At 36.9% G+C, this 72,089-nt stretch overlaps 1 protein-coding gene across 1 annotated transcript; it reads right to left on the bottom strand.

Moving 5' to 3' along the window:
* Window positions 1-47,313: 47,313 nt before the first annotated feature.
* On the bottom strand, window positions 47,314-49,699 carry LOC120632850. The gene has a single exon (XM_039902888.1). It carries the CDS (start codon window positions 49,689-49,691, stop codon window positions 47,409-47,411), a length of 2,283 nt encoding a protein of 760 aa, XP_039758822.1. The 5' UTR covers window positions 49,692-49,699; the 3' UTR covers window positions 47,314-47,408.
* Between the last annotated feature and the right edge of the window lie 22,390 nt (window positions 49,700-72,089).

The following is a 72,089-nucleotide window of genomic DNA, read 5'->3' as shown; positions in this document are numbered from 1 at the left end:
TATGACGACGAAAAGTGATAGTACTGTTACGGGTTTCATGACGAAAATCTTAAATGAATTGTTAATAATAAACATAGTCTTGATGCGTTGTGAAAAAAACGTATAATCCCGACTAATATTATAAATGTCAATGTAAGTTTGTTTGTTACGCTTTCACGGAAAAACTACGAAACCGATCCTCATGAAACTTTGTACACATATTCTTGGAAGTGTTAGAAGTAATATAGGATACTTTTTATCCCGACATTGAGCTCCGTTTCTTTGGGAGAGGGGATGAGTGTTTGACGATTTTACACCATAACTCCGACAAATTTTAACCGATTTTAATAATTATTTTTGTACTATAGAGGTTATATGTGTTTAATTTTGCCCAAACTGTGGTTGGAGATAGAGGACAAAACTCCACAGCGGACAGCAGCAAACCCTTTATTTAAGGTTTAGCGATACTACATACTTTAAATTGTTTTAGATCTACAACTAAATTTAATGCCACATTAAAAACAAAATCAAACGCAAACGAAGTCGGTAGAATCTGCTTTCCGAACCGGTGGTGGAGTCACTACAAACATACATACTTGACGTTTCAAAAGTGCTTATTAAGTAGGCCTACTTGAAATAAATGAATTTGAATTTGAATTTAAAGTCCCGTGGCTCAGTAGGGGCAACATAAAGATTTCTAATTTCCGAATGTCCTCTCTGGTCTGGCGAGAGGCTACATCTGTGGTTAGTTATAATAATAAATAAATAAATATACTTCGAAAATACACACATCGCCATCTAGCCCCAAAGTAAGCGTAGCTTGTGTTGTGGGTACTAAGATAGCTGATAAATATTTTTTTATGAATATAATACACATAAATGCTTATAATATACAGATAACATTCAAGCTCATCACACTAACATTTTCCACTTGTGCCCCACCACCCACAACTCACGACCTTGAACTCAGGAAGCAGGGTCGCTTCCAACTGTGCCACTCGGCCGTCGTTAGTTACTAACCTGATGACAAAGATGTGCCGCCAAGCGATTTAGCGTTTCTATACGATGCGAGAAAACCAATGAGCTACGACTCGCGCGCTTAACATGGTCGCCGATCAGAACGACCTTTTCACTTGTTCTTTGAGCGAGTTCACGAAGGCCACTATGAACTATGAAATATGGTAGTATAGAATAGGGAATTAAGCATGTCTGTGGCATAAGGGTAACCTGTAAGATAGATTTAAGATCTTAATAAATAAATATCGAGCGGTGCGGCCCAGTCAGTAACCCCTTCTCATTGTGGGAGGAGTCCCGTGTCCTGTTGTGGGCCGGTAATGGGTTGATATTATGATGATGATAGCCCAGTAGCTAGGACTTCGACTTCACTTTGAACGGGTCGAGTTCGAATCCCGGCACGCACCTCTAACTTTTCTAAGTTATGTGCGTTTTTAGCAATTAAAATATCACTTGCTTCAACGGTGAAGGAAAATACCATTCGGAAACCTGCATCCCTGAGAGTTCTCCATAATGTTCTCAAAGGTGTTTTAGTTCCACCAACCCGCACTGGGCCAGCGTGGTGGACTACGGCCTTAACCCCTTCTCATTGTGGGAGGAGACCCGTGCTCTGTAGTGGGCAGTGAGTTATATGACGATGATGGATGAATAAATAAATAAATGACCATGCCACTAGTTAACGAGTTAGACCACTACCATCTTAGACTGCCTCAAAACTTACTGCCAGGTGAGATTGACATCAAGGGATTGACATCATGTAGTGTAATAAAAAAAAACTATTTCCCTTTCTTATTCTCTGTTTTTTTAGGATATAGAATAATAAAAATTTAAGTTAAGTTAGTTAAGTCTATTATTTTTTATATTTATTATTATTAGTATTTTATGTGTGTAATCTTGGTATTAGTGTGTAGTTGTTCGTAAGTATGCATAATAATAATACACCCCACCAATCGGTTTCCCTTGGTTTTCCTAATCGTAAGGTTGCCTGGGAGAGATCGCTACTAAGCGATAAGGCCGCCCTTTGTATCCTACTTTTTAGTTTATTTTTTTTCCTATTCGTGGTGTACAAATAAAGTGTATAAAGAAATAAATAAATAGTAGAGTGACCACCAGATTACCTTCGTAAGGAGAAATGCTCAGTCGGTGCGACCTAAATACCCGTCCCGTAGTCCCGCCTCGGGGATGTCTCACTCCGCTGTCGGATTACCCCGGAGTGGGACAACCCTGCGGATCCCGGCAAAAATATTCAAATATTCCGTAAGTACCTTCCGCGCAACGTCGCGTCACATCCGGTTATGTGCTCTTGTTCTTATGCCAAATCATATTTTTTTCTGCTTAATTTTTATCTGAGTTCGACAAACAACGTGTTTTGGGAAAGGGTTTCACAAAAAGGGAGTTTGTATTTTGTATAAATGTCCATGATTTTGTTTTGTTACGGCATCGTACCGGAACTCTAAATTGCTTGGCGTAAGCATAAAGCGTTTTAACCATGACGTTTAATCTGAAATCTGACAGCTGAATGGTACAGTGGAAAATGTTTGTGAACATGAATTTTTTTCAGTGTCTGAGAGTTTATCTGTATATATCTATAAGTATTTATGTTTATTTTATTTATAAAAATATTTATCAGCTATCTTAGTTGGTACTTACACTTTCGACGGGGTGAGTTTGAATCACGCACCTCCAACTTTTTTAAGTTATGTGCATGTCTTCTAGGCAAGCGCGCCCCACCTTAGGCTGTATCATCGCTTACCATCAGGTGTGATTGCAGTCAAGCGCTCGTCTCTAAACATAAAAAAAAAACAAAAAACAATGTGCACATTTCGAAATTAAAATATTACTTGCTTCAACGGTGAAGGAAAACACCGCGAGGAAACCTGAGAGTTCTCCACAATGTTCACAAAGGTGTGTTAGGTCCACTGGGCTAGCGTGGTGGACTACTGTCTTAACCCCTTCTCATGGTGAGAGAAGACCCGTGGTGAGCTGGCTATGGGTTGATATGATGATCTTAGTACCCATATCACAAGATATGCTTACTTTGGGGCTAAAAGGCAATGTTTATATTGTCGTCCTATATTTATTATTTTTATCTATTAAATAGGTTCAAACTCACCTTTTTAGTATATAAAATATTTATAATAACCTATCTTTATTTTAAATTCAATTTTTTGTTATTTTATCAATCTGTTATAATAGCTTAACCCATATTTACATTATTATTTTTAATAGTTTTTGTTAAATACTTATTTTGGTTTTTTTTTTATAATGTGACCGGAGATAACAACGATAATGCTGTATACACCTGTAATTGATTATTGTAATGGCACAAGACAGAACTGGTAATTCTAAGACATAATTTTTTTTTTTATTAAAGTAGTTACAATAAATAAATAAATAAGATAAAGTAGCATATAAAATACATACTCGTAGATAAAATATTATCCTGTATTATACAGTTATACTATCTGTATCTATATCTAAGATCCAATGTAATAGCTTTGAAGAGTAATATGGCCTTTCCAATTGGCATAAATATACTAACAACGTTCCTTGGCTTCACTCCAAACTACTTATTTTGTGCCACTTTAGCTTTTGACACGGGATTTGATACTAAAAGTTGGGAAATAAAGATGATGAGGTTGCAATGAAGTCGAAGATGCTGCACTAAAGCACACTAAAGATCACTAAAGCGCACTAAAGTGTGCAATCGGTACGGGTAGTTGGAAACGGTTCAAGTTTTCTTTTGACGATGAAATTTGAATTCGAAAGCCGCACAGAGTAGAAGAATTGAATTTGTGCCATGAATTACTTACTCGTATATTTGCTTTGCATTTTTATTTTTAAACTAGTGAGTGGGTGACTGGTTGGGCTAATCAATACCGTAAAGTTGATTGAGATGGTTAAGCAGTGATGTTAGATATCAATGAATTTTCTTTTTTTTTTCTTTATAGTGACCCAGCTGATGGTCAGCGGAAAACCATAGCCTATAAACTTAACTTAACTTCACAGTGCATGCAAGGAGCACGTCCGTTAACATGCCGCCCTGTGTCCATCCGGGCGGCCTTCCGGCAACCACGCCCTTCTTCCCTTCAGGAATGGCATCAGTGCTTACTTAGCGGCAGAATTCCTCCCCGGAAGAGCTCTGCCACAAAAAGCTCCACTACTACTAGTTCATAGTGGGCCAGCTTGAATTATAATTCTCAGGCAACTTAAAAATATTGTTACTTTCTTAGACCAAATCTCTTTCTTCATTATAAAAATTGAGCTTCATTTGCTATACTCCCTGAAAAGCAAGAGAATCTGTATGGTGTAATTTATAATTTCTTCGGTCCTTAGACCCTGCTTTCTGAGCCCAAGGCCGTGGGTTCGATTCCCACTACTGGAAAATGTTTGTGTGATGAGCATGAATGTTTTTTTAGTGTCTGGGTGTTTATATGTATACTCTAAGTATTTATGTATATCTATATATATAAAAGAGAAAGTGTGAGGGTATGTTTCGTATAGGCTCCGAAACGGCTGGACCGATTTCAATGAAACTTTCAGGGAATCTCCGGATTGACCTGGCGAGTAATCCTGTAAAGTTTGGTGACGATCGGAGCACCCCTATTTTTGAACTGTCAAACTGTCAAATACAGCTTTCATTAAAAATTTAATGATGTAAGTTTATTGTTTAAATAAAATAAAGCAAGATCTAGCCCGGCGAAGCAGGCTGGGTACGATAGTTATTCATAGAATATTCATCAGATATCTAAGTACCCATAACACAAGCTACGCTTACTTTGGGGCTAGATGGCGATGTGTGTATTGTCGGAGTATATTTATTATTATTATTTTATTATACTATTGTTAATTAGTTTTAACAATTATTCATGTCCTCTTGAGGGTGCTCCGGTTTCGGAGCGAAGCGTGCGTAGAGGGTATATTCCCGAAGATCTCTTTGGTGTGGAGTATACGGAATGAAGAAATTATAAATAACACCATTCGATTCTCTTTCTTTTCGCGGAGTATAGCAAATTAAGCTTAATTTTCATAATATATCATGGAATTCAGCAAAGTAAGGCCTGCTTCTAGCCAGCATCTCTTTCTCTACCAACTCTCTAAGATAAACGGCCCGAACTTAGCAGTGGAAACATAAAAAGGTTGATAAATTAGTGATATCTGCATATAATCTGCGTGAGGTGCAGAAGTTCTTCGTGGGTGTGAGTAGTTGTACTCTTTAATAACATAACTCTGAAGGTAATTCTGGACAGACCATATCATCATATTAGCCGATTACCGGCCCACTAAAGGGCACGAAAAGAGAAGGGTTTTGGCCGTAGCCCACCACGCGCAGTGCGGATTTTAGACTCCACACGCCTTTGAGAACATTATGGAGAACCCTCAGGCATGCAGGATTCCTCACGATGTTTTCCTTCACCGTTGAAGCAAGTGAATGAATGAATGAATACACTTTTATTGTAAACCAAAGAAAAAAAGTAGTTACAGAGATATAAACACATATCAAGAGAGTACAATTTGGTGGCCTTATCGCTACATAGCGATTTCTTCCAGGCAACCAGTGGCGTAGTAGGAAAAAGCATAGAAGAGAGGTAGGTGGTGCAATAAATAATAATAATAATAATATAGATATTTATATATATATATATATATAAATATATTACAAATAAATACAAATAAAATAAATAACATAAATACATAATAATATAAATAGATAACAAATAACATCCTCAATTTATATGAAATACATAAATTAAATCAAATTGACACTTAAAATTTTATTTATTTATTTATTTATATATTTGTATCAAAACAAGGTTTACTGTGGGTCATCCACAAATATTTGAATATATTTAGGTAAAAGTCATAATTTGGCCCTGGTGTGGGTGAGTATCTGACTCCTAACTAGTTATAACTGTATTTAGGATAAATACAGTTATAACTGATCATATCGATCGATAAATGATCCGCTTCAGCGATGTTCGGCTGATAGAGACAAATAATGATCTTTCACTAGTTTCTTGAAGGTCCCAATCGATTGTGCCTCACGGATATCTAACGGCAGGGCGTTCCATATTTTAATAGCCTGAACCGTAAATGATCCTTTGAAGAAGGAGGATTTAAATTGCTTAAATTGCACATAACTTAGAAAAGGTCTTATAGGCTTTCACCGCTTCATTTAAAGAATGTGTTAAAACACATTAATAACAGCGAGGTCACAATACAAGTGATGAATTTCTTAATGATAATGTAGCTTGGCAGAAGGCAGCTCCGCTTTCATCTCCCGCAAGATAGAAAAATAAATGTTTGCGTTTGATGTTGGAAAAGAGCAAATTATGAGTTCTTTTCCGGCTTCTTCTCGGTAGAGAGTCCCTACAAACGAACCGATGGTAGAGTAACAACAAAATCATTTGACGTTTAAAATTGGTTATTAAGTAGGCTTACTGCCTACTTGACATAAATGAATTTTGGATTAAACTAAATCGATCCAAGTCGATGTATAAACTGCTAAGGTACAAGTGATAAAACTACGAAAAGAATTATAAATAAGTAAATAATAAATAAAATAAATATACTACCAAAATACACACATCGCCATCTAGCCCCAAAGTAAGCGAAGCTTGTATTATGGGTACTAAGATAGCTGATTAATATTTTTATGAATATAATACACATAAATACTTATAATATACAGAAAAACACCCAGACAATGAAAAACATTCATGTTCATCACACAAGCATTTACCAGTTGTGAGAATCGAACCCACGGCCTTGGACTTTGCCCACAACGACAGACGGCCGGCAATTACCCGAGGCTTTAATGCAACTAAATAAATCAGAACAAAGCATCGTAGGGAATTGATGTACATTTTATGAAAAAGGTTAAAACATGCGTATGAATTGCACAGACGCACACACCCTCACATATGACTAGTACTTGTCCAAAGTTTCCGTTCCGCCGTTTTTTTTAAAACTACTCTAAAATAACACTAAAACTAACTTATCATGTCCAGCAATTAACGTTGAAGATCATTAACCTGAAGTTATAACTAATTGCTGATAACTTCGCGTAAGCCACTCGCGGGTCAAAGCGTTCCGACTTCACTCCTTAACGACCACGGCTCGTTACAGCGAGAGGTTTCGGCTATTCTTGAAAATTAACAGTTTAACCAATCCCCACGAACACTCTAACAAGACCTTCCACCCCTCTCTGATTCTAGAAAATTCGGAAGAAATTCAGGGGTTGCGCTGTTTGCGGGAATCTCAAGTGAAGCTGGCCGGAGGTTTGGCGATGGCGCATAAACTTTTATGCGTTTGGAACAGCCCGAAAATTGCTCATTTGGCGTTTTCGAAGCGAGGAACAGAAGTTCGTTTGTATCCTGAACTAGAGATCTTGATTAGCGTTGACGCAGTGTTATGATGATCATTCGGTTAATGGCTTATGGTGATGTGAGAGTGGATTTTGTGATTTCCATACTGTAATGATCGTATAAGATTATTTAATGGTCCATTCATATTAAAACTTGTACTGATATACGTGTATGTTACGGACGAAATTCGAGGGATGAATCCGTTTTATATAACTAGTTCAAGTTATACTTCTTTTCGCGCGTTAAAAAAAAATTATGAGGGTAATTTCTTACGATGCGCGTGCACACCGTCACGAAAAACCGACGCCCTGAAGTTAGCTATAGTCAACATTTTAGTTTTTCAAAAAAAATGTTTACATTTTACCTACACTTTCAATTGTCAAAGTCTGCGGGCTCATTCCAAAATCTCAAATTTGAATGTGAATTAAACTTGGTTGTACGATCATGAGATAACTAGATAATGCGTTATAATAAAACTTTCAATGTATTAAATACTAAATCGATTAGACGGCCGATTGGCGCAGTGGGCAGCGACCCTGCTCTCTGAGCCAAAGCCGTGGGTTCGATTCCCACAACTGGACAATGTTTGTGTGATGAACATGAATGTTTTTCAGTGTCTGGGTGTTTATCTATGTACTATAAGTATTTATGTATATTATTCATATAATTATTCATCATCTTGTAGTTACTCTAAAGAAGTATAACTTTTAACGCGTGTACATAAGTACACACACGTTTTTTTATTGTGTCTTATGTTTGACTTTCATTATATTCGCCTTTATTCTTATGTTTGGTGCAATTTTTATCGATGGTAGCTTAACTACCATCGAAAAAATTGCACCAAACATAACACGCGTTAAAAGTTATACTTCTCTAGCACATTTGAAGCAGGGTTGTACACAAAACTCGGCGCAGTAAAAACAGCGTGATACAGGACATGTCCCTGCGGGCCCCGAGACAATATGCCAGCCAGTGACCTGGAAACCAGGGGGTGGTAAACTGAACTGACGTACGCTCTACAATTTTTGCGATGAAAATATTTGCTGCAGATGTTGGGATAAGGTTATTATTTTGACGACCTCCCTGGCGCAACGGTGTGCGCCGTGAATTTAAGTAGGAGGGCCCAGGTTCGATTCCCGGCAAGGACAATTTAGGGATTAATCTTTTATTATCTACCGGCAAAGAGGTGCTAAGCGATTTAGCGTTCTGGTGCGATGTCCTGTAGAAACCGATTATGGGTATAACTACCATACTTCCCAACAGGTTAGCCCGCTATCATCTTAGACCGCATCACTTACCTACACCAGGTGAGATAGCATTCAAGGGCTAACTTGTAGTGGAATAAAAGAAAGAAATCATCTTCAGTATCTTCAGTCTGATTCGAAGCTGATAAGCAATACAAATTCATGCTAATCGGTTGTCATTTTGAGAAAATTACTGCAAAAGTTTTCTGATAAACATAAAATGAAAACTTTAACATGATATTGGAATATGAATTATCAACTTGCACGTTGGTTCTCATCCTATACTAGAGATCACATGGTTCTGGATTCTAGTCAGGTTAGGTTTAGTTTAGGTAGATTAGGTATCTGTTCACCAAAACTGGGCCAGCTTGGTGGAATACAGTCTTCACCCCTTCTCATTGAGGGAGGAGACCCGACCCTGTAGTGGGCCGGTAGTGGGTTGATATGATGATGAGGTATCTGTCAGGGTGGGGTAGGGTTTTCTGTCAACAGGTTCTCAGTACCTACCAGCAAGGAATTAGGAAATTGGTGCGGTCTACCCTTGGTGCTGACATATCGTTGTTTACATGTGATAATAATCGTTAAAGCTAGGGTTGCCAGACGGTCGGGAATTGGCGGGATTCTCCCGAATTTTTGTATGTCCTCCCAAATCTCGACAAAGCAAATAATCTCCCGAAAAACAAGTTCGATAATTTTAAGTTCACATTTTCGTCAAACGAAACTTGCAAACAACACACAAAATAAAATTACAAATACTTATCGCAAGAATAAAAACAATAAACATGCTCATTCGGTTCTTATCTTATGTGTCACAAATACCTACTATGTTTTTTTTTCTTATATCTACAGTGCTATGCAAAAATATGTTTGTTTACTTAATATATTATGTATAATTAATATTATTAACTTTTTTTTTTATTTCTCCCGACCAAAGTCCTAAAATCCCGAAAAATCGGTTATTGATCCTGATAACAGGGAGAATTGATCTGGCAGCCCTAGTTAAAGCCCGCCAACACACATTTGAAGAGCAGCGTGGTGGCTATGCTCTACGCTCTAAAACCCATTCCTCAATGAGAGAGGCCTGATCGCAGCTGTGGGATATTGACCATTTTGTTTGTTGAACGAGCTAATATTAGGAACTATAAATCAAATTAATTTTTTTTTTTTTTTACATTTGCCCTTCGATTAAAGATTATTTATATACATCAAGCTGTTGCCCGCGACTTCGTCTGCGTTAGTTTTTGTTTATTGGACATTAAATTGAGGTGTAGTTGTACTGAAAATTTTAAGTTGAGTATTCTTTTATAAAAAAAAAATCTATTCGCGTAAACAATATCTGAATAGAACTGTCTGACCAGTCTCAGCCCCTCCTATCACGTACAAAAAATAGTAATCGTTATAGGACGAATCCAAGTCGCATCGTTAGTTGATTTATATGCTAAAGGTTAACGAAGAACGTTTCTATAATTTTTTATATAGTCCTTGTGAAAATCGTTAAAACTTTTTCATCAACTCTCCCAAAGCAATGAAACTGAGCATAATTTCGGAATAGAGTATACTTTTTTTTTTTTTTTACGACAATACACACATCGCCATCTAGCCCCAAAGTAAGCGTAGCTTGTGTTATGGGTACTAAGATAGCTGATGAATAATACACATAAATACTTATAATATACAGATAAACACCCAGACACTGAAAAACATTCATGTTCATCACACAAACCTTTTCCAGTTGTGGGAATCGAACCCACGACCTTGGACTCAGAAAGCAGGGTCGCTGCCCACTGCGCCACTCGGCCGTCATATTACTTCTATTACCCCCAAGAATATGTTTCCAAAGTTTCATGATGATCGGTTCAGTAGTTTTTGCGTGAAAGCGTAACAAACAAACTTACATTTACATTTATAATATTAGTAGGGATCGGGATTTAAGAGCAAGCCATATGCCCGTTTATACTAAAACCTAGGCATTGTCTTAATCGAATGCCTAATAATTTAGCTGATGTCTATAGAAAAGAAACGTTTCACCAACTCTTAGTCGATAACTATTAGTGGAAGGTTGATGTATGCCTGGTTGATGTATTCTTACATTAGACGTTACTTATTTAGACATTGCCGAGGTGGTCGTTAGTGAAAACTTGTAATGGACTCTTAGGAGTTGGGCAACAGGAGTGATATGCGACGCGGTGGGTCGCGTTATAGAGTTTTGAAAGTCACAAATTAAATCAAAAATTAATTAATATCAAGTAGGCCTAACAGAAGAGTTTGTTATTAATTTGGTAGGAGCTTGACTTCACTTTCTGAGGGCCAAGTTCGAATCCCAGCACGCACTTGTAACTTTTCTAAGCTATGTGCGTTTTAAGTAATTAAAATATCACTTGCTTCAACGGTGAAGGATAAGATCGTGAGGTAATGTGCATGCCTGAGAGTTGTACATATTGTTCTCAAAAGGTGGAGTTCACCAATTCGCACTACTTTGTGGACTACGGTCTTAACCGGTCTTACAGTCGAACGGTCTTAACGGTCTTATTGTGGGAGGAGACCCGAGCTCTGTAGTGGCCGGTAATAGGTTGGTGTGATGATGTGTTGATTCTAATATTCTCTTCAGTATCATGCAAAAGTATGCAAAAAAGCATATACCCATCCCCACGAAGAATTTCTGTTCGTTTCTCAGACGATATGGAGATATCACTAATTAAAAGTTGTATGCGGACGGATTCGCCGTGAATCTCTAGTAATCTGTATTTACATTAATGCCAGAATTGAGGTCGTCTTAAGTTAACCCCACAAATCAGCCGCCTCAAAAAGTGATATATTGCTGAATTTCTCCAGACGGCCCCAAATATATTACCAGTGCTGCTAAGATAATACCAAACTATAGTTTATACGTATTTAGGCGGAGCGGCCACAAACGACTAGACCTACAATTTCACAGCTGTGACTCAAACACCCACCATATTACCCTGACCTTTAAGTTGCATAAAATTCAACCTTAACTACGAAGCGTGAACGATGGCTCATGGTTTAAGGTAAGTGGTTGTCTTAACCGTAATGGCTTAGGACGGTCATGTTACGCAAGTCGGTTATTTAAGTGACTTAACATCGAAAAAGGACATAATCTTATCTGTGGCACAGATTACCTAATAGTTCAAGAACAGCGAAAATGCGCTCCAAGTATCATCTTTATCATATGTGATTTTATCGAAACCTTAACCAGTTTACGCAGCGCACGCGGCGTAGAAGGAAACCCCCCGATTTTCAAACATTCTTTAAATCGATTTTGAATGCATTGGTGCTATGCTCCTAATAGTAATAGCGTGATGGTATATATTCTATAGCCTTCCTTGATAGATGGGGTCTCCGTCACTGAAATAATTTTTCAAATCAGACTCGTACCTGAACAATTCAGCCGTTTAGTTGCAGTCAGCTTGAGACCCCAACGTCCATCGGTTCTCCGAGCTATGTGCCCCGCCCATTGCCACTTTAACTTCGTAAGTAACTCTGGTTCTTCTACAGATCTCCTCATTCCTGATTTGATCACATAGAGATACTCCAAGCTTAGGTCTCTCCATCGCTCGTTGATGTAAGGTTTAATGTATAATACCATACATTAATTCTATCTCAATAATTCAAGAAGTAATAGAACAACAGATAGTCAGTAAAGTTGTAAGTTGAACTGACTGCACTGAAATAAAGAAGTTACTCGTATGATGCAGATGCATTCCTTACATCACTGCCATAATCACCAACATTAGCTATGTGCGGAATACGCCAAGCCGCCTGAGTCTCATGGGGACGGTATTGCGATCATCCACCTTGATGGAAGCCACTCGCTCGGCTCGTTTGAGTTGGTAAAAGCATTCAAATGAGACTCATACCCTGTCATAAGTAAGTTCACCTTATTTCATCTTTCCATACTAGTATCAACAATTTCGAGACAAACTAATATTTATTTGAACTAGCTGGATTCCATAGGGATGTCGGGAAAAAAGTAACCGGTAAATTTTCATAGCAATCGGTTCATTAATAAAACTATGAATTTGAATAACAATGAATACCACGATTCAAATATATATATTTGTTTCTACCGGCGATCTCATTAAATAATATATTCTTTATTTAAAAGTGTCTTATTTATGATCATCATCATCATCATCATCATCACAACATCATTCCATTATCAGCCCAATACAGAGCACGGGTCTCCTCCCACAAATAGAAGGGGTTAAGGCCGTAGTCCACCACGCTCAGCGGCTGGCCCAGTGCGGATTGGTGGACTTCACACGTTTTGAGAACATAATGTAGAATTCTCAGGCATGCAGGTTTCCTCACGATGTTTTCCTTCACCGTTGTCGCAATTGATGTTTTAATTACTTAAAACGAAAAGTTTTTTACTTCTAAAAGTTAGAGATGCGTGCTGGGATTCGAACTCGCCCAAATAAAACCCAATAATATTCTTCGGCTCGACCCGGGGATAGAACACAGAAACTCATGATCTGCAGTCGAACATGTAAACCTACGAGGTATGCCATGTTTCCATAGCACTCGTTTGTAACGAGTCAAAAATACAAACATACGCAATAACCGTTCTCGAGTATTATCCCGATAACACTGGCAGATCACTTGACAGAAAGAATGGACACCGATCCATATCAGTTTGTTTATTTAGGACTCTTTCGGTACCATCAAGATGCTTCGTGATGTTTGCTGTGGAGGAAAATTACAATACTTTTAAGGTTTTATTTCGATAAATAATTGAAGTATTGTGTCGAATATATTTTGCTCTGTGAACGAATAAGTACGCACCAACCATTTATTTTTCTAAAACATCTTCCATTTGGATAATTAAATTGAGGTGGATTTTATCGAATTGCCGCTTATTTAATGTCAAAAGTTGTAAATATAATAAGTAGGATATTTTCAGTAATATCTTGTCACCTAAAATATTTCATTGAAAGATCATTAACTTACCAGTCATACAGTTTTGTGCCGTTTGTGGATAGACTTAATGCCTCCATGCCATTCGCTTGATATCGTCCGTCCATATACTGACTATAAGAGTCACGAAGCTGGACTTTTCCGGCATTTTTACGCCACATCAAATGTTTCGGCTACGAATATTTCTTACTCTTAATTTCCGACATGATCATTTAGATGCAGACCGAACGTACAGACTGTAAAAGAGCGTCGATTTTAGTTTTGTAATAACTCATAATCATCTGTGTCTAAGTAACGTCCCACTTTTGGACACAGGCCTCTCATATGGAAGAGCTACATACAGTTGAAACTCTAATGGCAATGCCAATTCAAAAAAAATTCAGAAGAAGGCCTAATTTAAGCACTTTGGAAACGTCAGGACAATATGTGGCAGGTCTAGTTAACGCATTCTAAAGATAGGTTGCATTATCAAAGAGCACCGATTGTTGGGATAGAAACCGTAACTATACCTACATTTTTGAGATCTAAAGACTGACATTTTTTATGTCACATAATGTCGTTTACTATGTGATTACAATGGATCAGGGCAAATATGTTTCTGAAAATACAATTGGTATTATTAGTACAATATTTTTCCAACTTTAGTATAGTTCGTATTCATAACAATGTACTTGTTATTTATATTACATTTATGATTCGCAATAATTTGATTATTGACCAAAAAACATATTATAAGCAGGTGGTGACAACATAATATGTTTCTGACATATTAATGTTATAATTATTGAACAAACATTCAAAATAACTGTGGTTAATCATTAAAATGATTGTAGTTAGCAAACTAAAAACTATTTTAGTTACTAATAGACTAATCTATAACGCCAGAAATAACATAAAATTAAGGAAATAGCACTTTGCATATTAAATAGGAAAACGAGAAACAATCTAAAATGTTTTCATTTAGATAATGCACATGAGAAAACCTAAGATTCTATGCTGATCTAATTGATGACCAATTTTGAGTTTTGTAACGTCAGACGCAACTTTATAAGAAGACCGGGTTTCTTAATTTGAAGTATTTGTAGATCTGATGGGAATAAGAAAGGGCTCAACGGGTAAATATAAACTTGTGATAAACGACTAAGCCACTGGGAGGTATCTCTGCATCGTCTGTGTCTATAGAACTGAAGTGCATCGATAATGCAGTCGTATTTATATTGAAATTTCCACCAACTCAATGTCACGAACATTGGTTGTAAATAAAGTAATATTAATGGTTTCTTTATAACCATTTATGAAATAAATTCAATATCTCTCATCAATTTCTTAATGACAAGGTTGCTTGGAAGCATCCGGCTCCGCTTTCATCTTTCACAAGATAGAAAAATAAATTTTAAAATGTAAAATGTAAATTGTTGATATTGAATAGTTTCTTGCCGGCTTCTTCTATGTAAAATCTGCCTTCCGAACCGGTGGTAGAGTCACTACACACAGCAGACTTGATATTCCAAAAGTGCTTATATTAGGCCTACTTGAAATAAAATAATTTTAATATTTTTTTTTGCATGTATAAAATTTTTATTAAATATCTGGAAAATATAGATTTATAGTTTACCAACTTTATTAAATCACTGTAAAACTTGTTTGGAATACTAAGCAATCCTAATATGCACCGCATCCTACCCAAAGTCAAAGTCTACCTACCAAAATTCCCGCAACTGCGAAATATTTGTGTGATGAACATGAATGTTTTTCAGTGTCTGGGTGTTTATCTGTATATTATAAGTATTTATGTATATTACCTATTCATAAAAATATTTATCAGTTATCTTAGTACCCATAACACAAGCTACGCATAATTCGGCAATGTGTGTATTGTCGTAGGATATTTATTTATTTATTCTCACTAACCGACATACCAAAAAGCTTACGACTATTTCGGCTTTGCCACTAACGCGCTCTGGTGACAACCATACTACAAGACAACCATACAGAAGGCTGTTTTAGAATCCCATACATTCCGTAGTATGCTGAAACTTAATGAAAAACAATTATACAAATAGCAATTTAAATATTACTCCATACAATTTTTAATGTAACCCATTGAAAGTACTGCAGAGTTGATAATTTGTAAATGTCTTGCAATTCAAAAGGGAACTTCCACAAGTAACGTTTAAAATAAAAGCCTGAATGATGAGTCTGTGGAGAAGGGCCGGCCATTATAAATCCGCATCAGTAAATCCACTTAGGCCTTACTGGCATGCCAGATAAAATATACTACCTATTGACCGTTGACGTTACGTGTTGACCCTTATGGCGAAGTGTTCTGTGAATCGGAGACTGGGGACTGGAACTGTTCATGAATAATGAAGCGCCAACAAGTTGTGATGGCTCTGAGACTGCGTGCTGGACGTGTTCCTCTAAACAAATTTGTATATTAATATGTAAGTTCAAAATCAATGTTTATGATGCGGGGATTTGGCAAAGATGCACATAGCTAATGAATGATGATGATACAGGTTCGCCCTTGACTGCAATCTCCTCTGGTGGTAAGTGCAGTCTAAGATGGAAGCGGGCTTACCTGTTAGGGAGTATGGTAGTCATATCCCTGATCGGTTTTCACGCAACATCGCACCGGGACACTAAATCGCTTAGCGTCACTTCTTTTTCGGTTAGGCGTTAACTAGCCACGGCCAAGGCCTCCCACCAGACCAGACCAGAGAAAATTCAGAAATTATAAATTCCCTAATTGCCCCTCCTGGGGATCGAACCCGGGAACTCCTACTTAATATACAGCGCTCACCGTTGCCTGGCGCAAGGTCGACAAACGTTATTGAGAGGTAGCGAGAATGCTATTAGTTTTTAAGTTAAGATAAGAAAACAAGTAAAGGGAACGATGGGGCTAACATTATTATAGTTAAGAAAAGTCTGGAATAAATAAAGAATAAAAAAAATAATATTATAAGAATTAAACGGAGTGTCGGGCGCCCCCTATCTAGGTGGAGCGAAGAAATCCAAAAAGTGGCAGGCATCGACTGGAATAATTTATCCTGTGATGTTTTTCTTTAGTCTATAGGTCGTTAAAATTTTCATGCATCTGGCAAGATAATATCAACGAACTATTGCATTCTTTATCTAGTAGATTAAATGAAACTTTGAATCCAGTGTTTGAACCGGATAGAAATATTGTCTGAGTTTTGCGTCGACTTCTTCTATGTAGAATCTGCCTTCCAAACCGTTAGTAACTACAAATAGGCAGACTTGAGGTTTCGTAAGACAAATTTATATGAAATTTTGAAAAGAACACTGATTAATTAAAAATAATTGCCTAGTTCAGACTTCCTAAAATCTTAACGTTGCTATTGATGTCTTTGCTCAGACACTCCACACCTTATTATATCGCTAGCGTTTATTTTTTTATTCCACCACAAGTTAGCCCTTCACAGCAATCTCACCTGGTGGTAAGTTATGATGCAGTCTAACATGCTAGCCAGCTAGCCTGTGATCCCTCGTATACTCCTAATCGGTTTTACTAACTCGTTTCGATAAATCGTGGCACATCTTTGTCGGTAGGGTGGTGAGTAGCCACCCGACCGACGAAGATGAGATGACCAAAGAGACCAGACCCGAGATAATTCATAAATTATAAATTCTCAAATTGCTCTGCCGAGAACTCTTACTTAAATTCACAGCGCTCACCGTTGTGACAGGGAGGTCGTCAATAATTGAGTTTAATGAAAAGAAAATTTAACTGCAATTTCCGAAATAGGTAGGTAGGTTTGCAAATGCTGAAATTGCAGTATTTAATGTAAAAGCAGTACAATAGTGCTCGCAACATGCCCGGGTTGGCGCCGGTATTTGTGGTCATTCTAGGAATTACCTAAATTTTACCCTCCCCCATTCTATATGTAAATTGGGTTAGCTAAATGTTTGATGCTTGTAGGAGTGTGAGATTTTGTTTGTTGTGGTTGTTTACGAAATTTTGTGCCTAATTTTTACATCAACGCGTATTTTCAGAAAGTCGATGTGTAAATCGTTACTTAGAAAGGAGATGATTCGACAGAACCTCAAAATTATACGATGGTGTTATCACAGGCACACGAGCGTTAGGCACGTTGCAGTACATGTTTCGTGCATGCAAAGTGTTGCTCTATTAATAGGTAATGGTTTTTACTTACAGTATGCACATCAGGTTATAAAATTAATAGTGTTTTTAGATCATCCGACCGTCCGAACACTTATCAGTGAGTTAAATTTTTTGTTAAATATTTTTTCAAATTAATTTTACATGACGCTTTGTCAATGCTCTGTGCACTTGTAATTGACGTGCATATCGGTCCATGTTTTTTTTTGTTTTATATTAAAAAACTTGTAATATGCATATTGTTAGTGCTCTTAATAAATAAATAAATAATAAACGTCTACCGTCGAACTGGTTGCATTTTTTTTATAGAAATAACTAACGGACCAAGCCGATGGCCTATTTTACCTATGTAAAATCATGTGGTATTTGTTAAACCATCGCCTATAAATATTGGATAGAAAAAACATCTTTTAGACAGTGGACACAACGTAGCCAGTAATCATTCATACGAAATATTACAAACTTGCGGCAAAGGGTTGACACTTGATTTGAGAGAACAGTTAGACATTATTAAACATAAGAATGGGAGGTTCGAATTGCTAAATGAACAAATAAACTTAGCAACTTCACCTACATTTAATATATTCAGAGGCACTAATTAGGTGGGAGGGGCTTAGATAGATAAGGTAGGGTAGGCGGGTTGGGGTGCATTGCCGAAGATCTGTTAGGTGTGGAGAATAAGGATTGAAGAAATTATAAATAACACCATACTGATTCTTCTGCTTTTCGCGGACTATAGCAAATTAAGCTTAATTTTCATAATATATCGCCTATTAACGCAAAACATACAAGGAACACGTCCTTCAAATTGCCACATAGTAATTGCCTGTAATTACACCGACATCCATGACCTTCAGATCGGAACACAGCAATGCTGCTTTGTGGAAGAAATAAGCATGGCGACAGGTCGTCATTGAACGAGCTTTGTCACTAAAGTTTTACTCCTACTAACAAACCTATAAGTCAGTTATAGATATCATTATGTATATCTATATATTTAAAAAAGAAAGTGTGTGGGTATGTTCCGTATATGCTCCGAAACGGCTGGACCGATTTCAATGAAACATTCAGGGAATCTCCGGATTGACCTGGAGAGTAATCCTGTAAAGTTTGGTGACGATCGGAGCACTCCTATTTTTGAACTGTCAAATACAGCTTTTATTTACTGTGATGATATTCTATTGTTGGGTGTATATGGGTGTAGATAATGACCTCACCCGCTCGAGAAGTGAATAGAAGAGAATGAATACGGAGAGAAATAAATGATTTAATATATTATGAGACTTAAATTACAAATTTAATTATGTAAGTTTATTGTTTAAATAAAATAAAGCAAAATCTATCCCGGCGAAGCGGGCTGGGTACGCTAGGCCTTTATAATACTCTTAATGCTTCGTATTTTGTGAATACAATGATTTCTTCTGCAAACGTGGTTCACGGCTTTAAAGCCCTATGAAACCTTTTCCTTCCTGTTTGAAAATACAAAAGTCAACATACCCCGAACGCAATCAGTAAGACCAAAGATATTTAACATCAAAATGAAAGTATTTTATAGATAGGAAAATATACATAAACATACTACGACAATACACACAACCCCATCTAGCCCCAAAGTAAGCGTAGCTTGTGTGATGGCTACTAAGATAGCCAATGAATATTTTTATCATAAATACTTATAATATAACAGATGAACACCCAGCCACTGAAAAACATTAATGTTCATCGCACAAGCATTTTCCAATTGTAGAAGTCGAACCCACGGCCTTGGACTCAGAAAGCAGGGTCGTTGCCCACTGTGCCAGTCGGCTGTCAAAAAATATAATGAAGAAATTTAGTCTAATTTCTAGCTTCATTGTTTTCCTGAGGCTTCCACGAAGCATTAGTTGTGTCCGTGACTTCACCTACGTGTTTATAACTTTGGAATGGATTATATTTTTTCAATTCCCAAAATTTAATGTATCCTCCATTTATTAATGTTTATAGAATATTTTAACTGGCGCTCTATCAACTTTTAAGTCTTTTTTCGAAAACCGTCTCAAAAAATTTAATAGTAAGCAAATTTTATCCACCAAACTGCACTGGGCCAGCGTGGTGGACTATGACCTTCCCATTGTAAGAGGAGACCCGTGCCCTGTAGTGAGCTGGTAATAGGTTGATATGATGATGATGATGATGATAAAATTTCATCTTTTATAGGCTTGTGAAGTACCTAAGACTTATTTTAATTTTTGGTGTTTTACTGCAATCATATTCCCGTTGTTCTGTTATTCCACGGGTTTAGCCGCTCTACCTTTAACATCTCTCTACTAAAGTACGCTTATAACGTATTTGTTCATATGAAACAATTGTTAAGAGCAGAATGTTAGGAGGTATAACCCGTTGTCAACAAAATGAAGATATTGTTAAGGTTGTAGTAATTTCCGCTTAAATTGTTCGCAAGACGCCATTGGATATAATTTCCGTGATACAAAGCAACTTGGCAAATTACTTTGTGATTTACCCCGTTCTGCTGCGGGGTAAATGAGTTCGGTCGGTGGCACAATGGGAAAAGTTTCAAATGTCTAATTAAATTTACAGTAGCTGTATAATTACAATTATATTGTAACTTTTCTGCTTATCTTATTTTCCTATTAATATTTATCCAGCATCACTTATATTGCTGTTACGAATGCTCACAACGTCAAAATTATTTGAATTCGTTCAATCTTCCGTTAAATATGTATCAAGCGGCGTAGTATTCTATCCTTAGCCGTATCGAAGAGAATACATAATATTTTCGGTTATCACATACATTTCGGTTTAGCGTGTTTGACTGATTTAATAAAATGTTTTAATAATAAAATACGTAATCAATACTCGTGTATATACTTCAAACCCGATGAGCTATACGATAACTATATTGCCGGTGTGCTGACGTGTAGCGAATGCAGCCGCACGTTAAGCACAAAATCACGTTATGCGTGTCATCTCACTAGCTCACCAGCGGCGCTCTCGGCCGGAATCCGAAACAGTTTATGTGGCCGAATACGGTTAGGATTAATTGATTGATTATGTTATAAATAAATTTATTTTTATAAGTATTTTAAGTAAACAATTTGTATTTAATTACATTAGTGGCTCCTGAGAAACAGCTCAAACTTTAAGGATTAAAACTGGGAATTAAATAATGTTTAGAATTCCATCAAAAAATATATTTCGTTTTTTTATGTAGTCAGACATATTTAAAGTGAAATCTGTTTTTTATGCTTCTTCTTCTGTTCAGAATTCTGAAAATTCAACTGAGAACAAAACTGGCCAACAACGACAGAAATATATATATATTAAAATCTGATGAAAGAAATCTAAAACGCAAAGAAATCCGTCAATTAAACCAATATTACTTTGAAAGTTAAATTATTAATATTCGATATTCAGTCAATCTCAAAAGTCATCATTCAATCTCTTAAAGCGCAGAATGAAGGTAATTATTTTTCACTCAGTGTCCCAGCAACATTATCTTACATGCGCAATATTTATCTGTGGTTTAGTTATTAGCCCTTTTGAGCCTTTCATGTGCTTTAATGAAACGGGTTCATTATTTCTTCATTAATAGCGTACTGCTTTATGAGCAGTTGCTGGGCAAATAAAATATTCCAAATTTATTCGTGTGTGACTTAAATGCCTATATTAGTCAAGGATCATCAAATAAAGTCAAAGTGAAAACTTTCTTTATTAATAAAGAAAAGCGATAATAAGACCGTTTGTAAGCCAAATTATTTTTTATTACTTTGTTTTAGACTTTACACATAGAAGAGTTTCTTGTTGGGTTGTGATACTACTACTAATACTCAGGTAAACAATCCCAACATTGGTTGGGTTTAGGTCGGACCCAATTCTTATGTAAACTAACTAAATTGAGACATATAAAAGTAGCACATCTTTTATAATATATTATTTTTGGCACCTGATAGAACTATTTTAAAGGCTTTTAATTTTATTTACTTTGGTATTTCGGTGCGTTTGTCAGCCGATTTGCGCATTGAGCAGTGGCCCTTCTTCCTGAGTGATTTGTGTGATGAACATGAATATTTTTCAGTGTCTGTGTGTTTATCTATATATTATAAGTATTTATGTATATGATTCATAAAAAATATTCATCGATTATCTAAGTACCCATAACACAAGCTACGCTTACTTTGATGGCGATGTGTGTATTATCGTAGTATATTTATTTATTTATTTGTGCCACATAATTATTGACACCAAAGTCGGGAATAATCTATACACTAGGATTCCAGCTGACATATTATGGTTTTAAAATAATTGCATTTCGTTCATTTCTACAGCGTCTGCCAATGACATGTCAATTGACGTTCGATCTGATAATATATAAACGAAGTCCCGCACAAACCGACAATATGAAAAGAGCGCTGAGTGAATCGCGATTGATTCGCGATAATGAGGGCTTTACAATTACACTGTATTTGCCAGTGACGAATAATAATATTCCTCGTCATCGGATTTATCCATACAAATAAATAAACATGAAGTATCGTTTCGTATATTAAAATAACAACTTACTGAAAGTACGAAGAGTACGTACATAAAAAAAACGTCTGTTTTTCCAACTGTTAGTTTGTTTCGGTTCATTTCCCAAACTTGGTAAATTTTCCAATTGTATGACAGTCACATTCAAATTTATGAATGTAAGGTTATTTTTGGATTTTGCTATCTGCGTTGTAAGTCCCATTTTTATAAGTTACCGCATTAAAATAAAAATAAGCTCATGTCACTATCAAGCCCATAAACACTATTTGAATTTAAAAAAATACTTGACCCGTTGCTGCGTTCTCATGATGGGTGTCGTATTTATTATATTAAGTACCTCAAGTCAAGTCACCCCTACTTGACTTGACATTTATTAACTTGTTTTATTTAGAAATCAAAGGTAAACTTCAAATGTATATAGTTTTATGTAGTTGTTTACGAGAGAAACCTTATAATATATCCATAGCATCTCTTTAAAAAGGTTCATGTAACTACATTCATTTTTAAATCCAATATACAACGAGAAAAATCCTTGTAATGAGAAACTATCCCAAGTCTAAATATAATCAGTTAATAGAAATGCGATTGCCTTTTTATAAATATTTAAATAAATGTATTTGATTTAAATATTGATAAAAGGTATACAATGTTAGGTTAAACTTGCTGAACTTATTTCATATTATTCCAACTATTGTACACCACAGAGAATATTCACAGAAATACAGATACAATAGAGCATTAAGTTAGAAGGTACAATTCAGCGTTCTTAATGCTACAAAGCGAATCTCTTTCAAGTTGATAAGTGGGAGATATTTACCGGCTATAAGCCAAAATGTGGAAGTTGCACCATTTAATATATTACTTGCTTTAACAGTGAGGAAACCTGCATGCCTGAGAGTTCTTCATAAAGTTCTGAAAGGTGTGTGAAGTCTACTAATACGCACTTGGCCAGTATGGTGAACTAATACCGATTATGGGTTACTAGGTAAACTATATTATAATTTGAAATTTTGGCCGTATTATTACGTAATAAATAAATAAATAAATATACTACGACAATACACCCACCGCCATCTAGTCCCAAAGTAAGCGTAGCTTGTGCTATGGGTACTACGATAACTGATGAATATTTTTATGAATACTATACATAAATACTTATAATATACATGTAAACACCCAGACACTGAAAATCATTCATGTTCATCACACAAACATTTTCCAGTTGTGGGAATCGGACCCACGGCCTTGGACTCAGAAAGCAGGGTCGCTGCCCACTGCGCCAATCGGCCGTCGAATAAAAATTAAATTGTTTTAAGTTACACCAGGGGCACTGCGGAAGTTTCCTTGTGGATTTTGTGAATATTAGAGTGAAATTAAAAAGATTGTGATACGTAACCAAATTTGATAAATGATCCAATCTTTGTGCGACTTTTGCAATGGCAATTCAATGCATTAGCTTATTACTGCAGACTTGCAACTCTGCAGTCTGGAAAACTTCGTCTTGTCTTCAATAATGCCGACGCGGCCTTCCCATTCAAATGCTGATCTGAAGGCTAGCGTATTTGCAATTTTATTACTTGCTAGTCGATGCCTGGGACTAAGTCCGCATAATCTTTTGACCCATCTGTATCTCAGTCGTTGTCAAACGTTTTTCGTAGGTATGTTAAATTTGAGTAATAATTACCGATTAGTGTCGGCCGTTTGGCGCAGTATGCAGCGACCCTGCTCTCGGAGTCCAAGGCCGTGGATTTTATTCCCACAACTGGAAAAAAAATTCTGTGATGAACATGAATCTTTTTTTTGTGTTATTTTTCTGGGTGTTTATCTGTGTTTTATATGTATTTATGTGTATTACTCATAAAATAATTCATCAGTCATCTTAGTACCCATAACACAAGCGTCGATTATTTTGGGGCTAGATGGCGAATGGCGATGTGTGTGTTGTCGTAATATATTTATTTATTTATTAATAACTGTTCAAGCAGATGGGTCATAGTACGTGGGAAACTATTCCTTATAAATAGAGAATCAGTTCGCAGGGTGCGCATGGGACACGTCCTATAAATTTCCGTGCAGTTTCCATTAACCTGAAGCGTAGGTGTTAAGCCTCGTGTGCCTGTAACTACACCGGCAGCCACGCCCTTCAGACCGGAACACAGGAACGATGCTTATAATTGTTGGAAATGCAGAAGAAGAAGCAAAAGAAGAAATACTTTATTGCACACAAACATCAAAATATACATAAAACATAGAATAAGCAAAAGAACAAGAATGGTAGGCATGCAAAGGCGGCCATATTGCTGCAAGCTATCTCTTACAGGCAACCTCTGGCAGAAGGAAAACCTGCAAGAGAGCGGGATCGTGCAACCATTTTTTTATTTCTGAATTCGTCTGTTCCGGTCTGGGAGGCTTCGGACGTGGCTAGTTACAATCCTACCGACAAAGAAGTGTCGACAAGCGATTTAGCGTTGCGAAAAATGTCAGAAATATTAAATTGAAAATTCATGTTAAATGTCAAAATAAAATACAACCATTCCTACCATTTCTTCAACTTCCGGTATGGTGGCGCGTAGTAACTGATTAGGGGGTCTGAGTACGGGTTTAAAATAACTGTTACACGTACCGGGTTAATTCAATTCAATATTCATTTATTTTAAGTAGGCCTAGTTTATAAGTACTATTGAAACGTGAAGTCAGTCTGTTTGTAGTGACTCTACCACCGGTAGGCAAGGCAGATACGACTGAGAAGCGCCGGCAAGAAACTCAGCAGATTGATCTTTTCTAACATAATTTTATAGTATATTCGGTTAGCCGTTATCGTCTTAGACAACAATTTATATTGCAGCTTGTAGTAAAATAACAAAAAAATGCCTAGATATAGTTTAGATTACATACATTGGCATTGGAAATTTAGAGCGATATTGAGCCATCGTGTTTATCAAAGTCAACATCAAAAATTTCTTCATTCAAATAGGCACACATATGGCACTTTTGATGCGTAGGCACTTATATGTACATATTTTACATTGCATGTAAAATATGTACATATAAGCGAATCAACACATTCATTAACTTAAAACTTAAGCTACGAGGGTTCCAAAGGCGCCCTAGTCTAAAAAGAATCTCGCAACAAACTTAGCCGGTTGTTTTTTCTCACATTTTTATTTAATACTGTTTAAGAAGCAACTTGGATGGAGTAATAATTCACACGCAAGCTTTTTTATTGTTAACGTAGTCCTTTATGCTATAATAGCCTTTCTTTAAGCTTACTTTAATTACTAACTTTATCACTGAAATAAGTACAGAAGCAAAGAATTTAAATAAAAAATTGCCCTTATTTTCTTTCAGCGTATAGTGAAAAGAGTTTTAAAATTACATATTTTGGACAATGCCTTCCAATTTCAGTGCGCATTTTCCAGTTTATTTCCAAATACGTATAAAATAACAGGTCACAGCCATCGTCTTACTTTAAATTCAAACAGAAATAATAGCGGCGATGTTAGTGCTGCGCAAACGTTGGCTGCCGGTCATTTCGTATGCTAATGCAACGTCTGGGATTTAAGGTAGAAGCAGTCTGTAGTGGATTAGGTGGATTAAACGTGAATTTTATAAAGCTGTATCCGAGGTAAACAGGTTGTTTGAAATTTATGAATTTAAAAAAAACCCCGTCTGTCGGTTTTATTTTAAATTCATAAATTTCACGACACGATATGTACGTCGTAGGAAAATGATTACGTCGATAATTCAGAGTAAGGCTGCCATCTTGGATTTTAAATTTGTCGTAGTGCACAGTATTCTACTAGTCCAGCCCTTTCATTTGATACACATATTGTGGGAGTTGTGAAAGTTATGTGATCTGCCATTTTGTGGCGGCGGCCATGATAGACCGATTTTCATCGAACTTGACAAGAACAAAATTGGAAATCGGTTAATCTATTGTATTTCCCAGACACGGATATATACAATGGCACACACACACACACACACACACACACACACACACACACACACACACACACATATATATATACACATACACCGCCGTTCTGGCGTCGGGAATTAGTATATTTTTTTTTTAAACAAGTCATTAAAAGATTCTGTGTAGATTTTCTATAATACCTGTAAAGAGAAATTTATATTATAACCTACCGACTGCATCTTAAAATAGTTCTACTTAGGATTACTCTATTTTTGAAGATAAATACGTTATATGCCGTGTGGTGGCGGCAGATCTGAATACAGTTGTCACCAACTCAACTGCTGATGTCGTACGAGGCGACTAAGGGAATTTTACGGAGAACGGACAACAGCGTTCTCTGTGCAACTACAACCATCTACTGCGAATACTTAGGTCTGCCCAGCTTGGTGATTACTAGGAAACGCTCAAGCTTTTTAGCTTTTAAGCTCAGGCTTTTAAGGATGTTGAATACAAATTAACATGGTGATAGCCTAAGGGTTTGGAATTCAGCCTCACTCTCGTTCTAAGCAATCAAATATAACGGCTTGCTCTAACAGTGAACATCGAAAATCTGCTTGCCTGTATGCCCGCCTGAGAGTACTTCATTATATTGTAACTTTTTATTAAACAATGTTTTGATAGATCCTGTGAAACTTTTTTTAATAATAAAAAGAGGTTTAGAGTTTGCCAAATTCATTCTAAAAAAGTAACCTGTTACTTAGAATCACTTGTGAAGACAAATTAATTAAAAATTGCTACGGCCGTGGTTAGGGATTCGACTCCCTAACGAGGGTCTAAACTTTTCGTAGTTTTGTGCGTTTTAAGCAATTACATATGACTTACTCTATCGATGAAAAGGAAAACATCGTTAGGCATGTCTTAAAGTTTGCTAATCTTTATTGGCACAATATGCAAGATTTTAGTTTTGCATATCTCTCTACCGTGAGAGAGGAGGTCTATGTCTGAAATCTCTTGTGAAATGACACAAATTAACATTTTCCAAAATATATTATTTATACTAATTGATCTTTTGGAGAATGTTATAACTTTTCCATAGAATTAAGAAAATACAGAAACCTTGTACACGACGTAATATCGAAGTATCAAGAACCACTCCAATTTAGATTGGTTTCTCGTACACAAACAGTTAGTCACTTCATACCATTTAGCAGCTGACAGTAATTATTTTACCTCCAATGTTCTAAGCGTTCACCATGAAATGGAAAATTGGATCAAAGTTGAGACCTAGCAACATTCAGCGGGTGTAAATTGAGACGTGCGCGGGGCGTTTTCACTGTTTTAGGACATACCATAATGGCTGAACGACAATTCTGTCTGTTCTTAATGCAATTAACATTAGAAAACTTTAATTCTTTGAATATTTAGCAGTTTTTAATGTTTGCTGTTCAAAACAGACATAACAGCTTGTTTTACTTTGAACTAATGTAGTGATCATGTTTAAAGATTTAATATGGCCGAAACATTTTGTCTTTGAACCGAAGCTTTGAACGTTATAATCGTTCAAAAGCTTAGGATGAAATTAAAATGCCGGTCTGAAAAGATTGGATTATATTTTCCCGAGCTCTCTTTGATCTTTGCGCTGTAGATTTATTTCAAACACTTTTGTAGTTCTTTACATTTTTCAAATTGAGGGTGTTTATTTAGTTTTATACTTTAAATGCTATGAATTGCTGTTTCTCTTTGTTTGGATTTTTATTCCTGGATAAGAAATATTTAATCTCCGGATTTAAAAACAGCTGAGTAATAAGATTTCGTCGAGTGGACGAAATTTTGTGTCGTCTTTTTATTTAAATAAAAATGGCATTCAAACCGCAAGCTATTTATTTATTGTATCTTTTACCCAATGGTAAGTTGTTGTATTAACTATTTAAATCCAATTGTTACGGTTCAAAACTGTCATGCCTTTCCTGCGAGCATGCAACGTCCGCACAGTTAAACGGAGCGTTGGTCGGCCCTCAACGAGGTGGACAGACGACATCAAACGAGTCGCAGGAAACCAGCGGCCCAGGACCGTGGATTTTGGAACCCACTTCAAAAGACCTATGTCTAGCAGTGGACTTCAATTGGTTGAAATGATAATGATGATGTGATGATGACAACGTCCTGGATTTTTTTGGTAGAAATCCTCGTTACCAATTCGGAGTTACAAAACTGGCATTGTACTACCTACGACCGCGCCGAGGAAGGCAAGTTAAACCGTCGGTTCCAGTGATTATAACTATCAATCGTCGTTTTATGATAATTTTCTTTATAGATTACATTGATGGGACAAGGATTTATTTATTTATACATACTTTTATTACACACCAAAGAAATAAAGTAGTTACAGAGATATAAATACAGAGCAAGAGAGTACAATTTGGCGGCCTTATCGTTACATAGCGATTTCTTCCAGGCAACCAAAGGCGTAAAAGGAAAAACATAGAAAAGGGTTTAACGGTGAACTATTTTTCTCTGTGTCGTAGTTTGAGTGTTGTGTTATCGTGTTCAAAGTGATGATGCCAATGAGCATCTTCAACACAAAAAGAGGCAAAGAGAATATTACGAGCCATTACAGGGTACGGGTCTCTTCCCACAATGAGGAAGGGTAAGGCGTAGTCCACCACGCTGGCCTAGTACGGATTGGTGGACTCCACATACGTTCGAGAACATTATGGAGAACTCTCAGGCATGCAGGTTTCCACACGATGGTTTCCTTCACCGTTGAAGCAAGTGATATTTTTATTACTTAAAATGCACATAACTTTGAAAAGTTAGAGGTGCTTGCTGTGACTCAAACTCGGAAAGTGAAGTCGAGCTCTTATCCACTGTGCTATCACCGCTACAAAAATTAATACTTATTTATCTGTAATAAATTGTAGATTCTAGCCGGTATTGAGTTGATAATAATAAAACTTATCTTAATTTGTTTTTCTTTCCATTAGTGATTTTTGTCATGGATCGACCACTCAGAAACAATCGTAATAACAGACTTGGGCTCTGTATACGCCGCTGAGTCTCTGGTAGTGCTGAAATGGCATAAATGGCCTGGGCCAATGTTCGTCACTGGACGCATAAAGGCTGTTGATTGAATTTCACTTCGGAAACTAGTTTTCGAAATTCAAAATGTGCAAATTGGGTGCCGGCGGTACGGCGCGCAGCAACGGTACCAGCGCGGCGAGGAAGCGGCGCGGTCTGCGAACACGCGAATTGGTGTTACCAGCTACAAACAAATCGTGGGATCAGTCCTTAACATATGTTAAATAAATTTGCGGACCGTAACAAAAATCTACCATAAATTAAATTTAAGCGAGCAACTCAATAGTGTATAACTATTTTAGAGTAAAATAAAACGTTGACGAAAATGTTATTTACTTGTAATTAATATTTGCATAATTAATTAAAAATAAATCATTGTTTTGATTTTTTTTTTTTTTATATTGTAACTTGTACCTAATGTAATATGAAAACATTTGCACCCTGACGTTTGCAAATGTTTTAAAATAATATTACAATTTGGCTAATAAATATATTAGTGTTATGATTATATTGATGGAGTTCAAAGGTTTGTAATTAGCTCTCCCGTGATAGCTTTTGTAAGACTAAACTAAATAAACTATAAACTCTTTAGACTTTCTTTCTTGAATACACTTTTAATAGCAATTTTGTGACCCGAAATTAGAGTCTAAGTAAGGTAAGGTCTACCTTGGACTCTTAATCTTAAAGTAGAATAAGTTGTTTTTCATGAGGAGAAAAATTGCAAAACTAGTTCAAATTATTTAAATTTATTCCTCATTTGACGAATATTTGGCAATTGAAAACTCGTTCCGATAAGTAAATAACTACAATGATAGTTTTTCTGCGTATTTAAAAATGTCTTAATCCAAAGTATGAGGTTGAAAAGGGAATAAAAGAAACAGTTAATAAGTAAGCTAAATTATTTATCATTTGGAAAAAACTATTTTGCATAACAAAATCACAAAATGGATTTAAAGGACAAAAACTTCATACGAAGCTATAGTTTTTAAAGAAAGTCTCTATAAGCTACTGCCTCTTGGCTCTCCTACTCAAGGTAGTGCAATTTGATTCAATTAACACTTCAGTAGTGTTACCGTGTCTAATTAGAGCCCCCGCGAGCCGTGAGTTGCAAAATGGAATTACCCCCTTTTACCCCCATTACGGGCAACTTGGAACGGTCTTTTTGTGGGATTCCTCGTTCCTTGCGTGTCGGGAAGACATGCAACTCATCAAATACTTTGAAACTGATAACCCGTACCCTATTTTCCTATTTTAATTTCCATGTATAGCGAATGAAGTGGTAAAACCACCAACTAGGTGGGACTTTGGCTTTACTTTCGGAAAGCCGAGTTCAAATCGCGGCACGCACCTTTAACTTTTCAAAGTTATGTGCGTTTTAAGATTTTAATATCACTGTGAGGGAAAACATGGTGAGGAAATCTGCATGTCTGTCCATCAATTCGCATTGGCCAGCATGGTAGGCTACCTAGAAGCCTAAACCCTTCTCACTCTGAGAGGAAACCCGTGCTCTGTAGTGGGCCGGTAATTTATTTATTTATTTTTAATTCAATTAGTACGGTTAACACCAATTACACTAATTAAATACATAGCAGATTAAAACGAGAACAAAAAAAAAGAAAATACAAAAATAAAAACAGAAACAAAAACATAATTACAACAAGTAACAGAGGGGGCATAACCCTATTATCTTACGTGACGTTTTCGATCAATTAACTCCTACTGCAACGGTTGCCTCTTATAATAATTTCCATTATCCATTAGAACCGACGGCTTAACTGACTCTGCGACGTTACGTCATAATATAACAATGTTGATAATTAATAAACAGTAAACTGGTACAGATGTTCATACGCAAATATTTGCATTGTCCTATGCACATACTCGTAACTAAATCCGATTATTTAATTTGTCTTACTTTAAATAAGCGTTTCGAGCACTAAGTGAATTACATTGTTTCATAAAATTACTTCAGCTTCAAATTCGTTCCCAGAATGGTCATTCGGAGATTTGGGAGAACTCCTGCTGGTCACACGTAAACGAATAAGTTTAAATTTATGTACGAATAAGTTTAAGTGAACTAACTTGTTCTCATTATGTGAGCCACGTGACCTATTTCTGATCACTACATAGTGTAGCGAAGTTACTTTGCCAGCACTGTCTATTTGTTACTGCTAATCCTACTAAGTAATGTAAGGATTTTATCGATTTTATTACCTAACTAGATGGCGCCACAAACATCTTGCATCGCGCTAAGGAAGTTTACAGGAATACAACTTCCAAAGATAAATGGTTCGACCTCGGTCCCGGAGTAGGTACTGACACCCGCTCGAAGGAAGATCTTCCTATTGTTTTGGAGAGCATATCAGCAGTGCTCCCGTGCACCACCATGATTGCACGGAATAATGCCAAGAATACTGGCTGTATTTCTGCGTTAAACAGCCAGGCTGATTCTTTGCGCGAAGAAGCAGAAATGGCAAGCCATAAATAATATTTTCAAATAGCCAGAAGTTCTATAGGGCAAGTCGTCATTGCCAAAAATAATAATCTACTTGTCTCAACACCAAACTGAGTATTGAAGAGTAGCGCACGACAGAAACCTAACCTAACCTAACCAATCAATATATTATTTTTTATTAAATTTAAAAGAATTAAAATGTTTATTAGTATGTAAGAAATCACGTTCTGGAGTTAAAGGTTATTTAATTTTATTCGTCTCAATAGAATAGAGCGATGTAGATTTAAGACCAAGAATAAACCAAGAAGATGATATAAAAACCAAGGGAGCTTAGGTAAAGTGAACGTGTTCCTTGCATGTGAAGTGTTCTTCTATTTATAGGCGACGGTTTTTAGTATTTTTTTACAGCAGGTGAGCCGTCTGCTGGGCCCATTAATTTTGACACCACTTCTAAGAATGTAGATAAAAAATAATTATAGTTATCAATTTCAATTTTACCATACAGCCCGTCATTTAGACAGCCGGTTGGCGCAGTGGAAAATGTTTGTGTGATGAACATTAATGTTCTTCAGTGTCTTATTTATTTATTTATACCTTCCTATGTAATTATCTCGACGAAACAAGGTACAAAATAATGTATACAAAAAAAAAGTACGCAAATGTGGAAAAAAATAAAGATTTGCTAAAAAGTGTATGTCAAAGAGGAGATAATTTGAAAAAAAACCTATTAATGTCACCGGGTTACCAGCTTCATCGCGTGAGGTCTTTTGAGCCTGTTTAGGTGCAACACTTTCATTAAACACTGAACTTTGAAAGGCGGTAATACAGCGTGTCTTCATAAAGGTGGTAATTTTGCTTTGCAATGTGCAGCTCGCGGGAATCTCTAATTAGGCACTGTAACACTAAACTAGGGAACTCTAAACTAGTTCATTGAAACAAATTGTTATAGAATGTACTTTAATGACATGCGAGAACTCTAATACATATTGCAATTACACGTTAAGTAGGTACGAGTACTTCGAACTAATTGATCTCATCGCAACCCATTATCGGCCCCCTACAGGGCACTACCTTTGAGAACGTTATGGAGAACTCTCAGTCATGCATGTTTGTTCACGATATTTTCATTGACCTTTAAAACAAGGGATATTTTAAATTAGATACGCACATGTAGGCCGACCCCCTAAACACTAGATTAGACGTTAAATTTATTTATCATTGATTCATAGCTATAATAATAAATTTTCTTTATTATGTCATCTAAGGCCCATTTGTTAGTAAACTAAAACGACTATGTTAGTATATATTAATAATATTTTAAATCTTATATCTTTGAACGAGCAATTCTTGTAATATGTAATTGGAATCTCGGAATCGGCTAAAACGATTTTCATGAAATTTAGTATACAGGGGGTTTCGGGGGCGATAAATCGATCTAGCTAGGACTCATTTATATTGGAATCTCGGGAAAAAACGGCAAAAAATATCCTTTTTGAGAGATTCTAATGCGTGCGATGCATGAACGGAAAACGTAACGCCAAACGACGGAAGTATGTAGTAAGTATATCGGAATTGTTGTTTTTTTTAAGTTCTATAAAACAGTCCGCGAGAACTTCCGAATATTTTTTTAAGTCGGCTCATTCGCAGACGTTGTCGCGCGGGTCCGCTAGTTAAAATTATGTAAGTAACTTACAACGACGTACAATTCAGTTCACCGTACAAGCACCGACGTGAAGTGATGTAGGATAGGCGAGTCGAACTTTCCCGCTCACATAATATTTAAGATACTGTTAAAGCTCGACCGTAGCCATATGTATAAAAAAATTTGATCGTCTTGTATCTAAATTAATAGCTCTTTGGAAGCAAACACACATTAATTCAAGAATGCAAAAGTATTTATCAGCATTTCTACGTGCTCTTTCTTCGAATGTTCAAACTAAGTGAAACGTAGGCTCCCAGTGAGGGATCAAAGCGAAATCGAAAATATTACTTTCTAAGAATTTTTCCGGCACCTCGTATTTTTATAAGTTTTACTGAGAATATTTTCTTTAAATGAGATTGGAATTTAACTTAATGCTTATAATAACTGGGTTAAGGTTTCGGTTGGATAAAATTAACCTTTTGTATAGATAAAATTCGCATTCTGGATACTTTACTGCATTGGATACTTTTTATCCCGCGTAATGAAACAGGTTTCGAAGGATTGTTTTTAAAGATCCTGCGGAAACTTTTTAATTTTGCAGAATAAGAAGTATATAGATATGAACTTAGTCGCAGGCAACATTATCGATAGCCTATAACAGTCCCCTGCTCTAAAGGCCTCTCCCAATAGGAGGGTTTTGTAGTAGAACAGCTTTTGTGACAGAGCTCGTCTGAGAAAGTACTATCGCCATGCTTATTTCTGCCGCTAAGCAGGATTGTTGCAATATTGTTTTTCGGTCTGAACGGTTGCCGGGGTAATTACAGGCACCTACGCCTCAAATTGATGGGCACAGGGCGGCATGTTGCAGGACGTGCTCCTTGCATGCCCTGTGAAGTGTTGCTGTTTACAGGCGACGGTTTTTCACTTACCATCAGGAGGAACATCTGCTCGGTCCGTAAATTATTACGAAATAAAAAAGGGTTGGTGATTACAGTAGATGGAAATAGTGGCATAGAGAACACTGCAGTCCGTTCTCCGTTATATTTCCTTAGTCGCCTCGTACGACGTCCTCGCAAAGAGGAAGGATAGTAGTGTAACATCCAAGTTATAAGAAGCGTTTCAAAGGAATAAATACACACACAAACACACATTCAAACACAAACAAACACACATGCTTGTATGATTGATTTTGAAATTTTTAAACATTATCATTTCCCTCACAACAAAAATAAAGTATTAAATTATAAAACTTTGTATCGGAAAGAGCGAGACCTCCAAATACAGCATTTTCATTTTTTCAAAGGAGGCCTGATGCAGTAAATTATTAGTCAAAGGATGGAGGTACTCACGTGAGTGTACTAAATAATTTCTTTGTTCTATTCAGGTTGGTCGGCGGCGAGTCTGTAAATGTTTATCTCGTCTTATCTTCCACAAGGCCGCGCCGCTCCCGACGCTCTAAGCCTGGAGGTTTTGTTGGCTCGGAATACAATTTAATTTATCTTAAGACTTTTCTTGTCTATAAATATTTAGCATTATTTAAATTTCACGGCTATTCCAAGTTATCTTGTAAAATGTTACGGTAATTTGCTTAATAATATAACTATTGGTTTAAGTAGCTTTACATTTTTCAGTTTACTTTAACACAGATTCAATAGCGATTCTGTCTTATGATAAGATATTTACTTACTCAAGTATTACTTGTATACACGAATTGTTAGTTGAAATAAGTTCATATAAACTTGTTAATATAAACATTGTTCGCTACTTCGACTGCATTAATTACGCTTTCATTGTGGACGAAAGCTGTTTTTGTGGATTTAGATAGGTTTTTTGTAGGTACTAAGATATTTAATTGTGTAGTACCGTATATATTTATTATCAAAAGTTCCTCAAATAATGATTTTTATAGCGTTGGGTAGAGGTGTTACATAATTTGCTATACACCGCGAAAAGCAGGAGATTCTGAATGGTGTCATTGTAATTTCTTCAATCCTCATACTCTACAGATCAGATCTTCGGCAGTGTACCCTCTACGCTCGTTTGGCTGCGAACCCGGAGCATCCTCAGGAGATGTCAGCTTTACAATGAATAATTGTTAAGTCCAGTTCTTAACAATTATCCATTAACATAACATATGCAAATGTTATTTTGTTACTATCCTAAAGAAATAAAATAAATAAAAATGAATTCCCGGAAACAAATGTAAAGCAAGTAATACATAGAAAGGTTCTATAAGTAGTGGAAGCTATAAAGTGGTTCTGTTTTGAAATCGATTCTGTACAGTTTCCCATTACGCGAGACAATAACATTACCGGTAAATCGTCTACACTAACGGAATCCGATGCAGGGATTCAATCTATCCGCCTTAAGCTGGGTGTGCGATCGCAAATAAAATCGCTGCAGAAACTCTTTTTATGCATCCCTCCCGGGGTCTTGGACGACTCTATTTATTATTCTAACATACATTTATGTTGAGAGGTTTTTAACCTCCTTATCTACCTCTGAAATCCTTAAACAAAATAACAGCTTCTAGCATATAAAACGTTATGTTTATGTACTTTTATCTGTATGTTTGATTGGGGTGCAAAGTTTTAGTATTGGAACAGCAGCTTAACGCGTTACGCTAGTTTATGTGGCTTGCGCGTTTATTTTCAACTGTCCCAAGGTACTTTCATGTCAGTTCATTGAGCTGAGTTCAACCCTCTATGGTAGCCTAAAAAGCCTTCTCTTTTATAGTGTATAAGGTAAAAGAGGTAACGATGCTGCTGCAATACGAATTGGCGAGCTTTTATTATTATTGTTGCATTTAATCACTAGCCTAAAAGCCTTTCGCAATAAGAGCCTATAATCGCCACGCTGGGCAGACGGGCTGGTGATCGCAGTAGATGTTAGTAGTAGCACAGAAGATGCTTCTTCCCGTTCTCCGTTACATTCCCTTAGTCGCCTCGTACGACACCCGCAAGGAGAGGTGGGGTGGTGACAACTGTATTCTGATCTGCTGTCACCACACGAAATATCTAACGTGTAAAGAATAATAACTGGTACCGATATCTTTACTTTCTCTCCGAGGCACCAGGTTTGAGAATTCAAATGTCTTACACAAACCGGCGGCAATGGAGAACATCTAAGGAGAAAACGACTCCCAGCAATTCATCCATCCCAGAGCTCTCACATACAAGGAGTAATTTGCAGTGCGGTTGAAGCGTTTTTCGTTCTTACAGTGCTCTAACGTTTCAATTTGCGAGTCTGTCTCCAGCTGAACTCGCAGACGTTGCAGCATTAACATACAAAATGACCGGTAGCCAGCACCCGCCCGCCCCCGACCCCCGCACCCGCCCTCAGGCTAACAACGTTTGCTGTTACTTCCATTTGAAATTTCAAATAAGAAACCAGGTTTAAGCTGCATTAAATCGTATTTAAATATATACAAAAATATTTCTCCAACCCTTACTAGTGAATGCAATTTTAATATGATTATCTTATGATTTTCTGATTCTTGTTTTTATCCTAGACATGTTGTAAAGCCCGCAAGACATGTTTTCTTCCTATTCTTAAGCATATAGTTTGATCCATTGAATCTCGTTTTAAATTTACACGTGGCAAACAAACGTTTAAAAATAAACTTTAGCATGTTACGTTTAAGAGTTGCCGTTTACTGAGGGCCTCGTAAGAAGTTATTCAGCGGGAGACGGAGAGAGCTATGCTAGGGGTATCTCTACGTGATCACATCACAAATGAGGAGTTAGAAGTTGAAGAACTAGCGTTACCGACATAGCTCAGCGAGTCGCGAAGCTGAAGTGGTGATGGGCGGGCACATAGCCTAAAGAACAGATGGACGTTAGGGTCCCAAGCTCGACCCCAAACGAGGTCGACAGACATCATAAAACGAGTCGCTGGAACAAGTGGCCCACGACCGTGTATATTGGAACTCCGTACAAAAGATCTATGTAGGTATGTAGGTTAGAGTGATGACGATGATGCTACGTTTTACTTGCACATTGATTTAATATGTTGCTATGTGTAAGCTCACTGTGCACAGATATCTCTTAAGATTATAATAAAACGTATTCGATCAACCTAACAAAATCAAATGTCGTCTTAAAGACTACTATCTGTCTTTGAGTGAAGTAATTTGAACAAATATCGTAATTAATGTGTTTTTTTTTTTGTATTTTTCTTTTTTCATTATTTAATTATGTATGTATTTATATATATATTTATTATATATGTATTTATATATTTATTTATATTATATGTATGTCTATTTATTGCCGAATATATATGTATATTATATGTAGTATAATTGCACTATCCCGCTCTCTTGCAGCTTTTCCTTCTGTCAGAGGTTGCCTGTAAGAGATTGCTTGCAGCAATAAGGCCGCCTTTGCATGCCTACAATTCTTGTTGTTGTTTATTCTATATTTTATGTATATTCTGATGTTTGTGTGCAATAAAGTATTTCTTCTTCTTCTTCTTCTTCTTCTAACAGAGACGTGCACCCAATCGATCAATCAATCAATCAAGTCTATTTTTGCAGACAAATTGGTTACATAAGGTCTTGGTTTATGAATAATAAAGATATCAACCAGCATGTAATATTACAAATAAAAAATAAAAATTACACTAATCCCAAATAAAGCTGTCAAAATAAAGTAATGTCAAAGTTACTGTCTCGTTTAATATAATTAAATGTCAATATTAATCTTTCATTTAGATGTCAAAATATTCATTTACACTGTAAAAACAATTTTATAATAACTAACCAATCAAATAATCTACGTTTTAATTTATAAAGCATCATAGTTTCTGCTTTGAAGTAGCATATTATAACATTTTGTACTCAACTCTCTGGCATGCTGGTTTCCTAACCATGTTTTTCTTAACCGTAAAATCTAGTGATATTTTAATTGTCAAATAAAAAAACGCACATATCCCGGAAAGTTACAGGTTCATCCCGAGAATCAAACTCGGTCCCACCGAAAGTCAAGCCGAAGCCTTATCTACTAGGCTATCAACGCTTAAACACGGATATATAAAATTGAATCTTCTTTTATTGCTATATAGCTTTTACAGCATAGACCACAAATTATAGTTTTAAAACCGCAATAAAATGTTTAACATTTCAATAGACACAAAGATTCCCACAGAGCTGAGGATACTTTCACACTAATAAATGTTGACAATAAAACTGTATTCACTCATAATCGTCTAAAGATGAGCGTACACATTTTTCGCTCGTTACGAGAATTATCATAAACACTGCAGCAGACCGCGTCTCTCAAATCCCCATTGTAACAACTTTTATATGAAATGCGTACAATTTTCGCGCGACATTAAACCCCAAGTTGAAATTTGCTTTGCGGTATTTCTATTACTCTCATTCCGTTACTCCCGACGCAAATAGGGTTGCTATACGTTCGATCGCTCGGATTGTCAATGTGTTAGTCTATTTAGTTAGACAAACGTTCTAGCTTCTGCCCGCGACTTCGTCTGCTTGGACTGCAGTATTGGGTTTAAAGCTTGGAAGTACAACACCAACAGATTTGACGTCCTCTAACAACCCTTGTCTCTCAACCGACCACAGAAGGTTTCAGGTCTGTTGTTAAGATATTTTTGCGTAGGCAGCAATAACAAATTGTACCTGTTTCATTACTCTTATAGATATATCTTATTTTTGTTATTGTAAAAATTAAGTTTTTTGTTATTTAAACTCTCTAAAATGTTTGCAGGCGCAGGAACAAATTATATTTTTGCCGTAACGCGTAACAAAGCAGTCTCTCCTACAGCATTTACGTACCAGCGACAACGGTACGGCCATGAGGCCGTACTCGTGACGTCATAGGCAAATTAAAACTCTATTATGTTTTTGTTTCATAGTTAAAGATTATTGATTTCGTATTGATAACAGAAAACTTAGCAACTGAAAGGTAAAAATAAAAAAAAAATTATAAAGATACGCAGAGATTTTCCAAGTTGAAGCGGTACAAAATGATGTTTATATAGACGTGACGTCATAATTTAGTATTCGGCGTTTTACCTGTTTTGAGGGATTACTCGATTTCGCAGTTTTATTAATTGAAAATAAATATCAATCTAAATTAAAACATAAATATATATATATTTTTTTTATAATACTTGAATCGTATATCACTAGATAAAGACAATATTTTCGCGATTATTTGTTACTGTATATCATGCCATTGTTTAATTTAGTTCTATCCATACCTGTCTTCTGTTGAACGGAGCGTGACGCTTCTTAGTTCGTATGCTTTCGACCGTTCTTTCTTTTTCTTTTCTTATATGCAATGCAAGGATCACCCCTCAGACTTCAGTTTAAAGATTTAAAAACTATTTTAGCATATTTGGATTCTCCAAAAAGTGCGGTCAAATGGAAGTGCAATAATAGAGCAATTGACTAAACTTGCGCACATTTAGCATCTAATTCCCCTAAAGAGCGGAAACTCGTAACGCTATGTTCCAAATCGCCATTCTGGGCTTGAAGAGGGAATAGTCCAAATAATTTAGTGAACCGCTGTAATTCACTAACAGTGCGACACGCTCGGCGCTTGTTCACTAAATTTCCGTTTTAAAGCGAGCCTATGGGCGCAGGTTGATTACTGTACAGTAGGTAGGAAAATAAGTATCCACTAAGATGGGCACTTTGGGGTCGCTACTGAAAATTAGCGTTGTAGTTTTCTTTTTCAGGTTACCTACTCCAGGAGGCGACGGGTAGCTATCTGGCTAGCTACCCGTGATTATACTCTTCCTACTGTTTAACGGGAAGGTCGGTTATTCATAATCCACTCCTCTTTAACGTTCGAGCCCTGGTACTTGGCTGGGGCAGTTTTTAGACGTCCGAGAAGTACATATATCGTTTCTAATAAGCTTTCCAACTGTATATTTGCTAAACCATATTAGAGGTTCCACTGAGCTTGAGCTATGCATTACAGTAGCCTATTAAGGTTAATCGCTGACTGTCTCTTAAAAAGTTAAAAAGTTTGTATTAAACGTATGCTTATAGAAAAGTCCTATTATAGTATAAAGGACTACGTTATCGATAAAAAAGCTTGGGTGTAAATTATTGCTCTAACCAGGTTGCTCTTCCAATAATTTGTTGTGGGCTTCTTCTTAGACCAGGACGCGTTTGGAACCCTCGTAGCTTTAGTTTTAAGTTTACGAATGTGGTTATCGCCATCATCTCAGTACCGTGTAATTCTTATGTACGCATCAAAAGTGCCACCTATGGGCCTACTTGAAAAAATATATTTTTGACTTTGACTTTGACTGAAGTGACACTCGCAAGAGGTCCAAGTGCCGCCGCAAGGAAAAGAACGAAAGGAAAAGAAAGGCTTGTGAGCTAGAAAAAAAAGCTAAAAAGTTCGCCATTCTGTGGTGGTGGCCATCTTGGATTTGAGATTTATCATGTATAGTCTTTGATACGGTGATAGCCCAGTGGGCAGGAGCTCGACTTCACTTACGTGGGGCCGAGTTCGAATCCATGCACGCACCTACAATTTTTCTCAGTTATGTGCGTTTTTAAGGTGAGTTAAGAAACCTGTATGCCTGAGAGTTCTACATAATGTTCTCAAAGGTGTGTGGAGTCTACCAATCCGCACTGCGCCAGCGTGGTGGATTGCTGCTTTAACCCCTTCTCATTTTGTCTGTCAGTCTCCTACAGGGCAAGGGACTCCTCCCATGTAACCCATCACCTGCCCACTCAGGTAATTTGTTTATATGACGATGATATTCTACAGGTCAAACCATTCATTTCATATCCATATTAAAGGGATTTGTGAAAAATATGTAATCCGCCATTAAGTGTTGGTGGCCAACTTGAACCGATTTTCATCAAACATAGAGTATTTTACGGCGGTAATTACTGAACCAATTTCAAAGAAAGATTTAAAGTAAACAACTAAAAAGCAAGGAATAAAATGTTAGGTTTATTTTATTCCTTGCTTTTTAGTTGTTATAAAAAGTTGGGGTTAATGGTTGAAGAACTCTACCGGCACTTCACCTTGAGCTCCTTTATTGTGATGAGCATAAACTGCTTACCTACTAAATAAATATATTTTACTATAATCGCTTAAATCGCTATAGGTGGTAGGCCCATAATATTTGAGGTGTTGATTTTCCAGAATCCCTTCAATAAATCTCCCCAAATTAAAATGTGACTACCTCTTAGGAACGACATATCAAACGAAACAAGAATCATCAAAATCGGTTTTTAATTGGCGGAGTAATCGCGTAGCAAATATACACAAATAACAGTTGACTTGAGCACTTCCTCCTTTTTTTTCAGAAGCTTGAAAAACACTATTGTATCTTCTTTGAATCGCGGGAAATGAGAATTTCTGCGTCAACGATATAACTATTAGTGGATAATAAATCGAATACCTACACAGAGGGGCGTTTTACTTGGAAGGAGAATATTTGTATTGAGAGATAAAAGAGATTTACTACCTCGTTAGTCCAGTGGTAAGCACGATTACGGATTATGAGATCTTGGATTCGATTCCCCGATTTGAACAAGGGGGGGATTCAGGGGTTTTCTATATTTCGGTGGTTGATTCATATTTTGGATAGTCCGTTAAGACGTTGGTTTTGGTTATTGTTATTAACATGTGATAATAATTGTTACAACCCACCATATCAAAAGCAGCGTGGTGGGTCTATGATTTAAAATCCTCTCTCCGATGAGAACGGAGGCTCAGCAGTGGGCTTTCAATATGCTGGGGATCATAATATTAATAATAATAATCAATTATTTCCCAGAAAATGTGTACAAAAGAGATTATATTACAATTTTTCATATATATACCATAACATTCAACTAAATTAAATAGTGTGCAAATAACATATTTCATGGAAACGAATTATAATCAAAAGATTGGTTAATGCAATGAAAATACAAATTAAAACAATTATATAATCAAAATAAAAAAATTACATTAAATATTCATTAAAATCGGAGTAGAATTTTTTTCTAAGAGCCATTTATTGAGTTGACTCTTAAACATATTTTTTGGCAGATTTTCATTACACTTATACAATGCTTTATGATGATTAATGTAGATAAATCTAGGAAGATCAAATAGTCGCCAGAATGGTATATTTCCACGGAATTAGGTGTATTTAACGTTACAGCGTAGCCACTAATTCGCGACCACACAGGAGTTTAGTTGAATGTTTTAGTGAAGCTGTGTAATTCACTAAGAGCTCAGGACGTTGGTGCACTTTAATAATTCATGCGCACAAAGCTGCCGCGAGCTGGACAAATCTAAATTGTTCTGCTTGCATTAGAGAATTAGGTAATGGAGGAATTGTAATGGCATAGATGTACATTGGGCAACGTTTATGATACTTTTTATAGGTCTGACGGGAAATACACTTTATTGTACGCCATATACAACGAAAATCTTTCAATAGTAATACATTTAATATGCAGATGTGATGGGCAGCCTTTTCGCTAAAAAGTTCAGACGCGAGTTCAGTTCCGTCAGTACGCAACAGAAAGTAACATGGAAAAAAAAACCTAAGCTAAGTATGTTCTTTGTGGGCTTTAATTAGACTAGGGTGCGTTTGGAGTGGTTCATCGAATGAAACCTTGATCACAATTTTCGGAGACTGCTGAAAAAAGTTGGTCCGAAAGGCACTTGTTGACTAGACTACATTGTATGAACGCTTCATAGGTGCTTGTTAAAACATTTGTGAATTTTGAATTTTGAATTTTGGTTTAGAGTTCGAACCCCAGTAGGACCAATTTGGAAATGAAAACTTTCAGAATTTTCTTAGTTCTGGTCTGGTGGCTTCGGCTGTGGCTACCACTTAACCAACGTAGCCGTGCTGCCTTGAGATTAAGCTTTCTAGAAAATTGCATAGTTAAGAACAAGTTGTATCATTAAAAGTCAAAAGGTCGCGACTTACGTAAAAACATTCGGTTGAAACTTGCACTCGTGAAGAGATTACGTAAAAATGTTCAGTTGCACAAGACCAGTTAAATCGGTCGAGGCATTAATCCCCAAGAACCGACCCTAAAGTCAAGAAGTCGCATCAACTCGCACTAAGGCCGCCATAAATTACACGACACGCTTCACAAGACTGCCCGTGAATGGGACGCCCCACATTGTTCTGTCAGTTCAGACAAAGCGTCACAGCTACGATTAACCGGCGCGCCACTCATTTACTTGGCGATTAAAGCAACCTGTTCACGTGCGAAAGTAGTACGACAGTCGTAATTATAATAATATATAGAAAATCAAAAAAAAACTAAATCTTTTTTTTTTTTAAATTGTTATCTCAATTTCATTTCATAACAATAGGCTAAGACCTCCATTTAAGTTCCAAAAAACTTGTATTTGGAGGTCTCGCTCTTCCCAAACAACGTTTATAACTGATAACATGACGTAACCAATTTATTATAGACGTAACCATTTAATAATTTTATACTTTTTTTGTTTTATGTTTAGAATTTTAAAGATCAATCATGTAAGACAACTAAGACGTTTTGTAAGACCAAGTATTAGTCTATACAAACAAAAAGTGGATATAAACAGTCGACTAACAAAAAATGGTCATAAATTATTGTCATCTGCATATAGTCTGCGAAAGGTACAGAAGTCATTTGTGGGATTGAGTATACGCTTTTAAAATATGATTCCTAAGTGTTCCTAAGGTAGTTTTGGACCTACAAATGCATTTGTTTAATTGAAACATATTTATTTCTATAGAATTGATGAATTTCTTAATGAAAAGATTGATTGGAAGCATCCGGCTCCACTTTCATCTCTCACAAGATAGAAAAATGAAAGTTAAAATGTAAATAGTTGATGTTAGAAATGAGAAACTGCTGAGTTTCTTGCTGGCTTATTCTCGGTAGAATATGCCTTCCGAACCGGTGGTAGAGTCACTACAAAAGGATAGACTTAAATTTCCAAAATTGCTTATATTAGGCCTAGCTGATATAAATTAATTTTGAATGGTTGACAATCATGCATCAGTCGTACAACTTCAAGCCCAGAGGCTCTTATTAAGATTTACTGACCAGAGGACTAGAGTTACAAGGGGAATAAGTGCAAAAAGTAAACTATAACTTCGCTGGTCTTGTGTTAATCTTGTTGCTGCTAAAATTAAAGCTGCGGAGTACGAAATTCTGAGGTCGATTCCGGTTTTCTTTCAACGTTGAAGCGAGTGATATTTTAATTGCTTAAAACACGAATTTAGAAAAAGTAGAGGTGTGTGCTGGGGTTCGAACTCAGCAGCAGCCCTAAAGTGAAGTTGAAGTCCTAAGTCCTAACCACTGGGACTACGGCGGTGATTACCTCTGGGCAATATCGTTAATATTATTAACTTGTGATAATAGCCGCTAAAGAAGCGTATGCGTTACGCTCTAAAACCGTATTTCCTATAAAAGATGATGCCTGTTCATCTCTCTTTCCGGACTCAATGACTCTCTTTTGGTGGGCCGAGTTCAAACTCCTCTCACTTTTCAGAGTTATGTGTGTTTTTAATTACATCAATTACATATCAAATGCCTTAACGGTGTGCTTGCTTGAGTCAGTGAAGTCTACCAATTCTCATTTCGCCAACGAAGTGATCTAATTAACTAGCCATTTAAAATAAGAGATTATCATATCAACACGAATATGATTTTACATTGTGATTATACTTAGAATTTTTTTATTTATTTTTTTATACTTATTTAATAATATAATTGTACGCCCGGCTGAGGGTTGATGTTTTAAATACTTCTATAGGCCTTGTCAACTGCCTTTCTATGTGTAAACAGTGAGCAATAAAATTCTATTCTATTCTAATCAAACCATACGCTGGCTAAGTGTGGTTTCGTAGACTTTACACGATATTGAGAACCAGAAATAACCCATCAAACATTATCCTCTAATCATATTAACATATTAATTAATATTATTTTGTATATCTAAATAATATCATAACAGAAAATAATCTTAACACGGTAAATAAAGCAAACACGAAGTTGCTTCCACCCGTTATTTTTTTCCGTAATTCCACTACAAGTTAGCCAATCTCACAGGGGTTTAAGTTATGTTGTAGTGTATGGTGGTAGCGGGCTAACCTTCCCGCATGGCTAGCGATTAATTATGTTGTGTCTAATAACAATACCTTTTTTTTTTGGCGTGGTGAAAAATCTTTATTGCTGCCTCCAACCCTTCGGCAGGACGGAGGTTATGTGGGACTCCCCCCTCTAAAGGGGGTATACCCAAACTGAAAACCATCACTACATGCCCCTCTTGTTGGCTTTGTTAGACGCCTGGGGAACCAATTGTATACCTCTCGGTTACTAAAAACAATACCTACCTAATGTATATAACAAACAATTTGTAATGCTGATGTTCAATAAACTTTTTTATTTGCATTTTTCATTTTCACATGTCTAATCTATATAACGTTAAATCGCCATAGGCAAAACTAAAGGCCAACGTGATCAGATCAGTGAAATCCAGAAATTATAAGTTCCCAAATTGCCCCGGCCGGGTATCCAACTTGGGACCTCCATTTATAAGACAACACCGCTCACCACTGCGTCATATAGTTCGTCTGAAAATAATATGGTATTCAACGTTAATCTTTAATAGTTTTATGATTGCGTGCCAGTCTTTACCTGCTAGCTACTAAACTGATGGTAATGGTAAAGTCAAGTAATGCATGCCCGCTGTACGCCGCGCTATAAATCGCCTCGCAGGTGTTCGAGTTTATCACCGCAAGCTCCGAATTCCACCTTATTTGCCTGATGAGGGAATAATCTACATAATTACCACGCCGCTACGGAAAATGGAAACTTTTGTAATTTTAAACGTTTGTTGCTAAGCGACGCGTACACGCAATTTTACTTTTCGTATGTTTCACTCAAGTAATGGGAGATAGATTAAAAGATAGATAAAATTTATTGCACACATTTTCAGTAGTAGCAGAGCTCGTCCGGGGAAGTACTACCGCCATACTTCTTTCTGTGTTCCGGTCTGAAGCACGTGGTTGCCGGTGTAATAACAAGCAGTGCTGATCTCGCTTGCGTAGCGGTGATCGCTGCGGTTTTAAGTTGGGTTCGATTTCCGGGAATTTATCATTTTAAAATTTTCTCTAGATCGGCTAAATACCACCCTACCGGCAAAGACGTACCGCTATGTGATGTAGCGTTCCGGTATGATTTCGCGTAGAAACTGATCAGGGGAGTGTGTTAAACATAACTGCCATACCAATTAGCCCGCTACCATCTTAGACTGCATCATAACTTACCACCAGGTGAGATTGCAGTCAAGGGCTTGCAGTGTAATAAAATACACACTAGGCTTAACACAGGGCGGCATTTTGCAGGACATTTCCTTCGCATACCCTGCGAAGTGTGGAAATAATTTGGCTTTTTTTACTTCGTATCTTTGCACTCAGGTAACGTAAGCGTTCTTTCATATAATTTCGCAAACAAAATCCCAATCTTTAAAACATTAATATTCAAGAAAGTTCGTGTCACTAGCTTTTAAATTATTGTCCAATCTCACTGGCGCAGTGGTAAGCTCAGTGGTCTCATAAGTTTGAGGTATCAGATTCGATCACTGACTGGGGACATTTGATTTTGGAATTAATGATTTCTGAATTTTATTGGTTTGCTCTAGAGTTACCACCTACCACGATGGCCAACTGGCACAGGCAGGACAGCGAACCTATTTCAAAGGCCGTGGGTTCGATTCCCACCACTGAAAAATGTTGATATGATGAACATTCATGTTTTTCAATGTCTAGGTGTTTATCTGTATAAAATAAGTATTTATGAATACATTATTCATAAAAATATTCATTAGTCATCTTAGTACTTGTTGTGTGTATATATAATTTGGACTGTATTGATGTTTATGCATTGAAATTAAACTTATTGCTGGTTTACTAGGATTTATTTTGTTACAAAGTTTAGTAAATGCACTGAGACCGCCAATGCGTGAATGATGGCGTGGGCCACGTAACTCGAGCACGCGGGTCGCCCCCCGCGGAGCCCGCGACCCGCGGACCGGTTTCGATGCATACTAGTGGGCATCGAACATACTGCCCGGGGAACGTTGAAGACATTCAACTTTATGAAGAGATTGGAAGGGGGCAGATGTTATTGAAGGCCCTCTGAATGATGCCCTTCCTGGTCTTGATGTCGGCAACCCGGTTGACACCATCCTTGCCTGGATGCAGCTTGACGACTCTGCCCAGCTGCCACAGAAGTGGTGGTTGGTTCTTCTCCTTCACGAGAACCATAGAGCCGAGCTGGAGAGAACTTGAAGAAGACCGCCACTTGGAGCGTTGCTGGAGGAGAGAAATGTATTCAGTTGAGAATCTTGTCCAAAAATGCTGTTTTAGTTTCTCGATCCTCTCGTAGCGGTCCAAGCGATTGATATTAGCGTCGCTGACCGGAGGACGGGGAACTGTCAACAGTGAACGCCCTATAAGGAAGTGAGCGGGTGTAAGGCATGTAAGATCTGAAGGATCCGAGGACAGAGGAGTGAGAGGTCTAGAATTAAGGATAGCCTCTATTTGAATCAAACAAGTTGACATCTCTTCGTAGGTTAAGTTTGTGAGTGTTAGAATACGTCTAAGGTGATGTTTCACAGACTTAACCGCCGCTTCCCAAAGACCACCAAAATGAGGTGTGTAATGGGGAATGGTTTTAAATTCAATACCCCTATTACTTAATTCATTTTTAATGTTTTCTGAGCATTGACTAAAAAATGATGTAAGATCGTTACTAGCTCCTATGAATGTCGTCGAATTATCTGACGTCACCGAAATTGGCTTTCCGTGTCGACTAATAAATCTCAGGAACGCTGCAAGGAATGCCTCCTTTGTAAGATCCGTGAGCAGCTCCAGGTGCAATGCTTTTACTGCAAAACAAACAAAAATGCAAATATAAGCTTTTGTTAATTTAGCACCCCTGCCCTTACGGTTGGCTATCAACACTGGCCCAGCATAATCAACACCAGTGTGTAAAAAAGGAAATTCTAATTTAGTTCTATCTTTGGGTAAGTCACCCATAACGGGTTGAAACGGCTTAGCTTTGAACCTAAAGCAACGTACACAACCATGCACGACGCGTCTGGCAAGGTTCCTCCCCCCCAGTGGCCAATATTTTTGTCTCACATGAGACAAAAGTAACTGAGGTCCGGCATGCATAAGTCTTATGTGTTCTTTTTGAAAAATGATTTGTGTCAAATTATGTTTGCTGCATAGTAGGATTGGGTGTTTTACGTCAAATGTATAACAAGAATTTTTAAGACGACCACCAACTCTTATTAATTTATTTGAGTCCATAAAGGGTGATAATGAGTTTAACCTACTATTTTTAGGGAGAGGCCTGTTTGCTTTTAATAATATGTATTCATCAGCAAACATTATTTGTTGAACGAATTGTAATAAGTAATTTTCAGAATTTTGTAACTCTGTTGTAGATAAAGATTTAATATGTTTATTTTTAGGATTTCTACAATTGTAAATAAATCTTTGTATATATGCAAATGATCTTATTAAGTATGTATAATTTGATTTGCTATTTATGAAATTATGTAGTATGTTTGTTGGTAAGTTTGTGCTATCATTTTGTGTAGTAGTATGTAAGATGATTTCTGAATGTGTATCTGAGTGTGTGTTTGGTATGATCGGAAATTCTATATTCTTAGACTTTAGAAAATCTGGACCAGACCACCATAAAGTACGAGAATTAATGCTGTCAGCTATGACCCCTCGAGAAACTAGATCTGCAGGGTTCTCTTTAGATGGAACGTAGCACCATCTGTGACCGGCAGTGCTGTCTTGTATCTCACCCACTCGAGTCCGAACAAACATTTTTAATTGATTCGATTGAATTTTAAGCCATGCCAACACGATAGTAGAATCGGTCCAAAAGTAGGAATTATTTATTTTAATTGATAACGATGATATCACTTTTGCATGGAGCCTGGTGGCAAGGAGCGAACCACAAAGCTCTAACCTAGGGATTGTGGTAGGCTTTAAAGGTGCCACTTTATTTTTAGAAGTTAAAAGACGAACTTGTACTTTGCTATTAGTGTCAACCACTCTTACATAGACACACGCGCCGTAAGCGCGCTCTGAAGCATCTGAAAAGGTGTGCAATTCTAATAACAACATGTTATTAGTACAAACCCACCGTGGAATGCGAAGTGACTTGAGAGAAGTAAGGGAAGATGTAAAATTTAAAAAAGACTTTTGCGTTTCTTTTGAAACTTCTTCATCCCAACTGTATTTTTTAACCCATAGTTTTTGCATTAAAATTTTTGCTTGCACAATACAAGGTCCTAAAAGTCCAAGGGGATCAAAAATTTTACTTATAAGAGATAATATTTTACGTTTTGTCATTTTTTTTGAGTTGGAGTCTAGGTTAATAATTGTAAATAATAAATTATCTGTATTGCAATCCCAATGGAGACCAAGTGTTTTACTGGGTGAATTGTCTAGATTTAAAGTTTTATCTATTTTAATATGTTCAAGTAAATTTTCACCAGGTAAAGAATTTAATATTTCAGTATTATTTGACTGCCATTTACGTAACCTAAATTGCGCTGACTGTAAGGTGTTGGTAACATTTTTACATAGTTGAATTACTGACTGTATGGAATCCCCACCGCTAAGAAAATCGTCTACATAGAAATCCCGAGTAATAGCGATTTTTGCGTCAGGATCAAAACATTGTTCTGCCAACGAAACTAGGCATTTGGTGGCTAGGTACGGTGCAGATGCTGTACCGTAAGTAACCGTGTTAAGCGTAAATGTTCTTATTTTCTCACTAGGATTAAATCTAAATAAGATTTGCTGTAGTGAGCGTTGAGAGGGTTCTACAAGAATAGCTCTGTACATTTTTTCGATGTCTCCCGACACTACGTATTTATGCTGTCGGAAGCGCAACAAAATAGAAATTAAATCGTCTTGGACGACTGGACCAACCATCTGAATGGAATTAAAGGTTTTACCGTTATTTGACGAAGGGCTTGAACCATTGAAGACCACCCTTAATTTCGTGGTAGTAGAAGACTCACGAACTATGCCATGGTGAAATAAGTAGTATGAACGGTTTTGAGGTTTGTTACTAGGTTCTAAAGTTTTTGATGTGTCACTCATATGACCTAAGTATTCGTATTCAGTCATAAAGTCTAAATACCGCTTTTTTAAGATAGGGTTGCGTTGAAACCTACGCTCAAGCGCTAAGAAGCGGTTTTTTGCACTTTGAAAAGAATCGCCGAGTACATCTGGGGACTCCTTTAAAGGTATAGTTACGATAAATCGACCGTCATTATCGCGCCAAGTGTTCTCTGCGAAGCTCTTCTCACAGGCTTGCTCTTCTAATGATAAGCTATATTTAGGATTAATTGATTCTAATTCCCAAAATCGTGTTAATAAGGCCTCATTATTTTGAGAAAATAAGCACGTAGTAGGAGAAGTATTTGTATTTCTGTATTTATTAAAAGTGCCTGAAACAAGCCAACCGAGTTTTGTTTGTTGCAACTTAGGACGTTGCTTACCTAAATCTATCAAGTTGGAACATATAACGTCCCAAAACACATCTGCACCCACCAAGATGTCTATGGGTGACGAAATGTGGAAAGAAGGATCGGCTAGTTGTATATTAGGCGGAAGTTTTATGCACTGTATATCTATATTACAAGAAGGCAAAGAATTTGTAATTTGAGGTAAAACGTAACATTCTATATTGAGTTTATAATCACCACACGATGACTCAATGGATAAGTTACAAGACTCTGCACTATGGGAAACTTGATTATTGATACCTGTCACAGTGGAGCTTACGTTACGCCGTTCCAAACCCAGCCTCTCACAGAGCTGCCGTGTGACATAGTGCGCAGTGGCACCATTGTCGAGAAGAGCGCGGGCAGGGTGTAGGTTTCCGTCCGCGCCAACCACGTTCACCAAAGCTGTGGAAAGCAATATATAGGGCTTGTTAATGGTATTAATATTGGAAGATAGTGCCACTGTGCTGTGCTGTTCTGTGTCTTTGTGTAAGAGTGTGTTGTGCTTGTTAACACAATATTTACAGTGTGTAAGTTTACAAAAATTGGTTTTGTGACCAGGTCTAAGTCAATTTTTGCATACTGTAAAGTTTTGCATCTTGAGAATACGTGTATCTACGTCTAAATTCCTAAAATCGGGACAGCTAAATAAAAAATGATTTTGCTTACACATGGGACATGCAATTATTTTATCATCGATATTTTTTGTTTTATTGCTGTAAAATGTGTTTTTCGATTTTGTTTCTATATTTTGTGTATTTTGATTTCTTTCCGTACTTTGTGTGTTTAAGTAAGTTTGTGTTAATGATTGTCGTTGTTTTATATCTTGATGTATAGTTTCTAGTAAATCTGCCCTATTTGTTAAAAAGTCAACAAATTGTTTTAATGTAGGCGAAGTTGAAATTGTGTTGCGATGCTCTTCCCATTCTCGAAAGGTGAAAGAATCTAACTTTTTAGTCATTAGGTGTATAATGAGTGTGTCCCAATGATCAGTTGGTTGACCTAGGGTATTTAAAGCACAAAGATTGCGTCTAATTGTGTCTATCAATTTCCTTAAGAAATGACATGACTCCTTTTGTATAGGAGTGAAATCCAATATGGCATTGATATGATTATTAATCAAAAGTCTTTCATTGTCATATCTATTTGATAGCAATTGCCATGCAATTTTATAATTTTTTGATGTAAATTCTAAATTTTGTATCATAATTAGGGCACTGCCTTTTAATGCTGCTTTTAAATAATGGAATTTGTTAATATCGCCTATAGTGTTATTATCATGAATAAGAGAAATAAATGTGTCTCTGAAAGTGAGCCAGTGCTGAAAGTCTCCGTCAAATATGGGCAAACTTATTTTTGGTAGCTTGACGAAGTCATGAAGGGCACCCCTGTTTGCTCGCTCGCTCCCTTCGCTCGACTCGGACATGGATAATGTTCGCCGTTGCTGACGACTACACTTAGCAAGAAGAGTGCGCGCCGATGCAACTAGCGAGTAATATCTAGTGTCGAATTCTTCTCGTTCGAGTAACAACTGCTCAGGATCGTCAGACAACAACTCCATCTCCGTCTGAAGTTTATCATACTCAACTTGTACGCTATCTAGTTTATTTAGACGACATTCCAGCTCGTTAAATTGAGTTTCATTAATTCTCTCACATGTATTTAAGCTATTTAAAAAATTTTGAAAAATTGTTAACTTTCCTTTAATGATCCCTCTAAGTTTGATCAGGTCTTTGCTCCGTGCATCAGACATTTTGAAAGGAAAGGATATAAAAATTCAATATAACAAAGAAATAAGTAGGTAAGTCGCGTAAAATAACGCGCAAATCAAGCAGTAGGCACGTTTCACGTTTGTCATTCCGCGATGCCTCCTTCTCGCTAAGTCTTCTTAAGTCTAAGGCTTGATGAATTCACGATGCGGCCACCACGAGTTTTCCACGAGGTGTGAATATTTATCCTTTTGAGGCTCGAAGGACCAAAATGTTGTGTGTATATATAATTTGGACTGTATTGATGTTTATGCATTGAAATTAAACTTATTGCTGGTTTACTAGGATTTATTTTGTTACAAAGTTTAGTAAATGCACTGAGACCGCCAATGCGTGAATGATGGCGTGGGCCACGTAACTCGAGCACGCGGGTCGCCCCCCGCGGAGCCCGCGACCCGCGGACCGGTTTCGATGCATACTAGTGGGCATCGAACAGTACTCATAACACAAGCTACGCTTACTTTGGGGATAGATGGCGATGTGTGTATTGTCGTAGTATATTTATATTTATTTATACCTTACTGGAAATTACAACCGATTTATGTAATGCATTTAATATAAATGCCAAATCGCTAAAAGGATAGCCCGCTACCATTGTAGGCTGTATTATCATACGATAAGATTACAGTCAAACGCCAATAGGTAGTGGAATAAAAATAATAGTTAATACGTTGCGCAATCAACTCAGTTAGCACCTTCGATAAGTTTAATCTTGATAACAGAAGTTTTTCAATAAAGTGGCGCCATTGCCGCGGTTCCCACGTTAGGGTGAATTTCTAGCTGAACTACTAAAGCCACTAAAAGTACAAGTTTCGCTCAAAAACAGGAAACACGCCAACCAACAACAATCAAAAGGGAAAATCAAAGATTCTTAATGGATAGAAAATGGATAGTGTACGGAAAAACATCGGAGTCAATTTTGCATCGTCAATACCACGGATGTTAAGTTTCTGGAAGAAAATTTGTGTTTTATTTTTTATTCACTGCAAGTTTGCAGACGCTAGTAAAGAATTCATTTTTACGCGATATGAATTGATGAACACTGGCTGTACGCGCGAAAAAGTGTGACTCATTGTCACGTTACGCTTGAGCAAAGTGTGCAAGTGGGACAGCGGAACAAGCAATAGAGACGCACGATCGGCGTAAGCTCGACTTGTGAGGTACATATCGTCGACCACGTAAAATAAAAGTCCGTAAACCGACTTTACACACACGCCGTTTAGACCATTGCGGAGATCTATTAGGCATGCAGGTTCGTAATATTTCAATTGCTTAAATTAAAAATGCACATATCTCCGAAAAGTTAGTGGTGCGTGCCGGGGCTCGAACTCGGTCTCCGCGAAAGAAAAACCGAAGCATTACCCGCTGGGCTATCGCCGCTTTGAATCCAGTTAGTTAATTTTAAGTTTGGAAAGTTATCTCAATCGCCTAATATAATAATAATAATAATAAAGCTTTATTTACATTCCTTACAATTAAGTACCTTACTGGCTAAATATAGTAGAGTTAAATACAATTTTCCTTAATCCTAAATTCTTATTTTCTATTTTAATGTTTTCATAGCTAAGTAATATATTGCCCTTATTGTACTTATACTATGTAATTTACGTAAGGACCGCCAGCGGCGGTAAAAGCCTCCTCCATATTTTTCCATTTGCACCTGTCCCTTGCAATCGCCTAATACTCCTGTATAAATAACGGAAGTGTTGGCTTTGATACAGCCCAATATGCCTCAAAAATGGCCAAATCGAAGCAATGTTAGGTTTATCGTGCTCAAACACCGGCTGTGTGGAGCGGAAATGAATGCCCGAGGCACAGTAGCTGTATCAAACAACAAACCGACTGTTAAACGCATCCATATATACATGCTTCGTAATTAGCTAAGTAAGCTCTGGAATGGAAATTTGTTCAGTACTAAGGTTACAGAAAAGTTGGACCTTCATTTCCTGAAGCTTTTAAAAACACGTTACCTGCTGCCCGCGACTTTGTACTCGTATATTTAAGGTTTTTTAGGCCCTGGATAAAATGTGGATAGGTACATTTTGCCGTCTCCAAGATAAGATAAGTAGCAGTTATCCACAATTTAGTACTAATAATGACAAACCAGATCATTTTGAACAAAAAATATCGTCTTAAGATTCTACCATTTTGTTTTAATTGTCCACCTAAGAATTTCCTTTTCATTAAAGTTTGCATTGCTTATCTGTATATTTTGTCCTTGTTAAGCAAAAAATTTGTTATTAGTTGCCTTTATTTTGTACTACTGTTTTAGGACATCGACTTCACTTTCGGGGTCGCGAGTTCGAATCCCAGCACGCAACTAACTTTTCCAAGTTATGTGCGTTTTAAGCAATTCAATTATCACTTGCTTCAACGGTGAAGGAAAACATCGAGAGGCACCTGTATACCCGAGAGTTCTTCATCGTTTTCCCAAAGGTATGTGAAGTCCACCATTTCGAACCGGGCTAGCTTGGTGGACTACGGACTACAGGCTACCCCTTCTCATTGTGAGAGGAGACCCTTGCCCTGTAGTGGGCCGGTAAGGGGTTGATATGATGATGATGATTGTTTTGTGTACAATAAAAGAGTATAGTAGGGGTAGTCAGGAGACGGCAGCTTCCCCTTAAAAGACAGACAAATTCCAAGATATAGACGGACATACAAAACTAACGAATACAGTTTTGTCTTCAGAATAGATAATAGAAAAAAAAATACAAAACTGCCGCCGACGATCTGTCCTGAGACCATAAGCTTGGTGCGCCCTGGAATACAATCATTCATTAAAATAAACCATGATTGACGCAATATTGATTTATAAGTAATTCCAGCATGTACATTCTACATCCGTGCACCAGACATGGCCTTTGGAAGAGTGCCAAGCGTCCGCAGTTAGGGATGAAATTTAATACGGCACTGAATATTTATTTATGATAATACATAATGATTTATACCCACTTTCTTTAGCTAATGATTCCTCCGCCCGATGTATCCTTGAGACCGTAATCTGGTAATGTATTGTATTGAAAACGATGGGAAACAATAATCCAAATGTATTGAGAAATATGAGTTTCAATATGTGTGAGATCAAGCGTTTCTATTGGTCAGTGACATCTCTCTATTTATAACGGAGGGAACAGAGAGATCTGGGTTATACAAAAAGTGATTTGATTAGATTCGCTTATTGTATCGGTTTAAGGTTTTAGTAGGAGAAGAACTTTTGACAGAGCTCAGCCGGTGTTTTATAACTACAGGTACGTGCCGCCTCAGGTCAATGGACATAGGGCGTCACTTTTAAGGATTGTTAAAAGAGGTTACCCGAGCATAGTTCTTAGCCTCCAGGAACAGCAAAATTTTAGTGCTTCGAACCTTTATGGTGGGATTCTTAATTATGAAACAAAAATTACTGACAAAAAAAACAAACAATTACTATGGAGTTCGGAGTATATTTTCCACAAATTACGCACTGCAAATATTTGGAATGCCCTCCCAAATTCCGGTTTCCCCATCACCTATAATCATCATCATCCCATAAAAGTCCACTGCTGGACTAAAGGCTTCTCCCAACGGCAGGGTTTGCCCATAATCACCACGCTGAGAAGACGAGTTGGTGATCGCAATAGTTGGTAGTAGACCTATAATCACGCTTTTTTTATATACTACGACAATACACACATCGCCATCTAGCCCCAAAGTAAGCGTAGCTTGTGTTTGCGTACTGAGATAGCTGATGAATATTTTTTTATGAATATAATACACATAAATACTTATAATATACAGATAAACACCCAGACACTGAAAAACATTCATGTTCATCACACAAACATTTTCCAGTTGTGGGAATCGAACCCACGACCTTGGACTCAAAAAGCAGGGTTCATTATCATCTATGTATTAAAAGAAAACTGAGGTATAATCACTAGGCCCTAAATACCTACGGTAACTAAATATTACGCTTTGATGTTTAGTGAGCTTATTTTCTCGTATTCGTGGTTGTAAAAATCGCTAAAAAGATTTGGTTTTTCAAAGAATTCTTCAGTGGCTTTTATACCCTTAAGTCATTCCAACGGAAATCCTTTTACCGAGTCTTAATGCATTACGGCGGATAGGTTTCTTGAAAACGTATTTTTAAAACCGTCTTGAATGAATTTAAAGGTGTAGGCTAAGTTTATGAAATAAATATTACTTCAGGTATTCTTATTTTATAAACTTAGGGATCGTATACGACTTTGTGGTTTCGGCCGTGGCAAGTTGACGGCTGATTGGCGCAGTGGGCAGCGACCCTGCTTTCTGAGTCCAAGGCCGTGGGTTTGATTCCCACAACTTGAAAATTTTTGTGTGATGAACATGAATGTTTTTCAGTGTCTGGGTGTTTATATTATGTATATTATTCATAAAAATATTCATCAGCCATTCTAGTACCCATAACACAAACTACGCTTACTTTGGGGCAAGATGACGATGTGTTTATTTTCGTAGTATATTATTTTTTTTTTTATTATTTATTAACCTACCGCCCTTCTGAAAAATACCGACAAGCAATTTACGTTCCATATCTGCTATTCCACTAATAGGTTAGCCCGCTACCATCTTGGACTGTATCATCGCTTATTTTCAGGAGATAGTAGTCAACTTATAGTGGAATAACATGGCAAGCTATTTAAGAAATTACTGCCTTAAGCTTTTTGCTTCTAGATCCATCCAGTTTAAGTTGTACGTTGTATTTTAGTGTAAGAGTTTTCTTAAATTGAAATAAAATTTTCGGCCAGCTGCAGAGCAACGGTCTCTTAGAAGGAATCCTTAGGCCTTAGTCCACTACGCTGCCCAAGTGCAGAATGGTGGACTTCAAACGCTTTTTGAGGGCATTATGGAGAACTCACAGGCATGCAGATTTCCTTACAATGTATTCTTTCTCCGTTAAAGCAAGTGATATTTTATTTTCAAAACGCCCATTACATAGAAAAGTTGAAGGTGCGTATGTAGCGGTGGCCATCCTGCACCGAATAATTCGCCTTGGAAAAAAAAAAACTAAATCAAAATCTTAATTTATATTTTGTAGTATGACCCCACAGGCGGTCACACACACACATATACCCACGTTCACACACACACACGCACCAAACTTAAAACAACCCGTCGTTTTTACGTCCTGCGCAAAATCATGGAAAATGGCATATGATTTTATACCATCGGAATAAATCTAGCTGCAAATGGTGGAATCTACTCATAGAATAACTGTAGATTTTAGGAGATTTGTAAAAACGCTGTAATGGACGGGAGAGCGTTGGGTCGGCGACTGCGACTGGCTCGGAATTATTAATTTCACTTCACTTTCGACGATTTCTCTGCTAAGAGGTTAAGGGTGGTGGTGCACATATGCCTTTTTTGTAAGCGATAACACACAACGTATGTTAATTTATTTATTTACTATTTATATACTATGTATGTTCGATTGCGAATATATGAAATGTACAAAGAAAGGTTAATCTTCCAGCCACCCCAGGATGTGTGTTTTTGATGATTTTATTGTGGCATAGGTCATCATCATCATCACATCAACCCATTACGGACCCACAACAGAGTAAGTCCACCACGCTGGCCCAGTGCAGATTGGTAGATTCCACACACCTTTGAGAACATTATGTAGAACGCACATAACATAGAAAAGTTAGAGGTGTTTGCTGGGAGCTCGCGACCACGAAAGTGAAGCCGAAGTAAAATAAATCAACTCAGACGTCATGGCAACAAACATATTTAAGAAATATGTATATATTTATATAATATTCATTATTATATTTACATTCTAGGGATCAAAGATTAAATTTTTCTAGTAAATGATACATGTTTTGTAGACCTCCTAGTAAGCAATCGAGACCTAAATTAAAACAAAGCAAATATATCACGAGAATATTTTTCCTTTCCTTTTCATCTGTTATAATGGTACCCAATGCATCCTCAACCTAAGTTTTTTAGGTGGAATTTAGAGTAAATCTCCGCGTGTAGAATTTTATATAATAGCGCCCCGGTCTGGCGGAACTGGAAAAAAAGGGAATTTCTCTCTTTCCGCAAGGCGGAAATCTTTACAGATGTATTTTTGATTTTCTGTTTATTTTTCTATTATATTGACTACTTTTTATGTTTTACTAAGGCTGACGCTAATTTGAGTTAATTACTATAGCTATCCTGTAAGGTATTAGCCAGAAGGTAAGACGTTGGCATTTTTTCTTTATTTCATCAACATGCCATAATGGAAACTTATCAAACAATCAATGCCAGTTGTAACCAGCTAACAGCTTAAATATTTTTTTATATCACCAAACAGATGGCCATCCGGATGGTCATCGCCTAAAAACAGAGAAACAGAGAGCGCAGGTCATGCCAGGAACACGCTACTCTTCCAGCCCTGTGCCTATAAATCTGAGGCGTAGTTTTTAAGCCTCATGAGCTTGTAGTTAGACCGGCAACCTCGCAAATTCAAATTCAAAATTTCTTTATTCATGTAGCCTATCACAGGCACTTATGAAGCGTTCATACATATATGTTAACATAATTGTAAGGGGATGATGATAACTTCGTTCGCCAACTTAAATCTAAAGCTACGAGTGTACCAAACGCGCCCTGGTCTAAGAAGAGCCCACAGCTCAGCCGAAATCTTTGCTCTTACCCACAACGCTTTTAGTAGTGTTTCCCCGCACGAGCTCTGTCACAAAAAATCCTGTGCAATTTATCTACACATGGCAGAAGTGTAACTTCTGAAAACTAGCCTACGAGATATTGAGGTGGATGTAGGGTATCAGAACTATTAGGATAAATGTAAGGTTTATTATTTAATTTCATGGTTTTTTAACCAGAATAGTTAAAAAAATGTATAATGTTTTCTATCTCACTCTATACATTTATGTGTTTGTTTCAATACGAAACAAAATGTGTAATGTATTTTATCTCATTCCCTCCCATACATCTGTCTCTATCTCTATAAATCTGTCTTTTTCTTGATCGTGAAGCATTGCGTTACATCGAGATTAAAATCACAACTATTCTAATTTTCCTTCAATAATTATTATAACACAAAGCAATACAATATAACTCAGTAGTGCAGAGTGAGCGATTTTTTTTAACTCTATTTTTGGCATAATTTTTTTAAATCAATTTATCAAGGAGATGTAAATATTGACACTAATAAAAATTCATCGACAATCAACACACTTATACTAAAACTTTCTAATACGCAGGCGCAAACACATGCATTAAACACACGTGTTCTATCTCATTCTCTCGCCGGCTGTATCCCACACATTTTTGTATTTGTGTCTCTTACCTGTCGTTTTTTCCGTTGCATCCGGTTTGAAATCACAACGATTCTAAAGAAGTTTCACTTCAAAAAACTATACTACAACTATCACATAAAGATCGGATTATTTCTTGAGATACGCAGGAAACAATCATCTAAGCCCCAAAGTAAGCATAGCTTGTATTATGGGCACTAAGATAGCTAAAGGGTATTACAGGAAAGAAAGCATACCGGTTTTATAATATCAAGTAAGTGCAGTCAAATAAATACATTTGTATTTTACTTGCATTTGATCTCTCCGAACTCCCTAAAGCAGGTACCTAACGTATCAGGCCGTGTCCCGGGACGCAATAATGATAAACATTATGAGTTTGGCGGTGCGCCAGCATCTCTTGGTGGCCTTAGCTCGTAAACTAAGTATAAAAATAAATTTTGTTTCACAATAGAATAACTAAACTTTAAAAAATTATTAATGAGCTGTCATGCGAAACCTTTTGCACCTAGACTGTAACAGACTTTTTTCAAAACATTTATATGTGAACAACTTTGTCATACATGTTTTTATAATTTTTATTAGTGTTTTTACCTACACTTGGAGGAATTATCAATTTTATAAATTTAAAATGCATATGCATATACCCGCCCACTTCAGGGGGATAAAAGTTTGTATAAAATCCTTCATTTATCAATTCATTTTTCAAGTTAGTTCAATGAAACTTTGATTTTAGGATTCCGATTAAAAATAAAGAAATACGTGTTTCACATATTTTAAAAATTGCAACCCCAAAGGCATCAAATAGGGGATCAAAATTGAAGTGTCTGATTTTTCAAGTAATTTACGTTCATATTTTTCTATTAGCAGAAACACATTTTTTGAAATCTTTGTAGTTATATTACCAAATCAAAAATTGAACTTAACGTGAGTGAAGCCGCAGGCAAAAGATAGTTTACTAAATTTCCTATTATTGTTGGGCAAATAATGCGACGGCAGGCAGAATAGGCAGTTCTTATAACCCTAATGAAACATCGAACTGTGCACCTCGTTTTTCGTCGCCCTTTGTTTTCAAATCTCAACAATATGCTTCCTGGACCCTGCCTTAACAAAGTTATACAATTTTTTATGTTAACAAAAAGTGGATGTAATTAAAAATGCTGTTCGCAACAAAGGGCCCTGTAATGAGGCCCAGAACAATCAGGGTTCCGTATCAATCTTTTTATTTCGCCCGCGAATGGAGAATTAATGATCAAGGAAAACAGCGCACCTTGTTACGATAAGGCGAAACGATTCGCCGGCTATTTATATTTGACTGACAGCGAAGAAAGGGTTTACTTATCTTTTCCTTTGACGTTCATTGCTGTGAATAATATTTTCAATTTAAACCATCTATATATCTTTAGCATTTTATTTTTATATACATCTGGATCACAGTGATGTTTTTTAACAATTGATAATGACGTGAAGGAATTACAGACAAGCAAACATAAATATCGCCTTTATATTTTATAAGGATATTTTCTATAAGTGTAGATTAAAAACATTTTTTTTAATTCCTCTATAAGTTAGCCCTTTGACTGCAATTACACCTAGTGGTAAGTGATGATGCAGTCTAAGATGGTAGCGGGCTAATCAGTTAGGGTAGTCATACCCTTAATCGGTTTCTACGCAATATCGCACCGGTACACTAAATCGCTTAGCGGCACGTCTTCGTCGGTAGGGTGGTAACTAACCACGGCCGAAGCCTCCCACCAGAACAGACCAGAGAAAATTCAGAAATTATAAATTCCAAAATTGCCCCTGTCGGGAATCCAACCCGGGACTTCCTACTTAAATTCACAGCGCTCACCGTTGCGTCAGGGAGGTCGCAATACACTTTAGTAAAAATTAAAAAAAAAAAACATTATTGGTTAGCTAAACTATTTGTAATTATAGGCAATGAAATTACTCGAATATAACCTCATACAATTAAACTTAATCATCGCTCGTGCAATTCAAATGCAATTAATTGAATTGAATCAAAACTTAGTTATTATGGATACGAGTTTCAAAATGGTCGATCTTCGCTGTAACAATGATTACCTATTATTAACCCTGTTCATACTTAATTAGCAAAAAGTAACGTTAATTGTTCAGCTGCCATCATTATCATCATCACCGAATTCCTCCGAAAATTCAGACAATTTTGTATTTTCTTAGTTCTAGCCTAACTTTGCCGTGGTTAGTTACGCCCTGCTGACAAAGCCAACAGGCAATTTAGCGTTCCGTTACGATGCCGCTTAAACCGATGACATGTACATAGTATTAACTTCAATGCCCCCTTTTAATTGGATAGAAGCAAGCGGAATTGCACGATCTATCTATCTTCTATATATTAAAGAGACATTGGTGGGTATGTTCCGTATAGACTCCGAAACGGCTGCACCGATTTCAATGAAACTTTCAGGGAATCTCCGGATTGACCTGACGAGTAATCTTGTAAAGTTTGGTGACGATCGGAGCACTCCTATTTTTGAACTGTCATATACAGCTTTTATTTACTACGATGATATTCTATTGTTGGGTGTACATGGGTGTAGATAATGATCTTACCCGCTCGAGAAGAGAATGAATACGGAGAGAAATAAATGATTTAATATATTATGAGACTTCAATTAAAAATTTAATGATGTAAGTTTATTGTTTAAATATAATAAAGCAAAAACTAGCCCGGCGAAGCGGGCTGGGTACGCTAGTATATTATAAAAATTATAAAATTAAATTAAATTTTTATAATTAAATTATGAAATTTAATTAATTCCATGATATAATGTGAAAATTATAGCAAATTAAGCTTAATTTTCATAATACGAGGTTATGTGGGACTCCCCCTCTTAAGTGGGGTTTACCCGAACTAAATCTTTCACTATATGTCCTTCTTGTTGGCTTAGACAAGCGGGGAAAACTACAATGCCCCTAACAGGTTAGCCTGCTTAAGCCATGATTAAGCAAGCCCGGGGCCCGTAGCAAATTCTTTAAAAGAGCCCTCGATCTGCTATGGGTTCTTAAGTATAAAGTGGTATAAATACAATTCAATACTCAATACGTATCTTAAATACAATACGTATTTGCTATCAATAGGTTACAATTTTGTGGGTAAATAATAGATTAGTAAATGACTATGACGCGTGTGCGTGTGCGTGTTTGTCTGTCAGTCAGTCAGGAAGAGATGAGTGGTATTAAATATGCGGGCCCCCTTTCGCGCGGGGCCTGCAGCAATTGCTACTCTTGCTACGTTGTTAATCCGGCACTGCCTGCTATCATCTTTGATATGCATCCTTGCATTCAATAGCTAACTTGTCAATACAAGTTAGCCTTTGGGAAATAAAAACGGTATGTTTGCAAATTGAGCACTACTAGAATGACATTCACGTATAATACAATATTATGTATTTCCTCATACTGGAATCGCTGTAACACGCGTATTTCGGCAGTCCGCAATAAAAGTTTATCGCGCCGTATGCCGCGATCATAAAAGCGAAACGGGCCCTTCCCTTCGCTCGTAGGAGTGATTCAGCGCCGGTGGGCTACACGTTTTTGATTTTATTGAAAAATACCGACGCGATGTCTTAATATTTCGTAACGCACTCGTAAAAGTCACGGCGTCATGTAAAAAGAGCGCGATGATTTGAGTCTATTGAAAATTGAAAGAGACGCAGTGTCAAAGCAAATATTTCTCGATGTAAATAGGCACATCTCGATAGTAGGTGAACGGGGAGGGGGGTTAAAATTTGGACGTTAGCTTTTACCAACGCAAAAGCGAAGGGTTGTTATAAGTTTGACGTGTCTGTGTGTGTGTGTGTGTGTGTGTCTCGACCTGTGTGTAACGGATGAACCGATTTTGATTCAGTTTTTTTCGTTTGATTGGTGAACTATTCAGGTATGTTTGATGAAAATCAGTCCAAGATAGCAGCCGCTATAAAATGGCGGATTACATATATTTTCACAACTCCCTCGATATGGATATAAAATTTAAGACTAATAGACTAATATGAATATTGAAAAACGGAGGTTGTTAAATTTTTAGTTTATATGTAGATGAGGATTTTAACTCTTATGAATAAACAGTTGCTTAACATACATGTCATTTCTCGATGAAATAAAAAATATTAACCGGAAAATGAAGTTTTCTGTACTTGTAATAACAGAAGTAGGCTTTATTTATATTATACAAGTCGGTGTATTATTGTTAAAGCCCCCCCTTACAATATAGTTCGCGGAGATTTACGAGATGGCCGCTACAAAGGTCGGTGTCTCTACGCGTCATTACACGCCGTCAACTATATTTATTTACCGTCGCACGACCGATAGTTCTTTATATTACGGGAGATTAATAGCATAGGTCAGTTGGCTGGAACCCCTCGATCAGGTTTCTTTGGCAAAAGTTAAGTTTGTTGAAATTATTTCCTGAAGAAGACAAATCACCGGTGTCTAAAGCAGCGACGGGGTGAATCACCCATTCCCTATGGCCTTCAACGTACTCTTAGTTAGTTAAACCTCTGTTTAAACAACTAAAATCCTTCGATACGTGTCTTTTCACCTTACTCCTCCTAAACAGCTGGACCGATTTTGATAAAATTTGATGTCTAAATTGCAATGGGTTTCGGGTTGGTTCGACAGCACAACTAGACCCGGTATGGCGCTGTTTTACCGGGCAGGATGATGTCTGCCGAATCTGCTATTACTAAAAAAGTATTTAATAGTTGATAATAAATAATATAATATTGTTATCATATTGTTTAATCATGGTTGCATAAAATACGAAAGTAACATAATGACAATTCAAATGTTAAAATTTGCGATATCTTACTGATAATTAGTAAAAGTTAAACAGGCTACAGTGGCAGTCGTATTCTGGAGTGACTGTGGACCCTGCCGAGATATCTACATAATGGCCTCAAAGGTGTGTGGTGTCCACCAATCCGCACTTGACCAGCATGGTGAACTACGGCTTTAACCCTTTCTTATTTTGGGAGGAGTACCGTGGTCTGCATTGGGCCGGTAATGGGTTGATGCGATGATGACGATGAAAGCAACAAAACTGGGCTTTTTAAATTCAAATTATTTACACACACTTTTAACAATTACAAAGTTACGTAATTTTGGATTGTGGAGAGATGATTTTTATACATATTTTTCATCTTACAGTTAAAGCTACTAGGCAAAATATTACACAAAACTATAAAATATCGTCCACATGTGGTAGGAACGAAGTCCCTTCGCCACTAACAATAAATAAATTAATTCCAATTAATATATTCACTAGACTCCTCCCCTCAATCCGTATAAGATGACTCCGATCATGAATTATTAATTGAAGTAATTATGAATTATTCAGTTAACCGCTTATACTCGTGGATTACATGCGATGAATGTTTCATGATGACGTCATGCACCCTCAACATGACGACATGGGTTTAAACCTCCATGATAATACATCTAGTAGGACCACATACTTGATCCTGCATGACGTTATTTTATGCATTTTTTGTAAGATATTTTGTAAAGAATCTTTCGGTATAATTTGTGTACATTATTCCGTGGTAAGGACTTCGGCTCACAGAAATAAGCATGGTGGTAGTACTTACTTCCAAGGCCGAGCACTGTTCCAGAATAAAGAATTATAAATAAATAAACATACTACGACAATACACACATGGAGATGTGCATAGCATGAACAGCTATCTAGCCCCAAAGTAAGCGTAGCTTGTGTTATGGGTACTAATATGAATAATATACATAAAACTTAAATTATACAAATAAACACCCAGGCACTTGTTACGTAGGCAAAATCGCGGGATAGCCATAGTATGAATGCTAACCAAGAAGCGGCCGTATCGCATCATGTAAGTTTATCGCGCCGTATGCCGCGATCATAAAAGCGAAACGGGCCCTTCCCTTCGCTCGTAGGAGTGATTCAGCGCCGGTGGGCTACACGTTTTTGATTTTATTGAAAAATACCGACGCGATGTCTTAATATTTCGTAACGCACTCGTAAAAGTCACGGCGTCATGTAAAAAGAGCGCGATGATTTGAGTCTATTGAAAATTGAAAGAGACGCAGTGTCAAAGCAAATATTTCTCGATGTAAATAGGCACATCTCGATAGTAGGTGAACGGGGAGGGGGGTTAAAATTTGGACGTTAGCTTTTACCAACGCAAAAGCGAAGGGTTGTTATAAGTTTGACGTGTCTGTGTGTGTGTGTGTGTGTGTGTCTCGACCTGTGTGTAACGGATGAACCGATTTTGATAAATTAATGTAATGAGATTACCCGATTATTTTTTTTATTAGTGGACGTCTATCGGTTGATGTGATGATGATGATGATGATGATAAATAATTTCCTTATTTATAGCGCCAGTAAAATAAGGAAATTATTTATTATTTATTTTTATAACCAATACAATACGTAAGTAAGTTATAAAACTGCTCACTTACCGGATCGTGTTTCTTCGCGATGTGGTCGTCGAGTTTGCAACGGTGGTTGAAGCCCACCACGCAGGTATAGCAGCGGTGCTCGTGGCGCAGGAACACGTGGCTCTTGAGAGCCTTCTGACGCTCATTACATTAATGTGATTTACGTCGGCGCAGCAAATTCCGGAGGCTAGCTTTGAATCGTGATGCGATACCTTCTTTACCACGCTTCCTATGGGAATTGATTGTAAGAACTAGGCTAGGGAGCATAGTTAATAAGTTTAGTTTTAATATTATAAAAATTAATAATGTAACTCTGAAACTAATAAATTTATATAAGTTTTAACATTTTTGTTCTGCGACCCTAAATATAAGTCACAAAACATTAGTGTTCATCACACAAACATTTTGTTCAGTTGTGGGAATCGGAAATCAAACCCACAGCCACAGTGGACTCCGAAATCAGGGTTGCTGCTCACTGCGCCAATCGGTCGCCACCAACAGCTTTCCTAACACGAAAAATAGAAAAGAAAAGTCTATGTTAAAACAGTTAAGACATCAAATGACTCGTTAGGTATAACAAGTTATATTAAACACAAGATTTCCTCAGTTAATATTTGTCGAGGGCCGTAAGCCGTAACATTTTTTATATTAATTGCCGGGGAGGTAATTAAACGCGCCGTAGCCAACAAAGCGGCTTGTAATGAGTTTTGTAAACAATCGGGCGAATATCAATCTTTTTTGTATTACGCTTTAGATCCTTAATTTCGCCGCCTAAGGGGATAACAAGCAAATTATATTCTACTGGCTGTTTTCCGCAACATCTTAGGCGTTTTATTCTGTTAAAAAAAGAGAGGGAACTGTTTTTTTTATTACTCTACATTTAGCTCTTCACTGCGATGCCGTCTTAGATGGTAGCGGGACGTGGCAGTTATAGTATACCTATCTTCATACCAACCCCAAAACAGGGCACGATTCTCCTCTCGGAATAAGAAGGGTTTAGGCCGTAGTCTACCTACCACGCTAGTCAAGTGCGGATTGGTAGACTTCAGAAATCACACGCCGTTGAAAACCGTTGAATTATTTTTTGCGCTAAAAACGGTCATATCTTTATTTTACGTTAACTAAAAAGTTTGATTTTTACACAGCTTAATGAAATATACTGTAGACCTGAGAGTAAATATTTTAAAATCAAATTGTTACATCCATCCACTTGTTGCCGAGTTAATGATGAAGAAGAAATACTTTATTGCACACAAACGTCAAAATATACATAAAATAAAGTAGAAAACAAAATAAAATAATACAAAAAAAATTGTAGGCATTGTAGGCAAACAATCACATACACACACAGCTGCAAGAGGGCGGACTAAATTCATAAACATAAATATAACTTAAAAAAAATGAAAATAGATTAAAATATGCGTATCATATATAAAAATTTCAAACATTAAAAAAAAATACATCACATTATTAAATACATTAGACGGCCGATTGGCGCAATGGGCAGACCCTGCTTTCTGGGTCCAAGGCTGTGAGATCGATTACCACAACTGGAAATTGTTTGTGTGTTGAACATGAATGTTTTACAGTGTCTGGGTGTTTATATGTGTCTTATAAGTATTTGTGAATATTATTTATTAAAATATTCATCAGTTTTGTTAGTACCCATAACACAAGCTACGTTTACTTTGGGGCTAGATGGCGATGTGTCTATTGTCGTAGTATATTTATTTATTTATTTATTTATATTTATTCAAATTACTTATTATAATAAGTGATCATATAAGAATTAGCCAATTTCCCTTTTGAGGCAGGATCGCATGAATTGTGACGATATAGCCATTAGCTTAGTGAAAAATTCAAAAAAAAAACGAAATTCATTCATTTCAAGTAGGCCCAGTTATTAGCAATTTAGAAACGTTACGTTGTTTGTAGTGATACTACCACCGGTTCTGAAGGCAGAATCCACCGAGCAGGCATATAAGAAATATATATATAGTGAAGAAATATAGTACAAGCGAATACACAGATTGTACGAGTACACCTGAGTCCGTTGCAAAATGTCAACTTCTAAGAGACGAATAAAAAACAACTGTCGCTTCAGACCCTCACCTTGGCGTAACTTTTTAATTACGTCACATTTCAAGCTGGCCCTGTAATTTGCGCGGGCGGTTTATACGATACGACTAAGATGTCGCAGCAATAACATGTTGTTTTATTGGCTTAATTAATCGAGCTTGCACAATTAAGTTTTGCGGATCCGTGAGCGGTGTGAATTTAAGTACGAGATCCCGGGTTTGATTCCCCGCAGGGCCTGGTAAGAGGTTTGGCCGTGGTTAGTTACCACCCTACAGACAAAGACCTGTCCTTAAGTGATACAGCGTTTCGGTACAATATCATACAAACTACATATATGCTTAATTTTACTAAATCTAAGTAAGCTTATAGAAATGTCCTATTATAGTATTAAGGACTACGTTAACAATAAAAATGCTTGGGTGTAAATTATTGCTCTACTTCTTTAATGAAAATGTGAGATGGTGATAACGAAAATAAATAACCGGCTAAGTTTGTTGTGGGCTTCTTCTTAGACCAGGGCGCGTTTTGAACCCTCGTAGCTTTAGTTTTAAGTTGACGAATTTATTTATCGCCATCAACTCACTCCTATGTCATATTTTACATGTAATGTACGCATCATAAGTGCCATGTGCCTATTTGAATAAAGAAATATTTGACTTGACTAAAATCGGTGAAGTATTTAGGCCGAGTAGGTTACAAACAAACCAAAATTCGGTCAGCCAGAATTCCATCCCTAAGATCTGCCAAATTTATTTTTGTCTATGAAATAAACTAGTAGTAACAGAGATTTTTGTGGTTCGTCTGGGGAAGGTTTATTTCTGCCGCAAAGCATTGTTGGAATACTGTTTTCAGGTCTGAAGGGCCTGGATGTCGGTGTAACAGGCACATGTGGCTTAAAACCTACGCTTCAGGTTGAGAGACACAGGGTGGCACGTAGAACCGAGTCCTTGTATGCTCTGCGAAATTTTTCTCTGTTTATCATCATCATCACCATCACCATAAAAACCCATTACCAGCCCACTACAGCGAGTGGCAAGTCTCCTCCCACAATGAGGAGGGGTTAAGGCCGTAGTCCACCACGCTGGCCCAGTGCAGATTGACGGCCGACTGGCGCAGTGGGCAGCGACCCTGCTTTCTGCGTCCTAGGCTGTGGGTTCTATTCCCACAACTGGAAAATGTTTGTGTGATGAACATGATTGTTTTTCAGTGTCTGGGTGTTTATCTGTATATTATAAGTACTTATGTGTATTATATTCGTTAAAATATTCAGCAGTCATCTTAGTACCCATAACACAAGCTACGCTTACTTTGGGGCTAGATGGCGATGTGTGTATTGTCGTAGTATATTTATTTTTATTATTTTTAGATTGGTGGACTTCACACACCCTTGAGAACATTATGGAGAACTCTCAGGTATGCATGTTTCCTAACGATGTTTTTCTTCACCGATGAAGCAAATAATATTTTAATTGCTTAAAAAACGCAGATAACTTAGAAAAATTAGAGGTTCAACTGCTGGGGTTCAAACTCGGCTCCCCGGAGCTTCTATCCACTGCGCTATCACCGCTTCTGTTTATAGACAATAGTTTTCCACTTACCATCGATACCATACCAGGTGGGCCATATGCTAAACTACTAAAAAAAGGGATGAATTCGTCTCCTGGGGGCTGAATCATCCCCTAGAAGAGCTTCTATATTGACAATATGAATGGCAGTGTAAATGATAATTGAGAAATAATGACTTAGGTAGAGTATGGACGTCTTGGTCGGGAGGAATGTCGTAAAATTTAAAAAGCACAAACTTGAAGCTAAATATTTTATGTTAATAGAGTCTAGCTCAAAGGCTCTAAACACTCCCATGTAGCGACGCGGGTTAGGGAAAGGGTTTGCTTTTAAAAAATAAATTACATTTCGCCCTAACGAATTCTTTTAAGGCTACAGCCTTTTAATAATGATTTGCGCCTTCGCTCGCTCTTTGGGAGGTAAGTTTAATTTTGCAATATAAACTTTGAAAGACTTTCTAACGTAAGGCGGGGTAATTTAAAGCAAAACAGTATAGCTTTAGTAACTTATTTTTTTTTTATTAGTTTTCCCACAGTATTACTCAGTAGATATAAATTTTAACTTTAGTAGCACATTGATTAATTTCAAGACATGCTGGTATTGCTACTTGACACGATACCCCATGAGTATTCACTAACATATCTTTTCTTACACTAAAAAAAGATTTTGCTGATACCACGGGTAATAGCGTATACTAAAATGTTTGTATATAAATGCAAATTGGCTAATTTCATTAAATGTTCGAACGATGTAATGGTATGAACAAGATTTGACAATCTGGAAGTTCTCTTGCTATAGAACAAAATGTCAGGTATTCCATAAAAAACATTGAAGTATTTCTTTATTGTGAAAATACAGTTTTTACAAAATGCATGTATGCTGCGTTCAGTCTTTTAACAAAAATAACAATTTTAATTTTTTTTTTGTGCTCGTCTCCGCAATATTAATTTTTTTTATTTGCCTGTCTTTCTGTTTCTTTGGGCTTATCTCCAAAATGGCAGATAGCTGTTATTATCGTTTATGTATAACTAAGTTGTGGAAACTGCATTGGTTTATGTGATATAAAAATACGGCATTAAGAGTAATGTCGTATTTTTATATGTGTAAAGCACTGTTTGTTTCCCTTGAAAAGCTTTTAAAATAAATAAATAAAATTATAAAAAATAACTGGAGCTTCTTTTATTTTAGTAAATTAATAATTAGAGTTTAATGATGAATGATTCTTACGGGTGTGATAGTAGTTCATCATCATCGTCATTATCATATCAACCCATTAACGGCGCACTACATGGTACAGGTCTCCTCCCACAATGAGAAGGGGTTAAGGCCGTCGTCCAGTGCGTATTGGTGGAGAGTATAGGTAAAGGTAGGAAGGCTTTTTAAGGTTACACTGCAACCCGGCGGGTTAAGTGACTCGGAGGGTAAAGGTATAGCGGATGAAGGTACAGGGAACTGCTAGTAAATTAAACGCTTAAAAAATAAAGGTTTCAAAGATAAGGGTTCGGGGGGCCAAGTACTGAGAATTTGACAATAGAATTACAAAATCCAACCTTTATGAAATACCGGGAGTGAGCTATACGAAGAAGAATAATTCTTTCTTTTTTGTAACAACTGACGGACCAAGCATATGGGCCACCTAACGGTAGGTGGAAAACCGTCACAACAGAGCAATACTTTACAGGGCATGCAAGGTACAGATCCTACAAAGTGATGCCCTGTGTCCATAAACCTAGGTGTTAAGCCTCATGAACCTGTAATTACACCAGCAACCACGCCCTTCAGACCGGAACACAACAATGCTGCTTAGCAGCAGAAATAAGCATGTCATAATATGTTCTACTGCTACTACCACAGAATATTCAAAATTAGCACTCCAGGAGCATAGTCCATACGCCATGTCTATAAAAGTAGGTAACCATCTGCCAGATTTTATTAGGAACGCTGAAAATGACATTGAATTTAACAAAATATTAAGAAAACACTTCAAAGAGCAATTTATTTAAGGGCTTTTATTCTGTAAATGATTTTTTGATTTTGAGCATCCCTAATAAAATCGGTTTCCCTAGTATACAATGTCTTAATG

Source organism: Pararge aegeria, chromosome 20 (assembly GCF_905163445.1).
Source record: "Pararge aegeria chromosome 20, ilParAegt1.1, whole genome shotgun sequence".
Classification (NCBI taxonomy): Eukaryota; Metazoa; Arthropoda; class Insecta; order Lepidoptera; family Nymphalidae; genus Pararge; species Pararge aegeria.
This window is presented reverse-complemented; position numbering and strand designations above follow the sequence as displayed.

Excerpts from the sequence above, each read along its gene's own strand:
- LOC120632850 (XM_039902888.1), bottom strand. The coding sequence starts at position 49,691 with ATGACAAAACGTAAAATATTATCTCTTATAAGTAAAATTTTTGATCCC.